General features: G+C 48.8%; 1 protein-coding gene across 2 annotated transcripts; it reads right to left on the bottom strand.

Moving 5' to 3' along the window:
• Positions 1–16,027: 16,027 nt before the first annotated feature.
• Positions 16,028–50,072, bottom strand: LOC149338296 (uncharacterized). 2 transcript variants are annotated; one of them, XM_089547595.1, is made up of 8 exons: positions 49,832–50,072; positions 35,082–35,138; positions 34,488–34,541; positions 34,256–34,309; positions 33,536–33,589; positions 32,913–32,963; positions 32,523–32,600; positions 16,028–16,300 (listed from the first exon to the last, which is right to left on the bottom strand). In XM_089547595.1, the coding sequence occupies exons 2-8, from the start codon at positions 35,086–35,088 to the stop codon at positions 16,242–16,244; spliced, it is 357 nt and encodes a 118-aa protein (XP_089403721.1). In that variant the 5' UTR covers positions 35,089–35,138; positions 49,832–50,072; the 3' UTR covers positions 16,028–16,241. The 2 variants fall into 2 exon arrangements, with proteins under 2 accessions (XP_089403721.1, XP_089403720.1); XM_089547594.1 differs by lacking the exon at positions 49,832–50,072 and adding an exon at positions 44,255–44,451.
• Positions 50,073–72,089: the final 22,017 nt, after the last annotated feature.

Here is a 72,089-nt window from a genome sequence, read left to right as displayed (position 1 = left end):
TCCGCTGCTGCGCGCTGTTCGCTGCGTTGAGGTACTTGCTCGCACATCGTCGACGGCAGTTGCTCGACAAGTTTTTTTCTTTTAGCTTAGCGAAATAAAATGTGTTTTCCGTGTTTTATTTTCGGAATTCAGCCTAGCACGAGAGCTTAGTGATCCTTGGGATTATAATAACAAAATTTTTATTTCCACTTTCCAGAACAAATGCGGGCCTGCTAAAGCGGACTTGCTCGTGGCGCCTCTTTTCTCATTATTGAGGAGACAGAAATCGATGCACCCCTGCTTTATTATTTACACTTAGAAGCAGTGAAGTGCTCCGGTATGTGAAAAACGGCACGTGCCATGCATGCCTTCGCCGATGTGCGCCGTGAACGGCGTGGCGACCTGTCGCTGGCTGTCTTTGCCCGCTATTCGTCGGCTCGATAAATAAACTCAAATTATCACAAGGTGGCACTACAGTAAGCTTGCGGCACGAAAGGAGAAAAGTACTAAATGCGACTGCCTCCCCGGTGCATGTGTGTGTGTGTGTGTGTGTGTGTGTGTAAGTAGAACACACATTTCTTTCAGCTCGTAGGATCCTTTTGCAGAAACAAGGCGCTAGCAGAAGCCAACACGACTCGAATGTTTCACTGCACGCACCGACGAATAGTCGCCGCCACCTAAATGAGTGCTTCAAGATAATAGCGCATCATTTAGCATTTGCTCTGCGTGCGCTAAGTCCGCAAGGATTGAGACTATTACGATTACTAAGCCACGCGCTGAGGTTGCTTACATAGCTGTGCTCAGCCAGTACTGATCGCTTGCTTGGCATGACGCAAGGTGGGCTCTCCATGCCTTAAATATTATCTACTCTTGCTCATAAAATGTAGTTTGACTCTTTACTCTACGATAACATTGCAATAACAGCCGATGCTGCTATCGCCTGCTTGGGAAACGCTTCGCTTACGTACGGCGCTTTTTGGTAATTGTTTCGGCTTCCTCCGATGTCACCAATAGTTAATTTTAAGTCGCTTTACCTGAAAATACTTTTGGGCACCACTTGTATTAATGAAAACAGTCAAATTCGTTGTCCACAGTCGACGCCGACGACCGCTGCTGGCGGCATGCCGACCTTCAACACGCATGCTCTGCAGACCGGGTAACATCGGCCCTTCTCCCTTACTGTACGGGCGTCCTGTGATCTAGGCAGTCTTCGCTTTGAAGTCACTGCAGACAAAACAACGCTCGAAGGCTATTTGCATGCGCTAAGAGCTGGGAATTCCCTCTCCGGAATCGCCGAAATCGCAAACGCGAATCCTGTGGACTCGCTAGGCCTCGTCACAAAAGGGGCAAGGGGCCGGCGGTCTGCCGTCCACCGAAATTTAAGAATTTAGCGAAAGTTCACCAAAGCTCACTGTTTACACTGCTACGATACGCGTTCGTTGGTCGTGCTGGCGTCGTCGTCGGTTCCAGCGTGGCGGTGCGTCAGCGACGCCATCTGCATACCGACCAGCCCACTGACCATCGCTCGACGTCGCATCGGCCAAGTATATGACCGGACCGTAGCGGAAAACTACGCCAATGTTATTGCTTTTGCGGCACTAGTCACTCATATAGTATGAGGGACGCCTGCTACTGCGGTCGCCCGCAAAAGTACAGGGGACAAAAGAGTTCGCTGCGCGCATTGCTGCAACGATAGCGGACGACGTTGCTCCGTGTATGCCCTAGAGACGCCACGAGAGCCTTCAATATCGCGGTCGCTGCCGGTGGGAGGAGTTTCCTGGTCTCAATTTTGATCGCATTTTTTCGAATATACAGTGCGCCCTGGGCACCCAAATTTTGGAAATTGAATCAGAGGCTCTTGTATTAATGGCTAAAGTACAAAACTGCAATATGAAGAAGGACCCTGAAGAATGAAGAATGAACAAACGAAGAATGAACAAACATTACCAACTTTTTCTGGCATTAACCCCCCCTCCCCCCCCCCCCCCCCCTAAAAAAAACATTGGCCCGCTGCGTTGGAACTAAAATAAAGGTGGCTAAGAATAATAAACCTATAGAATGGAAATACAAAATGTACATCAGTGCGCGTAATAGAGTGTTAGGCGTACGACTTGTACAACTTTCGGGGGTGCGCGGCACTGTTGCACTGCAGTAGCTCCATCCTGGACCACCGCAATTCGAATTTATTTATTTTGCATTTTTCAAGAGACTACAAAAATTCCAGGGCAAGCAACAAAAGATGCTTAGTTAGCAGACTGACGAAGATTACTGCCCCTTTGTTTGGCATGTCGAATGGGGATTAGCTTCCAGCTTGAAATAAATCATAGATGTCTGTGGGAAAGTACAAAAAAGATCTCATGTTCACAGGGTGTAAAGACTCTCATTGTACACAATCAAGCATACTTTCTTAACGTAAAAAAACAGATATACTACAAGCAACAGGAATACAAAAGCGTTCGCGCACACTGAATTACAACTTAAGCACTTGACATGTTACATTACCATAATGGATATCCACAAAACTTCACTGTGGTGCAAACTAAATGCAAAGAAAAAAACAAAACATAAAACTGGCAGCCGCTTAGCTCTGCTATGCCAGGATATACGTCGCGTGAGGTACTGATATATCTTGATTAAGCTTGTTGTTATTAGCTTGGTTTTCCGCCTGTTAAACCTTGAATTCCGGTACGTGTAACTATGACTAAATTAAAGACGAGACAATGTGAAGTATCAATTGTGAAGTGTTGATTTATATCATCTTGTTGTCCTCGTTGGTGAAGCCATAGGCCGTCGGCTTCCCTGAAGCCATAGGCCGTTGCCGTTCGTTGTGTTCATTGGCGTTGGCGTTGGCAAGGTTTTACAATCCGGTCACTTTAAGGAAACGAAGTGCGCATAATGGCTGCCTGAGTCAGTGGACGCCTGAATCCTGCTTATAGGTACATAGGGTGATGAGAGAGATGTGGGCTGCAGGCATTGACAAGGTCGTGCTAGAAACGCGGCGCTGAAGACATAGGCCTTCGGCGTTCATTGTGTTCATTGGCGTTGGCGTTGTCAACGTTTCACACTCCGATCGTTTTAAGGAAAGGAAGCGCGCATATCTGGCTCCCTGGGTGAGTAGGCTCCTCGCGCATGCGCCGTAGCCCGCATCGGCGAGCGCGGGCAGCGAGTCACGCCAGCTGTGCGTAGTGACGTCGCTTGCTCCTCGTTCATGCGCAGAATGATCGAGCGAGGGAGCACGCGAAATGGCGAGACTGGCCAATGTAGCTCACGCTACAAAATTAAAATTGTATTTGAGGAAATTAAATTACGCAGTAACTGTCTCACATATCTCGGTAGACACCCGTCATCCGTTTGATGACGTCAGCTGCGCTCATTGATGAGTCACCCCAGGGGCTAGCTGTGCGTCGTGTGAGGTCACTGCTCCTCGCGCATGCGCAGCACGGCTCTCCAGGAGCCTCGCGAAACTGCTCAACCTCGGCCAGTGTAGATGTATTATTCACGTGGTTACTCTGCCGTCACCGGTCTTCTGTTTTCTACGACACCCGGAACGCTAGTGCCGGGTTACAAGACACCCTTGTGTCTTTCGCTGTGGATATCAAGCTCTCTAACTACACAAAACACTGTGTGAGTGCGTTGTGATGGGGCTGGAAAATGCTCGAATCAACCACCTCATTTACTCTTCTCCTTTTGACTGCCCGCATTGGCTCAAATGCTTCCCTATTGATTTAGTTAGTAGGAGGTATTCAACAAACCGAGGTCAGCCAAATGCGCGTTCTTATTTGTGGAATGAATTCCTCGTGTAACGCTTCTTCTGGACAGTATAATTTGTTGTCAAACTGTATGGATTTAAAGCGGCTCACTGCCTGAAAGGTTGCTTTCCAGGGCTCGGAATTTTTGCCGAAAGAAGGAATTTGTGGTATCCCCGTATCACAAATGCATTCTTTCGGCAAAAATACGGACCCCTGGACAGCAAGCTTTCAGGCAGTTCGCCGGATTTAATCCATACAGTTTACAACGAATTACCTCCATCGATGCAATAAGGCATGTCCGATGGAAGAAGATAAGGCAGAGCTACCCCCTCCATGCCCACAGCGGTTAGACACTAGCATCCCCGAGAGGCAAGCAGCTCCCCCAGGAACACCACACCAGGCACCAACTTCGCAGGCATCACCACTGCAGGCACCAAAGCCGCAATGTACAGAGCACCCTCAAACCCAGGAACGCACCACCCTCTTGGAAAGCACAATTCAAGACCTTATTGAGTATAAATTAGAAATTATGACCGAGAGGACAATCAAAAGCATGTTCGAATCAGTTATTAAACGTATGATCGAAAACCTCGGACCAGTTCTAATCAGGATTTTCATGATGTAAACAGCGCGAACTACAAGGGACAAGAAAAGAAGGGACACAGGACGAGCGCTGACTCGCAACTAAAAGGTTTATTCACTGAAATCTTCTTATATGAAGAAACAATCAAAGGGAAGTCTTCCCTGTGTCTTCCTTGGGTCTGGGGCCTCCGACCGCTGCCACCACTGTTGGGACTGGGTGTCCGAGCCAGGAAACGGTCGAGGCGACGGTGAGTAAAATGACTTTTATGTACAGTATGTACAAGGGCTTTTACATGATACAAGGGTCAAGAGCACCACGGGCTAGCACAAAGAAGAAGGGCGGCCCGGCGGTGAGCATAGCTACGGCGTGATGGCTCTTCTGCTGCCCGTCTGCTGCTCGGGTACAGCGCGGCTCCGCTTTTAAAGCCGCTGGTAACGGTTACGGCAGCCAGCCGTTCAAATCCTCCAATCAGGTCACGGCACTGGCCGCCGTTCAAATTAGGCCAATGGTCGAGAGCCGGCGAGCGTCGGAGGAGTTCGCACCGACAGAGAGGAGGGGAGGAGGAAGGGTCCGCGTCGGCGCCGGCGAGACGGCATGAGTCACGCTGCACGCCGCGACGTGCCCGCGATAGTCTGGGCCTGCTTTGAGCGACGGCGGGCGCGCAGCGCTTGTTTCCAGAGAGGCCAGCCAGCGAAATGTGGGCTCCGGCACTACAGTATGCACATAAATAACAACGGCAACAACCTCCTCACCCCCAAGAAAGTACTGCTCGTGAGTGAGCAAGTCGCCAGGATGATCGCCAGGATAACAACGCGGAAATCAGGGATGCGAGAAGAAGATACTCTGTGACTGGTGCAGGCTTTCGTCGTAAGCCGCGTCGTCTACGCAGCGCCCTAACTCCGCCTCAAGAAGTGTTACACCAAAAACCTCGACGTCATAATCAGAACAGCCTACAAGAAGGCCCTGGGCCTCCCTCTTGCGACATCGACGGACCGGCTCTTACGACTGGGTGTGCACAAAACGATTGACGAGCTGAGAGAGGCGCACCTGACGGCGCAGGAGGTACGGCTCTCCCCTACTCGGACTGGCTTGGTTGTTTTGGTTTATTGGGTTTTAACGGCCCAAAGCAACTCAGACTATGAGGGACGCCGTAGTGAAGGGTTCCGGGAATTTAGACCACCTGAGGTTCTTTAACGTGCACTGACATCGCACAGTACACGGGCCTTTAGAATTTCGCCTCCGTCGAAATTCAGCCGCTGCGACTGGAGTCGAAACCGCGTCTTTCGGGCCAGCAGCCGAGCGCCGTAACCACTAAGCCACCGCGGCGGGGTGGACTGGCCGACAAGTCCTCAGTGATTTAAACATTAATTGGTCCCGAGAGCTCGACACCAAAACCGACCTCCCAGCCTCATGGAGAGGACAATTCACGGCAGCTCCACTACCCAGGAATATGCAACCCGATTTTCACCAGTCAAGATGACAAGCACGAGCCAAAGCCATGAAAAGGTACTACGGCGGGCACGAGGGCGAGTTCTATGTCGATGCTGCGGGTCCCGAGCAGGGAATGACGGCCGTCGCGGCAGTGCACCAAAATACAACAGTCGACGGACTAGTACTGGCTAGCCAGGACATAATGGCTGCGGAAGAAGTGGCGATTCCTCTAGCTGCAACACACACTAGCTCGGCATACATTCTTAAGATTCACAGACAGCGTATCGTAATTACCTCAGGGGCAGGGTCGCCCCGCTAGCAGCTAAAATCCTGCAAGAAAGGTACACCCGTGGCTACCAACCCGCACACAAAAAAAACACTTAATAAGGGTACCGGCTCACCAGGGCATCCCAGGAAACGGGAGCGCACATACCTCAGCCCGAGTATTTCTCTCCCGGGCACCCATTGCGGATGCCGTGGAACCTCCTACCCCACTACTAACTTACACCGACATACTTCAGCACTTAAGATTGTCCCGTCGGGTCTACCCTCCGCCGGCTGAGACACTAGACTAGGAACAACACCTCCGAAACCTACAGACCAACACTTACAACAACTGACGAAGACTACACGCAATAGACCCGGAGTCATTTGACTCACAATGCAAATTCTGCGGGAAGAAGGCGAACCTGTACCATATTTTATGGGTCTGACAACGAAATCAGGCGGTCACTGTCTGACCAGTTCGGACGAAACGAATCAAAAGCAACTCACCGAAAGAGCGCAGACAGCAGCCTACGCCAATGGGGTTCCGGACTGAGAGCTTCAGCAGCCGCTATAAGTTGCAAAACTATTTCATTAAAATATTTTCACCACCAACGCATTTGTGTTCCCAGCTATTAAAAATGTTCACCGTTCAGCAGTGTGCAAGAGCTTTACAACCGAACATGAACGTGCACGCGCGTCTGGTAGCCCGAGGATTGCCCAGATATAACTTTTCTCAGTTAACGTTCTGGTATCCAAGGGAAGACTGCGGACGTTACTGTGGTCGTTGGCGTTCTCCACCTATCACAGGACAGAGTTGACGTCACTGATGATTATGACAATGCTTGTAGTTTTAACCGCTATTTTCGATCTGATTCAGCGCTACCTGTTGCGAAGAACTTCCTGATGCCATTGAACTCCTTACTTCGCCTATTCCAACAATCAATGTTACACAAAACGGAATTTTGAACCAACTGCAAATGTATAACCCTCAAGCTGCTAATGGTCCTGTTTGTAGCTCGTGTTATGTTTTGAAGCATCGGTCCAGGCAACAGCTCATTATTTGATTATGCTGTGTAGAAAATCGTTAGACGAGTTTTCTTCCTATGCATTGGAAAATAGTTAACATAGTCCCAATGCGCAATTGTAACTCCAAAGCTGAGGTCTCAGATTGCCGCCTAATTTTCCTTACAAGCGCAAAGTGCAAAACAGTCAAAAATATTACTCGCAGTGCCGTTATAAAACTTTTGGAAAATAGTGTCGCGAATTGGTAACGAGGCCGGACAGCCAAAGGGGAACGCTATCGCGTGTAGGCTGGAACAAGACAACAAACATATCAAACAAAACACAACGAAGCTGCATTCATAGCTTAAAAGGATACTGAACCAAAGTTTTGGAGCTGCTCTTTTACATGTAAACAAGAGCTTGACTGCTAAAATTGATAAACGCGACAGGCATTTTAGCGAAGAAGGGGGATACCACGTTTTTTTTCGCGATTTATTACCGTATCGTTGCACTTGGTGGCCGCCTGTAGAAGTTGCGACTAGACGTCATTATACCCGCTCGCCCACCGTTCCTGCAGAAGCGCGATTGCCATCGTGTCATCTGTCTGTCGTCTGCTCACGGCGTACACAGATATGTCAACATGTTAATCGATGCTGTCTACATACCATAACCGCATGCACGCTTACGTACGCTAAATGCAGCTATTTTTTCCGGACCTTACGCCATTTCTAACATTCTCACTTTAAAAACAGAAGCTGGACGATGTTCAGACTAGTGGCGCCTTCTGGTGGTTAAGAAGGGAACCATTGTTATAAACAAACCGATGCCGTCTTAGCCTAAAAGGTGCAGAATCGTCACTCTAAATAAAAATTTAAAGCAAATTTATTACTCGTAAGTTTTCTTACGGGCGACAGGAGTCAAAGCGAAAGACCGGTGGCCCATTTATGGCCATTGAACACGTTGAAGAAGGCAGTAACAACGACGAAACCAGTCCGAAGCGAGGCTTCATGCATCGAAGGGCGCCGCCATATCTGTCGCCGCGGGAGGGTGCCATGACGTCACGCTCTTCGCCTCGCGCCGGCCGGGAGAGCTTGGGGCGCGCTCATGAAACATCGAAAATAAAATCATCCGCTGAAAAATATGCGCAGTGACGACTAGATTTCGGTGTAGTCACATTTTGAGAATCTATTTTCAGCATTTTTGTTGAATTTTAAGGTTTTACTTCAGTATCCCTTTAAATGAAAAGAGCCAATAAGAAATGAAAGCACCAATGAAAACAAACTCAAGACGCGTACAACACTACAGATGAAAAGAAAGTGTTCACCAGATATGGAGCGTCCCAGGTGAAGCGGGAATGCCTTGGTGGCAGCAAGGACGCGCGTTGATGAACTGCGACGTGTCGCTGGCGTTGCGTCGCGGGAAGCGGCGGAATAGAGCCTGGTGGTAAGGAGTGGAGAGGAACACAGGAAGACGTTGATGGGCTCCAGTCAGCCGCCCCGAGAACTTGACGGCAACAGCAGGAAAAGCCTTGTCAAGACCCGTCCACGGTGTCCCGAAATGCCGTAGGCTTATGCAGGCTCTCCAAGAAAGCACCTCAGCAGCACAGATCCTCAATCCTTCGGCTGCCACCTCAAAACATGAAAGGGACGCAGGAGTCTTACATCGGTGATCCAAGGGAGGTCCCCGGCAGCACGGACCCAACGTCCGACGGCTGCCACCTCCACGCTTGAATGACCCGACCGCCGCTGCGCTGTCTTCCTTCACACCTCGCTTTTCTGACACATCAGCTCTCCTAGATATAGATTTGTGCTGTATAGATTTGTGTGAAACACTTTGGCTACTTTATCTATCTTATCCATATTGCTAATGACATTGCCCTCTTTGTCTCTTATCGCATACAACTGGGTTTTGCCTATGCTTGGTTTTCTCTTCACTGCTTTTAGGCTACGTCCGCTCTTTAGAGCATGCTCGATTTTCTGCATGATACACTTCCTGATGTCGGCTACCTTGCTCTGATTTATTAACTTCGACAGCTCTACGAGTCCTATTCTCTCTATGGGGTCGGACGTCCTCATGCTTTGCCGTTTCTTAATCAAATCTTTAGTCTCCTGAGATAGCTTCCCGGTATCCTGTCGAACCATCCTACCGCCTACTTCCACGGCGCACTCCGTAATGATATCTGTGAGACGATCGTCATGAGACGACATTGACTATGCTAAGACAAAATTCACCAAAGCTCTCCGATTTCTTCCAATTAGTATCTGGACTTGACTCACGGGCCTCTGGAATATTTCCAGTTATGACATCGTACAATGGTGTCCCCATGTACTTCACTAGGGCCGTGCCAGTGAAAGAAGGGGAAGCGATATAGACCTCTGTCTCAGGAACTTCCAGACTACTGTCATCAACAAGGAACGCCGCAGATGTTGAGCTAGTGAGAACTGAGTCAGAAGCTAGGGCCCTCCGCACGACCACTGTATTGCTCCCCGTGTGCCATAAAACACGTACGGGTAGGCCTCAGAGGTCTCTCTCTAGAACAGGCATGTGTGGTGCGTCTGCAGGCTTTTTCCGGACAAGTCCGACCACCACCTTATCCTCAGCTGGATCAAGCCTACCTGCAGTTGTGGACACCGTTTCGTTTGGTTTGGTTTGTGGGGTTTAACGTCCCAAAGCGACTAAGGCTATGAGAGACGCCGTAGTGGAGGGCTCCGGAAATTTCGACCACCCGGGGTTCTTTAATGTGCAGTGACATCGCACAGTACACGGGCCTCTAGAATTTCTCCTCCAAAGAAATTCAACCGCCGCGGCCGGGATCGGACACCGTTTCAGGCGCAACACACTTTGGCTGAACACAACAGGACGACTCCTTCTGGGTTTAGTGCTTTCTTGAGCACGAACTTACTTCATGCTCTGTTTTTCGACAATAAACGTAACAGAGCTGTTTTCGCTTAGAGCGACAGGCAGCCTTATGTCCTGGTCGATCACAAATGAGGCACCTTCCTGACTGTCTACTTGAAGGGAAATGCTTCTCTCTCGAAATGCCCACCTCGAACGATTCTTTGAATGACGACGTTTCTTTGCCACTGGGCCCCTAGAAAGTTGTCTGCTGCCTCAGCCATTTTAAGGCGACAGCCTTTAATGCCTCATCGTTATGGACAGAAGGTTGTCAGCAGAAGCTTCTGACGGGTGCCACCGAGATAAGTGAGACAGTTACTGCATAATTTCCTTTCCTCAAATACGATTTTAATTTACCTCATTACGGCCCCTCTTTCTTCTTTCACTCCCGCTTCCTCCCTTCCTCTACGGTGCGGCTCAGGTGTCCACCGATATGACAGAGAATTACTGCGCCATTTCCTTTCCTCAAAAAGCATTGCATTCAAAGGGCAAGGCATCGCGCCGAACGGGTGGTGGCGTTCCGTGGTGGCGCTACAACACGCTGTCGCGTTCAAATCTTAAAGGCGAAGCTTAAGCGTCATTAATTAGCAGTTCATTAGTATTTTGCCATTAATCAATAATTGACATTAATTACTATTTTGTAATTACTTAGTCATTAGTCATTAATTTTTGTGTGACGTCATTCAGAGGCGACATCACGAGTGCCACAGATGTAGTCAAAGTGGTGCGGAAAACGCTCTCACTCTACACACTTTAGAGAGTAAAAGTGCACCCGGAAATTTTTTTTCGTCCTGAATCTTGCACTCTCTTTCTCAAAAGAAAATCGCCAGACGACTATGGCAATTCCTAATGAACTGTTCGGCCACCACCAAGTCACGTAAATCATGTACGTTGTGGCCGTTCCCGACATCTCGACCTATCGATTGAAAAGACTGAGCAAGCGCGCTGCGTATTGCTTGCCTGTTTCTTTATCAAGCGGCTTACTTTTATGAAACCTTTTGTGATAACCTCCTGCTGTGAACCGAGAATGTTGGAGCAGGGCTAGTTTTGCCTTATCGTAATCCATTGAATCCGCTGGAGACAGTCGACCGAACACAGGAAGAGCCTCCCCAGTCAAAGACATACTGAGTGCTGTAGCCCATTTTTCCTAAGGCCTGCTGTGCCCTTCTGCGATACGCTCAAAACGTTTGAATTAGGCATACAACGGGGCAATAGCCCAAACAAGACAAGGGACCAAGAACAAGGTAGACACACATAGCGCTGTGTGTGTCTACCTTGTTCTTGGTCCCTTGTCCTGTTTGGGCTATTGCCCCGAAGTATGAACCAACAACCCCGAATTTCAACGTTGTTGGGCATACAAGTCAGCCCTGCGATCATCGAGAGGCGGGATGAACTTGTGTGGGCTAACCGCTGCTGAGAGCCCCAGTGCGGGTTCTCGATTACCACCAGCAGCTTCTGCGAGCCTTTATTGGAGCTGCAGTCTACGCTTTCAGCTTCTACTAGCGCATTTGCATGCTCGTGTTGGGCATCAGCTTGGGCCTTGGCGTGATGACGTTCAGCTTCTGCATGTGCCTTGGCGTGCTCCCGTTCGCCTTCTGCATCGGTCTTCGCGTGCTCACATTCAGCTCCGCGTGCGGCGCGCTCCTTCTCCTGCTCAGCGGCAACCCACGAACGCAGCTTGGCATCTCTCAACCCCAACTCTTTGCCTAATTCAATCAAATCCTTTAGTGTTGTCATCGTTTCTTTTTACGAACCCACGAAAGGAGAAAAAAAACACGGCTTCTTCCTGTCGTGGACGACAAACTGTCCAGAACTGGGTGACGCGTCCCCGACTGCCGAAGGGGTACGCTTTCGCGTGCAGGTTCGTAAAAGGAAACAAACAAATCAAACAAAGCAAAACGAAGCCGTGTTTATACTTTAAAGGAAAGGAGCCAATAACAAAACGAAAACACTACACCACTAGGTGGCTGGATGCCGCATTCCCACTTTCCGAGACGAGCGCGAGTGAAGCCACCGGAAGTTGGACTGCTTGTCCCGGAAGTCGGGTGTCTGCTGTGTATTTCAATGCAAAAAGTCGCATTTTTCGCCCGTTAGTTCTCAGTTTTTTGCGCTGTTGTCGTGTAATGTCTGCTGTTATATGAAAGGAACAAGCAAGCTGAACGCGAGAAATGTGAGCATTGTGTGCAGAACCCTGTAATTTCAGAGAAACCGAAGAAAACAGTCATGCATGTCTCGCCCTGCCAGGCAAAGGAGTACGTGTATTAAACACTATGTTCTTATCTTGTTCTTGTCTTCCGAGCGTGAAGGAGAAGTAGTGGAATGACGGTGAGGCTAGGTCATCTTAAATCCGAATTTTCTTGCAGGAAAGAAAACGCACAGCGCGAGAGGAACGACTGACAAGAAAGACGAATGCTGCAGTGCGCGTGAGAAGCGCTGTTAGAAGTCAACTGCACCAAGCACCACGAATAAAAGCCCATTCAAGCTTAACTTGCTACAATACGAAAATGTACATGACACGCTCCGTGGAAAGAGAGTACCATAGCTTTTGGAGGCGCTAAGGTGAACCAACCGAACAACGTCGACACCTGACAGGATAGTAGCCTAGCCCTCGCTCTGGTTCAGTATAAACATGATTCGGTAAAATGGTCGCTGCAAAGAAGCTGCCTGGTGAATGTTTCAACCTATTCTTTTTTATATTTATCCACCATTGATAGCATAACTTCGGCTTGAGCGTGGGAACAAGCATCACAGTAAAGAGCAGAGTTGGCGAAGCTAGGCAAACGAGACGACACCGAGTCGCGGGTAGACCAGGCTCCATACTTGCTGCGTGTAGCGACGTCCTGTCGTCTGCTAGTGCCGTCCCATTGAGATGCAATGAACCCTTATTTGTGAAACATCTTTCCCGAAGACTTCGCTGGTCTTCTCGCTCAGTTGACGGCGCAACAGGTAGGCATTGTCATGTATAAAGACGAGAACAACGAAAAGACGAAATGCTAAGTAGGAAAACAAAACTGGAACTGAAAAACCGTGCAGAGGTCCGATTTCATGCACTGCCAAAGGTTGACTTCCGGGACAAGGCCACTTACTTCCGGTGGCTTCACTTTCGGGTGCTCGATGCGGCATCCAGCTCCCCTAGTGGAGATCAGTGATGGAAACACCTAAGGTTTTCTTTTTCTCAGCAACTTTGCCACGCGGCAGTTTTCTGTGCGGCTGCGAGTACCAGGTTCTTGGAGGAAATCTTTGCGCACGTGTAGCCACAAACTCCGCGTCTGCTAATACAAATCTAGAGGCTGTTTTTATGAGCTAGTAGAGTACAAAAATGTTTCCTGCATAAGAGAACACTCACACTGGGACTAAAAACCACAAAAACAAAAAAAATTATTTTGTTTCTCTCGCTTGTATTTCAGTTTGATTTTACACGTTTGTCACTACGTCTGCGAGCAGCTTCAGTGCCCCCAACAGAAAGTGAATAAAATAACTGAAACAGCAGTTATCTCTATAAGCTTCTGTAAAGAAAAAAAAAATATCTGAAGAATGGGCCACAACTAGAGGAGGCCTGTACTAAACATAGTCAGATTTTTAGCGGGCTGCAAGCAATGGTGAGCTTTTTTATGCGTCTCAGGGATTGAAAGGCACTCATGAGTACAGGTAAAAAAAGCGTGGATATGCTTCAAGGGTTCTTGGATATTATCTCCTTATCACCCTGTCCTTGCAGTCTTTTCATTAATCATCTTTGTGATGTGATGGTCCCTGATTATCAGGTAGATGTTTGCAGGCTTTTTGGACAGGGCGTTAATGTGATTATCAAGGGGGTCACGTCCCAAAGTTGAGGTTCAAGCTCGCGAATGAGTGCCTGCTCAAACACAGTTGTCATCACTTCTGCCATGGTACTTTGACATCTTATATGAAGGGTTTTAACACCTTTGCACTGATGCTGAAGTCGTATGCCCACAATGTTACATATCTTTGCGACATCTTTGGATGGTGCAACGAGAGGCTTTTTGCGGCTACCAAAGCCGGACACTCGATCGACTGTAATTAAATGCAGCACTCCTCACATGAAGTGGCATCGCGCACTCTACGGGCCACAATCCCTTCTATGTAGGGAACTCCGTCAGGCTCTTTATGAGATCCACGTGATCTGTATAGTCGTGATCGTCATCCCAGGCTTCAATCACAGACGATCGCCTTTGCGTTGTAATCTCTTTCGCTGTAATTCTGCACAAGTTACGGCGCTTGACACGTTAAGCGCAGTCACTAGATCATTAGAGTAGTTACAGGCTTCAGATGAGGTGACCTCCGTCTGTATTACAAGCCTTTTGTATGAAACTCTGAACTACAGGCAGTGGGGTTGTTATTGTTACCACCCCTTCCTCTTAAGCAATCAAAAAATGTTTCCAAAAGGTAAAAATTGGTAAATTGGTTTTTGAGGAAAGGAAATGGCGCAGTATCTGTCTCACATATATCGGCGGACACCTGAACCGCTCCGTAAGGGAAGGGAGGAAGGCGAAAGAAGGAAGAGAGAAAGCGGTGCCGTAGCGGAGGTCTCCGGAATAATTTCGACAACCTGCGGATCTTTAACGTGCACTGAAATCGCACAGCGCACGGGCGGCTATTGCGTTTCATCTTATGCGTCAGCAAGTACCTGAGTTTGCAGTAGCCACCAGAGAGTCAAAAATAGCTGTAACGCTTTGAATGAAAATGAGCATGCCTGAAAATCCAGTTTCTTCAGTCCTTGGATCGTCGGTCATCCCGCAGCATCTTTGAGCCCTCTTGAGCCTCTGTTGTGTGAAGTGGCTGCGTTCTCTTTTTGAAGGGGGGCTTTATATTACCGTGCTAGAGAATTCCTACAGTTGAGAATATCAAAAAGGTAATCAAAAATATGAATGAATTCTGTTGTAGCATGCGCCCCTTAAAACAGCGGTAATTTTAGGATGAACTCCCAGAAGTCAAGTGCATCTGCTACAGATAAACTGAGTTAGAACTGACAATTTTACTTTAATTTTCTTCTCAGCCCACTAAACTTGAACCTCTATCAGTTTGTTGCCAAGATAAAGTCCTTCTTGCCGCTGCAGTGATTCCAATTCTTCAATATATAGCCATTTCACATGTGAACCGTTTGGATCCACAAGGAAGGAACCGATCCTAAGCAGTTCCGTATCAATTTAATCATGCGACAGGCATCTACTATGGTTTGGTTTGGTTTATGGGGTTTAACGTCCCAAAGCGACTGAGGCTATGAGAGACGCCGAAGTGAAGGGCTCCGGAAATTTCGACCACCTGGGGTTCTTTAACGTGCACTGACATGGCACAGTACACGGGCCTCTAGAATTTCTCCTCCAAAGAAATTCCAGCCGCCGCGGCCGGGATCGAACCCGCGTCTTTCGGGTCAGCAGCCGAGCACCATAACCGCTGAGCCACCGCGGCGGCGCATCTACTATGATATGTACTCTGCCCGCACCTTCTGAGAACTGGAAACTGGTTTCGAATGCCGTCGAATTGCAGTTCAACTCCGCTCCAAGACACTTGGCTATAGAAAAATTTGACGCTGCCCCATCAAAGGTAAGCGAAACTATTTCGATGCCTAGTAATGAAAGTCTGGAGAGGCATTCTCTTGCGAGCTCAGCTCTCTCAGATTCCGGAAGGGCATGTATGAAAAAGTATGCAAGAGGCAATTTAAGCCTCATATCCATGGCCACAAGCAGAAAAACCCAACTATTTCTGGCCTTCGGCAAGCTGTCTTACGAGGTTCCAATTCCAAGGTTCACAGAGCCAAATACTTTGTCGCCCACAAGTTGTACATGCATTTTAATAGCCATCATTAGTGCAGCGAGCAGTGGCTTCTCTCGGCTCTGCACTACATTCTTCAGGAAGGCAAAAGCTTCATAGGTAAAACCTGGTTCGCCATTACCATACCTGTACCATTTGCGCAGCGTACGTTGAGATGGAAATAGGTATTGAATTTCAGTCACACAGAGTCATACGCAGCTGGGCAGTAGTAGTGCAGCGTTAGGGCGAACGCACCAAGTTCCGGAGGATACTAAGCGTGCGTTTTCTCCTGGGCTCGTGCAAGAAGCTGCTGAAAATCATGCGAAAAGGTAGCTTCAAAAACCTCGAGGCCTTTGTCTGATAACAGTTTTTGTTTCTTCAGTGCATCGATAAAGTTCTTGGAATCGCCACATCACTTTGATAGCCTGCGTTTGGACTGCTGCGGTATTTTCACTTTTTTCTTCAACTGTTGAACCTTATCAGCTGACTGGTGTGCCTTCTTCTCGTACCATTCTTTCGTCGGAGAAGATGGCTTTGAGATGACCTCTGTTGTTTCTTCGTAAACTTCAGGTAGAGGTGATGGAGTCGGTGCCCGGGACTTTGGAGGAGCTCGCTTTCATTTTTGCTGTCAGAAAAAAAAAAGTACGTTCGACAACGTTAGATCTCTCTCTCCATATTTACAGCCGTGTAAAGTAATTAAAAAAGAAGTAATGAGACAGCTGTGAGGCTGATGTAACAGCACTTTTCGGGCTAAGAAGTGGATCTAATTCAAAATAATATTTGTACTTACTGGCTGCCGAAGATAGGCTGGGAACTCCGGAAATATTGTGGGAATGCTGCCTGCTCGCAGCCTCGTTGTTAGTCCTGTTCTATCGAAACAGTTAGCTTCGAAATGAACAGAGCACAGATCATCAGTTTTCTTCGGTGTCCAGCCAAATCGCCGCACTGCGCGCTCCCAGGCTGCACGCTGGGCGACATCTTTGGGAAACCCGTGATTCACGAACAAAGTCCGTGTAGAGTATACATCCTCAGGTATATCTTTAAGGATGCCATCTAGGGCTCCTACGGATTCGTGCGAAAGATTAAGGCTATGATGCGATAGCGTTAATGGCTCTCATCTGAGGCTCCCCTTGCTCGCGAGCAGGTCGTGAAATGTGTTCGGTGTACTCACACATGAAAAGTTATTCCCGGCGCCTGCTTCCCGCGATTGGCGGAGCCGAACGCGACGCGCGAGCCCACCATCACCTTTAGGCAGGCTACAACAATAGCGCATGCAACCTGCACTAGTACGCAATGCTGTGCGTGCGCTATGACGTGCGCGTGCTTTCTGCCCTGGGCAAGATGGTGGCGCCTCGGCTTCAGCGCTTGAGCGCCACTTCCACTCCAGCAGTATTATATAACGTCCTTGGTGGGGGCACACTTTGTACCACCACACACTGCCGTTTTCCCCTCGAAGTGGCATGCTGAATCCCACGCGCCGGTCGCGTACGGCGCGCTATGCGTGGTTTGTATGTTGTTGCGTGGCGACTCCAAATAGTGGTACTGAACTGGAAAAAGGCAGTACATAGTTGTTTCACTCATATCAACACTATTCTGGCACTTTTGATTGTGCATTATGCATGGTGCATTCGCTCTAACAACACGAAAATCGAAAAAGTTATTACTGACTGCTGTGTTCCCCATGTCACTGGCGGCGCTCAAAAAGGACATCGATTATTTAGCGTTCCTTCGTAGTATCAGGGTTGCCGAATTCAGTGGAATCATGCGGCATTTGTTGTTCGAAAGCAAGAAGTCTTCACAAGACCCCAATTTTTTTATTCAGGTATTGCAGCAGCACAGAGGCCCACCGGCCAAATATAACTACTTCTGCGTAGTTAACACCCACTCTTCCAACATTCTCTGGGATCCTTTTTTATGCAGAGCATTCTATGCAGTAATGGGAAATTTCTCTTCCAAACAGTTCGTTGCCGCACTGGTCAGGGGTGTACAGCTGTGACACGTCTGAAGCCGGTTTGTTCCGTAAAAGAATCATGCAGATGGTTGAGTTGACCTCTGAACTGTGTTGACTACATGCAGATTGATGATTCAATGCGACGACGTTTTGCAGGTTCTTAGCTAGTAAGTAGCCTTATTCGAAGGCAAATTTAACTGATACATCTATTTTGCTCTTCAAAACTTGAAGAAAAAAATCATAAAAGGTGACATATTCAGAAGAAACCTCGCAAAATCAGCCTCTGATGACCACTTCGTTTGAATCCCATTATCCCTGCAAGCCAAACTAACAAAGGGGAGTCGGAGCAACGCGGGCCGCCTCCCTCACTTGCGCGGAACCGTCTGCTCCAGTTTCCAAAAGACGCTGGCTTACATCATTACGCATTTTATCACGTATTTCTGCCTCGTCGTACGTGTTAGTAAGAACGTTCCCACTTATTGCTATCGTAGCGATGACCGGTTTTTGTTGCTGCTGCCCTGCTCACTGTGCGTTAGATGCAATTTGACGCATGTAGTCTCTTTGCCTACTAACATACTGGTTTCCGTTGACATCGGGGCCCACTGAAAAAAGTTGCTGTCAGAACGGCTCGATGGGAAAAACAAAATATCTCAATAAACTCTACAAGGAATAGCCACCTCACAAAACGAAATCAAAAATCAAATAGCAGCCCGCATCATCAAAATAGAAGTTATTGAACTGCAGACTTGGTGCACTAAAAACACAAGTAAGCAAATTCGAAAAAAACAATCGTAGATTTCTATAGTAGGATATATTTTCTGTCGGATAAAGTAGAGAATTCAGAAAACCGACGCCAGAGCAAAACTGTAATCGTCTATGGATAGAAGACTAAAAAAAAACAACCATTTGAGGATCGTGACAGAAAAGCGAAAGAAAGATGTAATAACACAGAAATTCTACGAATGTAGAACGACATCGCAGACTTGGGAGCAAATCAGAGAAGAAATCACGGCCTGTTATAGCCAGATTTCTCAACGAAAGAGGAAAAACGTCCATATTAGCCGTAGCCCACATGTTAGAAGGCTCTCCGCAGTCTTTGCCAGAAGACATCTCAAAGCGAATTCGTGAAGTGGACAGACTTTTGAGGGACGGCGCAGCTGAAGGAAAAGGCGCTGAAGTTATTAAGATTATTAAGGTTATTAAGATTACTTAAGATTATTAACGACTGGTGAAACTCATGGTTAATGACTCTTAATGTATCAAAGTGCAAAGCTATCTCTTTCACCCGTAAAAATAGCAAGTCCAGCTACTATACATACAGTATTCAGAATGATCTACACTCTCACGTGTCACATTAAAGATACCCTGGCGTTAACCTTTCTTCAGATCTTTCATGGTCATTCCATATGACATCCATATGCGCCGTCCCTTCAAAGTCATTAGGCTACCAACGTCGTAATCTGCGAAATTCACCATCTAGTATTCGAAAACTAGCATACGGCACTTTTCTTCGCCCGAAACTTGAATTTACTTCTTCCATTTGGTCTCCCTATCATATGGACATGCTCACCGCATTTGAATCTATCAAAAAAGGGCAGCGCGATTCATTTCACGAAGCTATAACTACTGCTCAAGCGTCACTCAGATTAAAACCGATCTTTCTCTACAATCATTAAGCAAACGGCGCGACATTGTTGCAACACTATTTCACAAATATGTACACTCTAATAGAACTAGTTCATTTCATCTCGATGTCTCATTCTGCACGTCGAAAAGATTATATATTAATAAGTTTCGCAAGGATATATGGTGATTCATATGCTTTTAGTTCATCTGCACTACAGCGAGCCATTAGATTAGACAACATCGCTTCCGCGTCTCACACGCTTCACTGAAACCGTCATTTAGCACGCCTCCGTTCAAGTCTTTTTTATTTCTTAATTTTTGTACATTACTTTGCCGCTACTGGCGTTCCCTTTTGATGTGTTCTTACTTATATGTTCCTGTTATGTTTCCGTGGTTGCCTTAATCGCGTTATGTTACTCATCGCTACAACGTTCCGGGAGCACATTATCCTTTATTGTTGTGCATTAAATTGTGCCGCGTATTCTTTTGTTTCCTGCTGTTATCTCTGGGTCGTTTTTACTTCTCTAATTTCTTGATATAATGGTTATTATGACTGTATGTTTCCCTTTTGTTTCCTTTGGTTATTTTGCAGTCTCTGTACTGGCCAAACAAAACCAATAAATGAAATGAAATGAATGCACCGTATTGTTGATTTATTTGTTTATCATGATCGTATGTTTCCCTTTTGTTTCCTTCGGCTATTAATGCACTTTACAGTATTTTTACGCCCCCCTTACACAATGCCCAATGGGCCTGTAAGATATTTCAAATAAAGTGGGTATCTGAGAAACTCATCCTAGACAGAGTCGTGTTTTCCTGCGATAGGGAGAAAGGAGAACAGATGGTACTGACACCAAAGACAATTAAATGGCATACGCCGCGGTGGCCCAGCAGTTATGGTGCTCGGCTGCTGACCCGAAAGACGCGGGTTCGATCCCGGCCGCGGCGGCTGGAATTTCTTTGGAGGAGAAATTCTAGAGGCCAGTGTACTGTGCGATGTCAGTGCACGTTAAAGAACCCCAGGCGGTCGAAATTTCCGGAGCCCTTCACTACGGCGTCTCTCATAGCCTCAGTCGCTTTGGGACGTTGAACCCCATAAACCATAAACCAATTAAATGGCATATAGAACCTGAGTCTATATGATTGAAAATTCTAAATACAAACTGCCGAAGAGTTGTCAACAATGTTACAGAGCTCGAGTGTCTCCATTGTTTTAACTGAAACGTGGCTACACGATGGAAGTTTTGCAGCGAATTTGTGCTCCCTATTTATCATGCACTTCTAAAAGATCGCACTGCAGGTAGAGGTGGTGGTGTTTGTATTATATATAAAAAATTGCTACGGATACTTAGCATGCCAGGCGTGCCAGATGTCGAATGCTGTTTCGACCGTTTCTGCGTTTCTACGTTTCGCGGCGTCGTCGTTGTCCGTTGTAACCAAGAGAGGGTAAAAGCGCAATCTCCTCCCCTCCAAGAAATAAAAAAAAACAGCGCCACGCTGATGGCTCTCGCCGGCGCGCGTCGTAAAACGGGGGAGAAGGAAACCCTGGAGGGCGACTAGCCTAGTGTGTGTGGCTGCCCCCTCTCCCAGCGCTCGCTGACCCGGCGCGCGGGGGGATTGGCGTCGATAGTTCTAAACTTTCCGTTTCTACGCGGTGTTGACGGAGAGGCCGTAGCCTTGCGTGCGATAAGAGATGCCCTTCATCTCTTCTCTCGCGCGACGGCGGTGGCGCCACGACAGAAAGTTCCAGATGCTCCTCGAAGCCACTCCTGGCCTTTGACCAATAAGGACGCGCACCCAGCGCGAGATGGACCAGACTGGAGAGCCGACACTGTGTGTATGTGCACTCCTGCCTTGGCGCGAAAAGCAGACAGACGCGGAGCGAGTCTATATAAGAAGGGCGTTGACCACCCGAGCCGCCGTTTAAGCTTCAATGAGAAATTGTGTTTTGTTTGTTTGCCTCTGTCTCTTGTCGTAGTGCACTTTAAGTGCAAAAAAGATTCAGGGCGGCACATTGATTACCTAAAGTGCGGTGAGGCGAAAGCCTTAAGCGCGGTGTTGCTGCTTGTGTCATTGGATGGATGGATGGAAACAACTTTATTACACACAAAAAAAAAATCTTCCAGGGTGGTCCCCTACTGGTGCAGGAGTCCACGGGCTTGTGCTTCACGTAAAGCCCGGTCCACTAGCCATTTCTGGCCGGCGGGCTGAGCGGTCCGTAAAGCAGCCTCCCAGGAAGAATGAGTGGGATTGGGGATGGGGGGTACTGCTTTTGGGGAAGGACATTCCCAAAGGTAGTGGAAAAGTGTGGATTTGGGCACGCCACAGGTGTTACAATCAGGAGGAAAGGTGGGGTGAAAGTATGAGAGACGGTGGGGTGAAATAAAGCAGCCTGTCTGTAATTGCCGCCATGTGGCGCTGGATAAGGGCGGCAAGTTACTGTGGGGTGGTGGTAGTGTCATGCGGCTGAATTTGTAAAATGTGGTGATTTGGTGATATGTAGAGAGGACCGATGGGGCTTCTTGCGCAGGGTTGGGTGCCTGATCCTCCGGGGTTCGGGAGGAGAGTTCTCGCGCCAGCGCATGAACGCGCTCATTACCGGGGATCGAGGCATGCCCAGGTACCCACGACAGAGTAACCGTTCGGTCGAGAGAGGTGGCCGTGGTAAGAATACGCTGTGTTGCCGGAGTCGCCACGCCCTTTAGGTAATGGCGGTACGCGGCCTGTGAATCTGTGCAAATTTCGGTTATGTTTTTGCAAATGATGGAGTGGGCCAGAGCAAGTGCGATGGCGGCTCCTTCCGCCTCTGCAGGCGAATTAGTTCGGATAGTGGCGGCGGCCCCCACTGTGCCGTCTTCATAGGCTGTGTCACTGATGTGTGGTTAATATGTTAAGCATCGCCTCTAAGAAAGGAACGCGACGGCGTCTTGCAACGCTGCCAGGGAGTCCACAGAACGACATCGCCCGTTCGGCTCCACGCCTTGCTCGTCGGTAAATTGGTTTTTGAGGAAAGGAAATGTGTCTGTCTCGCATATCTCAGTGGACACTCGCCTGGCCCACCTTTGGGAGGCCCACCATAGCATCCTAGAGCGCTGGAAGGGGCAAAAGCTCAATCGGACCCTTAAAAAGCGGCTGGCCGCGCTGCAAACACAAATTACTGAGCACGCTGAGGAGCTCTGCCGATCAAACTGGGGCCAGATTTGCGACAGTTTGGCTGGCAATCTGTCCTCCAAACGTAGCTGGCAACTCCTCCGTCACCTAATTGACCCCACGCAATCCAAAACAGCCACACAACACCACGTCACACGCCTTATACACAAGACCGGCCTTTCTCCTGACGCACTCATTAATATACTTAGAAACACATATACAACTCCCGGTACCTCAAACCCCCTGCCCCCCTATACAGGCGCCCCGAATGCCAACCTCGACGCAGAGATCACGGAGACAGAAGTCAGAGCGGCCCTCCTGACTCTCCGTTCTAACTCCACCCCAGGAGTTACCGGATCTCTAATGCCATGCTCCGCAATTTGGACGATCAATCGATCGCCCAGCTCACGGAGTACTTCAACAAATGCTGGCAGGAGGGCACTCTTCCCCAATCCTGGCGTCACGCCAAAATCATATCCATACCAAAGCCCCACAAACCACTTACACCCTCAAATCTCCGTCCCATTTCACTAACCTCATGCCTAGGCAAGCTTTTCCAACACGTCGCACTCGCTCGACTCCCCCAACACATGGCGGAGCAAGACCTCTACCCGCACAGCATGGTGGGCTTCCGTCCCCATCTGTCAGCACAGGACGCCATGCTCCAACTCACGCAGGACATTTTCGACCCCCTCATTCCGGGTCACACAAAAGCTGTCTTAGCCTTGGATCTCTCCAAGGCCTTTGATCGCCTGGACCATCAAACGATCATGGCGGCTCTCTCCCCCTTGAACATAGGTGAACGTATGTACACCTATATTCAAACATTCCTTACTAACCGCACGGCCGAAATTCACTTCGGTCCCCACATCTCCCCCCCATACACCCTTAGTGGGGTCGGAACCCCCCAGGGGTCCGGCCTCTCCCCTTTCCTCTTCAATGTCACTCTCATTCCCCTTGCCCACAAGCTACAAACCATACCTCACCTTCGGCATACACTCTATGCCGATGATATCACGCTATGGACCACCCATGGCAGTGATGGGGACATAGAGAACACCCTACAGTCCGCGGCTATCCTCACCCAAACGCATGCGCGGAGTATCGGACTCTCCTGCTCACAGGAGAAGTCGGAGCTCCTCATAATCCGCCCCACAACACGAAACTGCCCCACAGCCCCCATCACCGTGACACTGGAAAACCGGCCCATCCCGGAGGTAAACACTCTCCGGGTACTTGGCCTCCACATCCAGAACAACGGGGAAAACACACTCACCATACGGAAACTCAAGCAGACAACTGTGTCGATATCACACCTAATCCGCCGCGTTTCTGCACACCACCGGGGCATGAAGGAGCATGACCTATGTCGTCTCATTCATGCCTTCGTCCTCAGCCGCTTTATCTTCACGCTCCCCTACCTGAAACTCCAGGCCGGGGAAATCTCCACCCTGGATGCCATGATTCGAACAGCACTTAAGACAGCATTACACCTACCCCTAAATACCTCAACCGAAAAACTCCTTCAACTAGGCCTGCACAATACGATAGGGGAGCTTATTGAGGCCCACCGACAGACACAATACATACGTCTCGCGAGAACCACCCCCGGGAGACACATCCTACACACCCTCGGTATACGCCTACCAGTTACCGATCCCACACAGCTCCAGGTCCCCCGCCTCATTCACCGCGATTTATTTATTAAACCTCTCCCCAAAAACATGCATCCCACCTACCACGAACCCCGCCGCAGAGCTCGCGCACGGGCACTCCACAAATACTATGGCACGGAACCGTATGCCGTTTGGGTGGATGCCGCATGCACGGGCGAGGACGCGGTTGTAACCATCACGAACCCCTCCCTCCAACCCATTTCCACCCTTCACATAACCCCTACTGCCACTTCGGAGGAGGCCGAAGAGGCCGCCATTGCCCTGGCCATCACCCGCACGGAGGCCCGATATATACTGTCAGATTCCAAAACTACCATACTAAATTTTGCTCGCGGGAGAGTTCACGTCCCTGCATTTCGCATGCTGGACTCCCTCGCCGCGCACCCGCCCCGCCATGTGGAGCTGATATGGGTGCCTGCCCACTCCGGGAATCCCGGAAACGAGGCCGCCAACGCTTTAGCCCGAGCTTCTCTCAACCGGGCACCGGCGGCCTCCGACCTGGGGTTCTCGCGGGAGCGCATGCACTCATTCAGTGAAATGACGCAGGCCTACAAAGCCGAGCGTCGGCTCTACCCCCCACCTCATCCTTCCCTCGACAATTACCATCAGACACTTTGGAGGCGGCTCCAAACACGCACTTTGCCCTCCCCTTATATACGCTCGCGATATCACCCAGTCCACACGAACCCTTCCTGTACCCTCTGCCACCACCCCAAAGCCACTCTCGACCATATTCTTTTCCTCTGCCCGGCGGATCCTCCCCCGCGGGGCCTGGAGCACCTTACCACTTGGGAGGCTTGGGAGACCCTACTGCGCTCCGAGGACCCGGCCAAGCAAGCCATCGCCACCGGCCGGGCTAGCAGCGTCATGAGCCTCCGGGACATGAACGTTTGAGTGCAATGGGGCCGTGCGGGGGCCCAAGGACCGACGTGTCCAAAACTCCCTTGATACAAATAAAGTTTTCATCATCATCATCATTAGTGGACACCTGAACCTCGCCGTAAGGGAAGGGAGGAAGATGGGAGTGAAAAAGACACAGTATCCACTAAACGCGCCTTTGTTAATTCCAAACCATAGAGCTGGCATGGCAGAGTTGTTAGCGTGCTCGTCTCGCACTCAGGAGACCCTGGTTCGATTCCTCAACTCGACCAATTTTCTACTCGGTTTTATTTATTTATCTGGACGGGCTAGGGAGGTTAATTAGGCTAATTGGTGAACTAACTAATTAACTAAACTCTGTCCCACTTACTTGGAGCATCACTATACTATCCCTTTAATTGGTTGCATTGGTAGGCAAAGTACAATTGGCCCCATTTGAAATTCGCGCACTGTGACGTCACGACCATTTCGACCAATAGACCTCTCCCTCGAGTAAACAACGTGACGTCACGGAACGCACGTGCAGCGACTGCAGAGCTCTCCTTAGTGGCGATGGGCAAAACGCTCTCTCTTCGGCTGGCATCCAACGCTATCGTACGTGCCTCGGAAGCGATGGAGCTGTCAGAGTGCGCGAAGTCACTGCCTGAAATGGCCCGGCAGCGATATGTTGAAAAGTTGAAAGTCGACGGGAAACAGTACCCTGACCCCTTCGTTTTGAAGGACTAGAGAAACGACCCGAAATTGTCGCCAAAGGTGCGCTTTAGCGACATATACGTTTATCTCGTTCAGACGCCCGGCCCTTACACTACTGAGAGCATGAAGTGCTACCGTTCGCTGAAAGCGTACGTTCTTGCAGCGGAAGGGCACGTGCGCCAAGTTTTGGCAGCCGACTTTGGTTTAGAGTGCTGCTTTTCAAAAGCAAATGTGACCCCGTCGCAGAGGACCACCGGCGAGCCGTACGAAGCGTGGACGCTTTTGCGAGAAGAAGGAAGCGTACAGGCAGCTCACTGCACATGCATGGCCGGGTAAGTTCAAGTGTTCGGCGGGATGTCGAACAACAGCGTTTTAACGCGCTACCTTGATCAGCACAAAGATAATTGCATGCGGTAGGTTCGAAATGCATTACACGCTAACCGTCACGTCAGAATACTGTTCACGGGTGAAATCAGCGTACAATAATGCAGTGCGTAGGATGTCATATATTTTGATTGTGTTAGTGCATGCGAGGTCTTATATTTTGATTGTGTTATCCGGTTTTGTATCGCAACCGCCGCTGCCATGGCATCGCTGATTCGATCTCGGCCGCTTGTCGATGGGGCTGAAGCTGAGAACGCTGACTGTCGCTTCGTTGGGGGAGAATCTGCTCTAACTGTTGTGCCCTCTGCGCGGTCACTGCTCAGAGCCACTGCGAAAAAAAAAACGCTCATGACCGTGCGGTGTCGGGTCTGTTAAAAGGGTCCTTAGGCGGCTGAAATTGCTCCGGTTCCGAGCACCGCGACGCCCCTCACATCCCATGTATCGCCTGAGTTCAAACCCTGCACAGCTAACCTACTTTAAGCTTTCTTGTCCCATACTACCAGTTTTGCAACAACTAAGATGTTGATACCCCGCTACCGTGCGTGTGCACATCGGACTTCAAAATTTTTTATCGAGGTTCTGATATTTTAGTGGCTGAATATGTGCCACTTGTGGGTAGCTGGATTGGTATTTTATTTTAGTTTCAAAGTGTGTGCGCTCTGGTAACGCTTAAATTTAGCCGTTACAAACGTATCTTTTAGTTTAGGAGAAGTTAGCACCCATGTGGCTGCACTGCTCTTCAAGGTGGAACTGCTCGTTTCCTCTGGCTTCGCTCGGTCCACTACATCACAGCTGTGTGAATGGAACAACAAGTTTCGGGAAAGTGTATGTAATAGTTTTTTTTTCTTCCCTTTATCTGTTTGGTTTCCACTACCCTAGTTCTAGTGTAAATCATCTCACAACATAGCTTGCTGGTTGTCATTTATCATTAACATAAGCCATATATACATGAGCTTGACAGAGGTTGAGTTCAGTCCCATTTTTGAGGGAAAGTGGAAAAACATCGAGGAAAAGGTTATAGGTCGAGTCACAGCTTGCCTTTTCAAAGTCGCTCTTGAATACCAAACTTGACCAACCTCTGTTGGGCTCATGTAAACCCGCAGATAACTCAATAGGTCCAGTTAATGATAAGCTAATTGGATTCTAGAAGAATTCAGCATGAGCAGAGCATGTGTTTCAAAAGAAGATAAACTAGAGCGCACGCCAATAAAAGGGAAACATTGCAATGGGCACATGAAATTTGGAAGTTTGCGAGGTAAAGTGGCTGCAGCTGTAGCGGGACGGGGTTATTCTGAGGTATATGGAAGAGTATTTTCTGCTGCAATAGATGTTTTGCTCAAGGTGATGCGAGAGCAATATAGAGGAATATACATGCTATAGTTTGTTTGTTCATATATACAATACTACAGGCTATAAAGGATCAAGCAGGAGTGCGATAGCATTCAGTAGACCTGCAATAGCTACCAAGTGTGCTTTGCAGCAAGCTCAGATTTGTAATGGTTTATTCTTTAACTGTCCATTCAAGGTGGAACCCTGCGGATCTGTGATCTTTTGGTTGTTAAGCATAAACATGGGAAGCCATCACAAGGCATGAAGCGCAAGCGGACACAACCACTAGCCCCGCGCAAGCCAAGTACCCCGACGTGCTTGACTCACTGCAAGCTGTTTTGCCGCATGCAGCCATATTTACTGCATACTCCAAGTATGCTGACAAGGAAGCAAGCTGTGGAAGCCAGGAGTGTGAGAGCGTATCAAACTTGCCACAGAGCTTCTTTGAGCTTTTCGACAGCTCATGGGAGAGCAGAAGCAGCCAGGAGAAGGAGCAAAAGATCAGCAGTATAGTGGGAGGCTCCATGACCAATGAGCAAATTGTTGCGGTGGAAGCTGCTACACGGCTGCAGCGCGACTGCCTCCTATGGTATGAGCAGAGGCGTGGGCGGATCAATGTGGCAATGTCGCCACTCGTGGCGTACGAATCACGTGGGAGGAAAGCTGCGGCTATGAAATACGGAATTGATCATGAAGAGCAGGCGCGGGAGCAACACATAGGATATCAGGAACAGCACCACACTGAGTTTAAGCGCTCTGCCGCTGACTTTTACATAGCAAGCAAATGTTATTATCTTGCAGCCAGCCCTGATGGCTTAGTTAGCTGCAGTTGCTGTGGCGTAGGAGTACTTGAAGTGAAATACCCATACAAATACAGGTACTGCCTCATTAATGAAGTGGTTGACAAGACCTTTTATCTTAATGAAAATATGCAGCTAAAAGAAAGCCATGAATACATGTATCAGGTTCAAGCGGAGATGGCATGCGCCAATGTTTCTTTTTGTGACTTTGTCTGTTGGACTAAAAAGGGTTTTGTGATAGTGCGCATCCAGAGAGAAGAGGATTTTCTTGAGCGACACATGCCAGCCTTAGAGGGCTTTTTCAGGGGCACGCTACTTCCACAGCTGCTGACAAGGAAACAAGCAGATGTCTAAATTGTTTGGTTTATTGGGGTTTAACGTCCCAAAGCGACCCAGGCTATAGGGAACGCCGTAGTGAATGACTGCGGAAATTTCGACCACCTGGGGTTCTTTAACGTGCACTGACATTGCACAGCCCACGGGCCTCTAGAACTTCGCCTCCACCGAAATTCAGCCGCCGCAGCCAGGAATGAACCCGCGTCTTATGGGACAGCAGCCGAGCGCCGTAACCACTGAGCCACCGCGGCGGGGCGATGTCTAAATTGTTATTATTATGAGTAGACATGTACTTCACAAGTTTTTCAGGGCTATACGCATCTAATTTTACTTGCGTGTTTTCTGCTTTCAGTAGATGCAAAATACAATGCATGGATCACCGCAAGGTATTTACCTACGACTTCTAAAAAGATAATAAGCCCGCCGCCTGCTTTAGTAGCTAATGACAACAAACAATATATTATCTGTTATATACTCTTTGTGTCACGTTACCTAAACACGTACTGCATGTTACAGCTGTCATTCAACTGATGAAGCCCAAACAGCATTATGAAGAAATTCAACTAAATTTTCTATGGGTCGCAGGTGGGTATCATGTGATGAACCATGCATTGTAACATATCATTTGAAAGAAGAAAACACACAAGCAAGAATTTCGTTTCTGTACTCCTTTAACTTCACAGTTTTTTGGTTTATGAGATTTAATGTTTCAAAACGATTCAGGGGGATAATTTCGACCACCTGGGGCTCTTTAACATGCACCGCACAGTGCACTGCCCTGTAGCAGTTTGGTGGTTGGTTTATTGTTTGTAGGGGCTTAATGTCCCAAAGCGACTAAGGCTATGAGGGGTGCTGTAGTGAAGGGCTCTGGACAATTTTGACCACCTAGAGTTTTTAATGTGCACCGACATCGCACAATATATGGGCCTCTGCCATTTTGCCTCCACTGAAATGAGACTGCTGCAGCCGGAAACAAACCCGCATGTTTCGGGTCAGTAGCTGTGCATTGTAGCCAGTGAGCAGTGGCGGGTGTGCTTCCGACGCACCTACTGTTATACATTATTGCTGAATGGAATGGTTCTGGTGAAGCAGCATACCATGATATTCACCTGAAACTAAGCTCTCCAGGCTTCTGATACAGCGCAGTATTTTTAGCATAGTTTGAGTGTTGCCTTCAACGACTTTTTTGTGTGTGCGTGCTTGTGGAACTTGAATTGGCAATCAGTGGGGAATGGAACGTTTTTGGCCTAGCAGCTTACAATTTTTCTGGTGAAATGAAGCGATGCAAGCTTCTGCTACAGTGCAGTATTTTTATGTCCATTATGTGAGTGTTGCTGTGCAATTTGTTGTCATGACTTGGTGTGTCTGCTGTTCGAATTGAGATTGGCGATTTGTCCTATGGTTTTATGTTTGTTTATAAAGAGTAAATGTTTCCTTTGCTCACATGTCATCCTGACACTTACAGAAGAGAGTAAACAGTTGGATTGAAATCACTTTATTCTTTTCACTTCATGCACACTCAAAACCTAGTACTAATTGTATCTTGGCATTAAATTTGTTAGCGGAGGAATGAGGACAATAATATTGTCGAGGTAGTCCTTCATAAAGAAAGGTACAACGTTTCTCAGTATGTGATACCTCTTCATTCTTCCTATCACCTGTTCAACTCTTATGCGCCGGCGAGATATCTCCCGAGAAGTTCTGACCTCTCTTTCTGAAAGCTGCCGCTTTCCTTTAGTGTAGGCTGGCACAACTAGTCCTACACCAAGAGCTGCCAGCTCCTGGCCAACGTTGAAGCCGCGGTCCACCATGACCTCATCCCCATATTCTAATTTCGTGGTGAAATCAGACTCGATAACAAGCTGCTTATCACTGACTTTCCAACCCCAGCAGTCAGATATATAGGAGATTAATCCATTTGGAGTTATGCCTACAAAGAACTTCAACGTGTTCGAGTTCTTGTAGGTGGACCATGTAGCACTTTGCGCCGTTGTTGCACTTGCCTTTTTAAGGCGAATCTCCGTGCTGTCTATTATCACCCTGACACGCCTGAAGGCCTTCTGTTGGAACAGCACTGGCTTCCACGTGTGGAATGACTTCATCTGGCCACACAATGAGGCCCTTCAGCTCGGCCACCAATATTGTGACTCCAATCTCGAACAGTTTGGAAACGGGGTTTTTGCGATTCCAAACAAATCCGCAAGGAAGCAGAGGTGAACATCCTGACGCAGTCTCATCAGCACTAGGAGTACATGGTCCTCTGGAGATATTGGCTCTTTGACAAGACCCTGGGCTGCATTCCTGAAAAGGGCTACTACCCAATGAAATGCTCCCTCATTGGGAAGCCCTGTATAATAGTTAACTTTCTCTGAAGAGCCAGCTATGACATGGTAGCCCCATGTGGCGGGCAGTAGCCCTTTCTTTAGCGTGGCGTTTTGCTCCTGTAGTGACGCCATTGCTTGGGGCATTATGTCTAGTTGCCTCTTTATTTTATATACTTCGTGACATTTTTCAAGGTACTTGTATTGCATGTGTGCATGCAGGTTCGTGTTCCAACTGTGCTCTGGTTAATGCATGTTTGAGCTTGAGGGCCCAGCTTTCGCTTCTGGATAGGAAAAGCTAGTAGTTAAAGACTATCCACCGACTTGCTTTTGTTTTAGAAAACATGGCAAATTTAGACAAAATTGTGTGAAAAAAAGCAGTAAAGAAACTGAAAGCACCAACAGTGCTTGCAGCGATACCTCACTGCAGTCGGACGCAATTCAAATAGAAAGTGGCAAATGCAGCTTAACTGCTACCTCCCACAAATAGCATGGTGCGATTTTCACGACAGAGGTTCATCCGATTAAATCATGGTTATTGCCCTTTCATCTGCCACTCCCTGTAATGTCATGCAACAGGGCCAAGGAGATTAACCGAGAAGTCATAAAAATTGGTCGCCTGAAAGGGAGTCCTTTCAGGGAAATGCATTTTTTTAGACTTGCATCAGACTACAGCTTACCTTATTAGAGCCACATTAGCGTGTAGTTTATGGCATGTCAACTGAATACCTTAGACACCACGTAAAATTCCCAAATGTGGATGACAGCTGTTGTATGCAGTTTTGCATCAAAAGATAATAATGCAACAAAATGAGTTCATGCTGTTAAATTCTGGATCTTGTATAATGTATAACAAGGTGCACACTGATAAGTTTCATTATCTTGCCCCTGCACTATGCGGAAGCGCTTGCATTAATTATGGTGAAATGATCAAATACAGCATTTGAACCGATGTTTCATATGCTGTTTCTAATATCAATCTTCAGACTGCAATAAAATAATGCACAATGCCATTAAGGCTTTAACTGCATATCTAAAAAGCAAAAGGTATCTCTGCTTTGTTTGCTGCTGTTCTTGCTTACAACACTTCTGACTCAATCTCTTCACTAGCTCAGTCCCCCAAAGAGTCTGGTGCAAAAAATGGCTGAGGCTTAGCTTAGGTTAAGCCTAGTCAGATGCGAAGCATATTGTCGCCGAGTTGCATATCGAGCACGCCGCTTGGCTAGACGTTCTTCACGCTCTTCATCAGTCTCTGTAGCACGCCGCAACTTTTGCTTCTCATTCCAACGAGCAGCCCTGTCTCCAGGAGGCATCTCTATCCCGTGTACGCCTAGCAGAGGCAGGCACACCCCCTTGTATACCGCCGCTCCAGCATAACGTGTTCACTACAGCGCACCTAGCGGCAGAAGCAGGAAACACATTGGTCGCGACGCCTCGCGCGACGGCGGGAGCTGGGGCCCCGTTTCTGCTATGTCGTTACGTCACGCATGACGTGGTCCTCCTTGGTCGCGACGCCTCGCGCGACGGCGCGAGCTGGGCCCCCGTTTTTCATCTGCTGTGACGTCACGCATCACGTGGTATGACATGGAGGTCACGAAAGGTCAATGGTAACGACACCGCCGCGCTCGAGGAGCTGGGTTGGGCTATTTTAGTATGCTTCGCATAATATACTGCTTTGGTAATGAAATATCTGATGCCATACCATCGATGTCAGGCTGTCTTGTAGACAAATCCAGGAGTGCAGCAGCAGCAGCAGCAGCAGCAGCATCTATCCTTGAAACTGCAAATAAATACTGTATGAGTAAGAAGAATGTATTGCTTATAAACAACTACAAAAGGCACTTCTCACGTTATGGCACTGCTCACGTAACAAAAGTTATTAGCAAAAACACTACAGAGATAATCCTAAAGGCATGCCACTCCATTTGCCTTCATCCCACCAAAACGCTCAACCAAAATCTGAAACACTGTCCATGAAAAACACAGGATGCAAGGGAAAATCTGAAAAATATCCTGGTCCCAAAAATAAGCAAAAAATAGGATGTACAGGCTCAAGGCACAAGATACACCTAGTTCAAGTCCTGGAAAATACCTTCTGAGCCATTCTCGTGACCTGGAGTTGTGGTTGGAACCGATGGCTCGTCTGCAATGAAAGGAGTGGTCAAACCGTTATCTGGAGGCATGCATCAGTAACTCTAATTGCATCTTTTTTTTTACACATGAGCCTGACTCAACAGCCAAATTCAATGAGCGCAACACTGCACTTGGCACTTTTTGTCCTGATCCTGTAGAGGTTAAAAACGCCCTGTAATGCACTTTTTGTTGTAGCATTGTTTTAAATGTTGTACAGTTTCACTTGCTCTTAATATTGTTTTCTGATGTACCACCGTTTTTGGTTATGCTAGACTACCACTTTTTTGCATACTTGTGTTTCGCTATTTGTACTTTGTATTACTTTGTTCAAATGTCATCTTTACTCCATTTTCGATCAACTTTGTGTACCAGGATTTGCCTTGTACCATGTCCGTTGTACTGGTATCATGGTTTATTATTTCTGCATATATTTGTTTTCCTTGGAGCCCCCTCACCCAATGCGGCATCAATAAATAAACAACTAAATAAAAGTGTTGGCTGTACCTTGCACCCAACGATATCACAGCACACTCCACTTCAACCAGCATACTGGGCAGCTTAGTTCAAGTGCTGACGGCTTACCTTCAATCATGTGGTCATGGTGCGCAGTGAAGGTGTCCTCCATGTGCTCACCGCCTGTAACAAGACTTAGGTTTAGGTTTATGGGGTTTAACGTCCTAGACCGACTTGTGCTAAGAGGGACGATGTAGTGGAGGACAACAGATAATTTCGACCACCTGGGGTTCAGTAACTTGCACTGACAATGCAGAGTACACTGGTTTTCAGCATTTGCCCTTCACCAAAGTGTGACTGCAGCAGCTGAGCACCTTTTCATTGAACCAGCACGGTGGTCGTAACAAGAATGAAATTTTTCAATGGTGGCACACACACGCACACACATGTATGGTTCACAGTAGCTCTAATATACTCTTTTGGCATGTCAGCCTCACACAAAAGGTAAAGTTAACAAGTGCGACATCACGTATAGCTTAAAGCATTCGCCCTAACTTTTTGAGAAAAAGGTAGAACAAGTGAAGAAGATGAGTACACAGTATCAAAGAGAACTGAACGAGGGTTGAGGGGAAGCCTCAGTCCGCAAGCCGAGCCAGCGTTTTGACAACGGGACTTGTCTTCACCTGGGCCCAGGCAAAGACAAGTCCCGTTGTCAAAACGCTGGCTCGGCTTGTGAACTGAGGCTTCCCCTCAACCCTCGTTCAGTTCTCATTCTTAAGAAAAAGGCAGCACACAGCATTTAAGCCAACATATTTCCAGCTAAGCTAAGTTTAAGTGCTCAAAGCTTACCTTCTGTAGCATGGTCATAGCAATCAGCTGATGTGAAGTCCAAGTGCACACTGTCTGCAATAAGAGTTAAAATATAAAGTGCTCATGCAGGCATGCTGCGGTATCTTCACCTGCATATATAATGCAATACTGCGTACATCCCCAAGAGTTTGTTCTTTCTTGAAATGAAAATGGCACCACACCTTGCTATAACCTGCAACTCATGTAGCTAAGCTCAGGTGTGGCAGCTTACCTATAGTACTGGGCTCACAGTCCTCTGTTGAGGGTGGCGCCAAGTGACTACTGTCTGTAACAAGTCAAATTTTTTCCTGATCAGAGAGGTATGTGTAGACATCGTTCAGCAGCTCTAAATATATCTTTGAACACTTAAGCCGAACACTTCAAAGAGGCAATTTTATCAAATGCAAAGTAGCATTTAGCTTACAATGTTGACTGTACCACGTAACCAACAAAACAGCTCCACGCCACACTTCAACCAGTATTATGCAGCTTAATTCAAGTGCTGAAGGCTTAGTTTTATTACTGTTGTCGTGGCACTGCTGAGATGTGTGCCATGTGCCTACTGTCTGTAAAAACAGGTTATTATTTCAAGCGTCAGACATACACATGAATACACATGGTGGAGCAGCTCAGTCATTAGACACATGTAAATGTATAGTTCAGCAGCTCTAATATCTTTTGACATGTCGGCCTGATAACAGACATGAAGTTAACAAGCGCAACACCACATTTAGTGTCAGGTGTTTGCTGTACATTCTTAAGAAAGGGGCAGCACATAGCACTTCTGCCAGCATATCTGCAACTAAGCTTAGTATTCAAAGCTTACCTTCCATAGTGTGGTCATGGTGATTGGTTGATGATGTGAAGCCCAAGTCCCTAGTCTCTGTAACAGTTACAATATAGTGAGCGGTCACACAGGTATACACAGGCACACTTCAACAGCTGCACCTGCATATCTTTACCTGTAAGCACTCTTAAAGGGGGCAAATTCATCAAGAAAAGCAGGCCTAACTTTATTCACTGCATGCAAAAATAATGTCCTTCGATTATCCGATGCCATATGTAATACGCGTGGTAGCTAACATGGAATGGCACTAATGGTCGCTTAAAAGCAGGTTGTACCATTCGTAACTGGATCTCCTTAAATATTTGTGCGATATATGAAGGCAATAAAGCAAATGATGTCGTCAACACAAACTGCTGTAGTCCTGTAAAAAAGCATATGGGTTGCTTCTTAAGCAATGGAAAATTTAAAGGGGTGGAGGCGGATAGAGGAGCCCAGTTAAGAAATTTATAGGGAAAACCATACTGGCCCTTAATTTTTTGGCAGAAAGCTTATTGCATCCGTGGTGCGAGCATGACCGCCAGCCACACCACAACGCATCCTCCGTGAGTGACAAATAAATCCACTTCTGTTATTAAGGACGCAGCGCATACTGGTACATCAAATGTCATTTGCTTACTTTATGTGGACAAAATTACCATAAATACAACACGGCGCTCTGCACGGGCCACAAGCGCACGCGCAAACGCATCCAACGGAGAGCCTTCGTAATGAAGGACTTTTGTACCTGAACGGCGTTTTCGCTTCATTGTCCGCTGAAAACGACCGCACTTCATATCTGCGCTGGGATTGCTCTTCTTGAATAAGAAAACGCTGGCCACCCGGTCCGGGTGGTCCGGTAACGAGGACGGGGCGCCTGCTTTGGTGGATAAGACGAGAAAAAAAGTTCACAGTGCCATTCACCTCGCTAGCTCTTCAAAATCAGCAAGCGAAAGAAAGGAATGCTTCTCACCAGAGATGAAGTGCGCTCCGCGTATCCTATCTGCCGGCTTCCATTTATCTCGACGCATTGCGTGCACCTTCAGGAGATTCTCGTCCCGCGGAAAACGAAAAAAGCGGATGCCTTTCCTGGCACGGTTAGTGCATCCCACGGCGGCACATCAGCTCGTAGGCATCACGAGACAGAGTCGTGGCACGGCTTCCGGCGCCCGCACTGCGATAGCTTACTTGCTCGCCCAGCAAAACTATACGGGATCGCTCGCAAACGGAGGACTGTTTTGCCCATCGGGTTCCCGGCGTGAGCCGGAAACGTCATCACCGTGACGTCACTCGCCTCGCGTGACGTACCCGAGGAGAGGTCTATTGAAAAGCGTGAAATTTCTGTCGACACTCCTGCTTACAACGATGAGGCAATAAAGCCTTCCGCCTTAATAATTCTTTTCTATGGAATATCTGTCAAGTGTAACTTTACTGTTAGTGTAGTGTTTCTTGAAGAAGGCATATGTCTGAAAAATAAAAAGCTGTCTGTATTTGTACCGAGGGCAAAACGCATGTCTAGAACACGCTCTGAGCGTGTTTCGGGCGTGACACGCGATAACTAGCGATTAGATTTGGTTAAAAACGGGCTAGATGTAAACATGGGCTGTTAAACTCATCGAATTTCATCGTCATTTTTTGCCTTTTGATTGCAGTGGCTTTGGGAGCTCCGGAACACAGAGTTTGGTTGTTCTAGGCATGTGTTTTGCCCTCTGTACATACATGTCTTGCTCGCATTGCTTGCCTCAATCTATCTAAAAGCTGAAACAGCTGATGAGCTGGGCTGAAGTTCTGCATGAGGAAATAACGTAATCGTGGCATTTTTTTTTTGTAAAACTAATATTGGTGTGATTAGGAATATATTGCCACGTATCATTGTAGTGTCCGTTCGTTCGCACTCAAGAAAGGGGTGTTATCATTTTTGTTTGTGACGTGGGAAGCGACCGGACTAATCTTGAATGATCACAGCCATGCAGAGCTGCATCTACGTTTTTCTAGATTACTGTAGATGATCTTCACCTGTTATCTCTAAGTTTCCTTGCTGGCTTTAAATTGAACGATGCAGTGAGCGGCGGGCATTCGCAGTTCGACGATTGACGAGCACGCTTGTTGCTTACGCCGCCACCGAGTGATTCAGTTCTTTTGCGGGCGCAAGTCAGCCCAAATAAACAGCTTCGTTTGCAAGTCTTTCTGGTGTCTTCCTGACCGCTGGACTCCCGTCTCTACAACGTGACATTTGGTGGAGGTGCTGGGTAGCCTTCTATGTACCGGACACCCCCCAGCAAGTCGTGACGCCAGCCCTCTGAGTCATTCACCGGAGGACCTGACTCCAGTCCACCGCGCAAGCCGACGTCTGCTAGGTGACGCACCTGAGTTTGCGACTCTGCCGGACCCTACCCGGAAGCGAAAGCCAGCAGCAACGTCCACCATGAGCTTGCCCCAGACGACGACTCCAATCATTCTGCAGCAGCCCAGGGTGCCACCAACATTCGACGCTTTGCCTGGCGCCGACCCCGAAGAATGGTTGCAGCAGGTCGACCGTGTGGCTGTCTTTAACAATTGGGACGATGCCATGAAATTCATGTACGTATTCTTTGCCCTGGAGGGACCAGCCACAGTCTGGTTTGAGAATGAGGAAGCCAGCATCGTGAAATGGGAAACCTTGAAAAAGCAGCTTCTCAAGACCTTCACAAACGTCGTGAGAAACGAAAGAGCCCAGCAGTTGTTACAGTCTCGCATACAACACCCAAACGAGACCGTTGTAGTGGACACTGAGGAGATGAAGCGTCTCTTCCGGCGTGCCGACTGGAGCATGAAGAAAGATGAAAACGTCAAGCTGCTTATGCGAGAAGTTAAAGAGCAACTCTTTGCGGGCCTCGTACGGAACCCACCCAAAACCGTCGCGGAATTCGTCGAAGAGGCATCCACCATGGAAAAAACTCTTGATGCCAGAGCCCGCCAGTATGACCACCAGCAGCGCTTTTTGTCAGCAAGCTGCATGGACATCGCTAACAACGATAACCTGCGGGAGGTTATACGTGAAATTGCGCGAGAAGAGCTCCGACGATTGCTCCCAACAGGAACGCAGCCGCAGCTCAATTCGCTCACCGATGTCATCCGAGACCAGGTGCAACAGGCCTTGGGTGTGACACAGGCCACCACGCAGCCTCTGCAGCCCACAGCCATGAATTACGCCGCAGCTGTGCGCCGTCCTGCACCTCGACGACGGGACCCAAGCCCCTATCGCCCTCAGCCAGCTGCGGTGGACCGCCGCCCTCTAGCCCCAACCCGCCCGTCCTACGAGCGCCGCACACAGACGAGGAAATGCGACGAGTGGAGAACTCCCGTCCAGCGCCGTCTACTATGCTTCCACTGTGGCTAAGCCGGTCACGTCCTCCGGCACTGCCCATACAGAAGACTGGACATCCGAGGGTTCTCTTACGACGCTCCACGACCCCGACCCGGCCAGCATCCAGCCGAAATCGAGGAGTTTTTACGTCGGGAAGGATGCTCATCGTCGAGCCGCCTATCACGTTCCCTGTCGCCATCTTCACCGCGCTTTGTATCTCCTAGCCGAGGTTACGCGATGCGTGGACGCTCCCCCAGCCCCCGAAGGTTAAACTGAATAAAGCAGCCTCTGGAGGTGAGGTTGCTTCTGGGCGAAAGAGCAAAGACCTTCCATCGACGAAAACGCAAAAACCTTGCCTCAACTACTACGACAACTTCGACGACAACACCAACGGCGACGACGACGCGGCCAGACTTGACGCCTTTACCGCTGCCCATAGCAGTAACTTCGGAGTACGCCCAGCGCAGCCTCACTACCCGAAGAAGCCGAGATCGGACACCAAAGACAACGTGCAATACAAGAACGCGAACAAGTGACCTTGAAGTTACGGTCGACGGTCACGCGGTTACTGCCTTGGACGACACGGGAGCTGACTACTCCGTCATGAGCGGGCCACTCGCTGTCCGACTCAGGAAAGTGACAACAACTTGGGATGGCCCGCTGATCCGCACCGCAGGTGGCAACCTTATTACGCCGTCAGGTCGCTGCACCGCGAGAGTTACAGTAAATGGGCGAACCTATGCTACAACCTTCCTGGTCCTACAGAAATGCTCGCGAGATTTGATTTTCGGAATGAACTTCCTGAATGAACATCGGGCGATCATAGACCTTCGATCAAAGTCGATCAAGCTTTCCACGGACAAAGCCATATCTGCAGCGACGACAGCGACTCATCACGTTGCCTAAACGTCCTCGACGAAACATTGAGCGTGCCGCCCCGATGAAGTGTTGTCGCCTGCATAGGTACTGGAGACATCGAAACTGCCGAAGGTATCGTCGAGGGGAACACCCAGTTACTCCTGGATCGAGGGCTGGGCGTCGCAAGGGGAGTCTCCCAAATCCGGAATGGCCAAGCCCAAGTGCTGCAACGAACTTCGCCAAAGAATACCGGCATCTAAACAAAAGTACGACGATTGCTTTTCTAGACGAGCTGGCAGACATCAGAGACATATTTTCCCTACCCGACCAACCCGTAGAACCATCTGACCAAGGCCATCAACCCACGTTTTATATCAACCCAGTATTAACCCGGATCAGACAAGACGAAATACGCAGTCTTCTTCAAAGGTACAGCGACTGTTTCTCATCAGCATCGAATGTGCGACGAACCGGTCTTGCCAAGCACCGCATTGTCACAGACGAACACGCCCGACCACTGCGACAGAGCCCCTACCGCGTATCGCCGCTAGAACGCCAAGCTATCAGCAAGCAAGTTGAGAAAATGATTCGTGACGACGTCATCCAGCCATCGAGGAGCCCTTCGGTAGCACCAGTCATCCTAGTGAAAAAGAAAGATGGCACCCGTCGCTTTTGCGTCGATTACCGCCGGCTGAACAGCATTACGAAGAACGATGTCTACCCCCTCCCCCACATCGACGACACATTGGATCGGCTATGCAACGCTAAGTATTTCTCATCGATGGACCTTAAGAGCGGACACTGGGAAATTGAAGTCGACGAAAGAGATCGCGAGAAGACTGCGTTCATCATGCCCTTCGGCCTCTGCTCTGCCCCAGCGACGTTCCCGCGAGTAATGGATACGGTGCTCGCAGGCTTGAAGTGGCAGATTTGCCTAGTCTACTTAGATGACGTTGTTGTCTTCTCCTCAAGCTTTGAAGACCACCCCAGAAGGCTTCGGATGGTGCTGGAAACGATTAAGTCTTCAGGCCTGACACTGAAACCAGAGAAGTGCCACTTCGCCTACGAGGAGCTGCTCTTCATTGGTCACGTCGTAAGCAAGGATGGAGTTGGCCCCGACCCCCAGAAGACGGCTGCGATCGCAGAGTTTGCACAGCCTAATGACAAGAAAGCTATACGCAGATTCATTGGTTTGTGCGCTTATTACCGGCGATTCGTCAAGAACTTTTCGCTCATCGCTGAACCTTTGACCCAACTTACCAAGGCTGAAAAGCCTTTTAAATGGAAAAGGCCGCAAGAGGAAGCTTTCAACGACCTGAAGCACCGCTTACAGTCCCCTCCTGTGCTCGGGCACTTTGATGAAAACGCCTAAACCGAAGTTCATACCGATGCAAGCAGTGTGGGCTTAGGAGCGGTCCTCGTTCAGAAAAACGGCAGACAGGAGAAAGTTATCGCGTACGCTAGCTGTTCACTGTCGAGACCCGAAGCCAACTATTCGACGACAGAGAAAGAATGTCTCGCCATTATTTGGGCCACGTCCAAATTTCGCCCCCACCTATACGGACGACCCTTCAAGGTTGTGAACGATCACCATGTTCTGTGCTGGCTGGCGAATTTCAAAGATACCTCCGGCCGCCTTGCTCGTTGGAGCCTGCTTCTTCAAGAATTCCACATAACTGTAGTCTACAAATCTGGCCGCAAGCATTCCGATGCAGACTGCCTATCTTGAGCCCCCGTAGACGCAGCACCGGAAGAGGAAGACGACGACGCTTTCTTAGGGACCGGTAAGCACCAGCAGTTTCGCGTAGCAGCAGCGCTCGGATCCTGAGTTGGGAAGCCTAGTTGATTATTTGAAAGTCAAGACCGCATCGCCTCCCCGAGGGTTCAAGCGCGAACTGTCGTACTTCGTCCTTCACAATAATGTCCTCCTGAAGAAGAACTTCGCGCCCAATAGGACAGTGCATCTTCTTGTCGCGCCCAAAAATCTCAGGCAAGAAATTATGCAGGCATGTCATGATGAGCCGACTGCAGGGCATCTCGGGATTGCTCGCACGTTGCATCGCATCCAGGAGAAGTACTATTGGCCGCGGCTAGCTACCGACGTTTCCCATTACGTGATGAGTGTTAGCGATGCAAAACGCATCCGACTAGACCAGCCGGACTCCTGAACCCCATACCACCGCCAACTAAGCCCTTTCAGAAAATGGAGATGGGCCTCCTCGGCCCCTTTCAGACGTCATCATCAGGCAACAATTGGATCATCGTGGCCACCGACTACATGACCCGCTACGCCGAAGCAAAAGCGTTGCCTAGTGGTACCGCAACAGAAGTCGCAAAATTTTTTGTCGAACAAATTCTCCTGCGACACGGCACCCCCGAAGTGCTCAACACAGACAGAGGAACGACATTTACAGCGGAGCTGACGCAAGCCATTTTGAACTACAGCCAGACAAGACATCGGTGGACAACTGCCTATCATCCGCAAACCAACGGACTCTCAGAGCGTCTGAACGAAACCATCGCAGACATGCTCTCCATGTACATCGACGCCGAACACAAGACATGGGACTCCATTCTGCCCTACGCGATCTTCGCCTATAATACTGCCGTCTAGGAGACAACCAGGTTTCCCCCATTCCAGCTGGTATACTGCAGGAAGCCCACGACAACACTCGACGCAATGCTCCCGCACGTTTCCGACGAAGACAACCTCGACGTCGCCGCCTACCTTCATCGCGCCGAGGAAGCCCGAAGACTTGCGCGGCTTCGCATTCAAGACCAGCAGCACACCGACGCCCGACGCTATAATCTGCGCCGACGAGACACGCATTACAAGCCAGGTGATCGTGTTTGGATATGGACGCCAGTTCGCCGCCGTGGATTGAGTGAAAAGTTGCTGCGACGCTACTTTGGCCCCTACAAGGCTCTCCGTCGCATCGGTGACCTCGACTATGAAGTCATCCCCGACGGCAGGACAGCACCTCAGAGACGCCGCACACGCCCGGAAGTCGTACATGTCGTACGGCTGAAGCCATATCACGAACGCTAAAGGACTCGAAGTTCGTATTCTCCGTGTTTATTTTCATTTTAAAGCATCGAGACGATGCTGCTTTGGGAGGGGGGTAATGCCACGTATCATGGTAGTGTCCGTTCGTTAGCACTCAAGAAAGGCGTGTTATCATTTTTGTTTTTGACGCGAGAAGCGACCGAACTAATCTTGAATGATCACAGCCATGAAGAGCTGCATCTACGTTTTTCTAGATTAGTGTAGATGATCTTGACCTGTTATCTCGAAGCTTCCTTGCTGGATTTAAATTGAACGATGCTGCGAGCGGCGGGCATTCGTAGTTCGACGATTGACGAGCACGCGTGTTGCTTACGCCGCCACCGAGTGATTCAGTTCTTTTGCGGGCGCAAGTCAGCCCAAATAAAGAGCTTCGTTTGCAAGTCTTTCTGGTGCCTTCCTGACCGCTGGACTGCCGTCCCTACAAGGTGACAATATAGCGTAAGTTGTTCGGCAAGTCGGTCAATCATGGTAAGTAAAAGGGGGTACTGCGCGCAAAAAGACACGGACAAGAAGGTAACACAACAAGCACAGTCCCGAAATCAGGACCAGGGTCGGATTTACCCCTGCACTGTGGCGCGTGCGCGGATGCTACGCGCGTTAAACCATGCCTGCCTTTGCTGGCAGATACCAAAGTTTTGAGGAGGAGCCGTGACCAGGTGTCACGTGAATTGGCTGAGACGTGTTGTATCAGACAGAAGAGTAAAGATTGTGTAAGTGACCCTTCGATGAAACTTTATCAGAATGAAAACAGGTTTTTGTTTGCGCATGTGTGTGACATGACAGTTTGAAGTTATGAAAGGAGAGTCGTTTTTCAAATAAAGTTAGTCACGAGTAAACTGCACTTGTTGTGTTACCTTCTTGTCTGTGTCTTTTTGTGCGCGGTACCCCCTTTTATTTACCACTAAGCATGTAGTTGGTCTAATGTATAGGACTCCTGGTTCGCCACTCACTGTTTAGGCAATTTGATAACTTCCATGAATACATGCACAAAATTTGGTGATCAGGTGATCGCAGGAGGCGTCTTTAATCTGCCCAATATTGATCGCTCAACAATAATTCTTTATAATCATACCCACATAATCGCCGTTACTATGTTCGATATAGTATTTCCTTTTGACCTATCTCAACTTGTTATAAAGTGCACCAGAATAAACGACAGCTGCAGCTCACAGTTAGATGTTTTCCATGTTAATGAATTTATGGGAAACTAGTCAAAGTGCGAAATGGTAACAGGAATTTCCGATCACCAAGCCATACTCCTGACATCAACTGGTGCAAATGTTAATAGAAATTCAACGAGTTTACCTTTTAAAAAGTTTTAATGAGTAGACGACACTTCGATAGTTGACATGTTATCTTTACACTTCAATAATTTTTCGAATTCCTGTACAAATGTGCATGACTTGTGGGCATATTTCGAAGGTCTTTTTACGATATGCATTAACCGTTGTGTGTCAGTTATTGTCAGGCAGAGAAAACGAGAAACTCCTGCATTTCTCGTACTGCAATACAAATCGGTAGGAAATTAAAAAGGTTGGAAAAGAAGCAAGCAGTTAGAAACACAAGGTACCTGCAAGAAAAGATTTTAACTTTGCCATTAAAGCTGAAATGTCGAGTAGCACAAGATAAAGCACATTATTTTGCCCACTGCTTATCTGAATACAACATATCCTCAAATGAAATTTTTTGGCGCAAACTTTCTCCTCTTAAAGGGAATTGGTCTATTTTGAAATCAATGAGGGTCTAATCCACGACGAAAACGAGATCTCAACCGTATTTAATGATTTCTTCATTACGTTTTCACGAGATATTATGACACTTTACCTGGTTTTGAAAATGTTTACTTCCAATGCCGGACCTTGTCATCTGTGAGCAAGGCTGAATCAAAGTGCTCTTGGAGCTCACCGTAAAAAATTCCTCCGGGCCTGGCGACGTACCAAACACACTCCTGCACAGATATGCGGAATGGGTAGCTAAGTACCCATACATAATATTTTACAGTTATTTAAATGACGGGCAGGATCCGAATGACTGGAGGAAGGCCAGAGCTAAACCCATTCATAAAAACGAGAAAAAAGTAATTGCATTGATATGCACCACTTGCAAAATATCTACCACTTGCAAGATAATACATACGCACATTTGCCGCCGCGGTGGCTCAGTGGTTATGGTGCTCGGCTGCTGACCCGAAAGACGCGGGTTCGATCCTGGCCGCGGTGGTTGAATTTCTTTGAAGGAGAAATTCAAGAGGCCCGTGTACTGCGCGATGTCAGCGCACGTTAACCCCAGGTGGTCGAAATTTCCGGAGCCCTCCACTACGGCGTCTCTCATGGCTTTACTCGCTTTGGGATGTTAAACCCCATAAACCAACCAACCAACCAACCAACCAACCAACCAACCAACATACGCACATTTTTGCCTTACTCGAGAAGCATCAGTTTTTTACCAACTTTCAGCACAGATTCAGAAAATGTTATTCCACATGCACCCATTTGTCTAGACCGTACATGAATTTGCAAACTCCATCAATAACGGAAACCAACCAGATGCCACTTTCATGGATTTCGGAAAAGCCTTTGAAAAGGTCTCTCATAGAAGGTTGCTTCGCAAAAACCATAACCCAGTAAAATATAACAAAATCGTTACCTAAATTTCATCACTCCTGAATAACGGTCAATATTATGTATCGCTTGCAAGCCGTTCCTCTAAAACCTTTTCGGTTGACTCTGGTGTTCCTCAGGGTTGAGGCCCACTCTTATTCATGAATATTAAAGACGCAGTAAAAGACATTCAAGCTCACCTTAAACTATATGCTGACGACAGTGGGCTATATTGAGAAATTAAAAATAAGACGGACCAGCTGATTCTAAAGGAGGCTTTTCAAAACCTTGCCTCATGGTGCAGCGCCTCCCAAATGCCAATGATCTTCCAAAAAACCGTCTTCATGAGGATAACAAGCAAAAAAAAAATCCACTCATATTTTATTATTGTTTCTCCAAAAATATTGTTTCGAAGGTTGCACACTACCAATATCTGGGTCTATGGATCACTAACACTCTTGACTAGACCAAGCAGATTAATCAGGTTTCAAGCAATGTCAACCGCAACTCGTCAAAAGTTTGGCTTCTAGTCTACAAATCAGTTGTCATCCCAATAATACATTATGCAGTTGCAATTTGGGATCCGTTCGCGAACACAAATAACAATAAATTTGAAAAAAAATACAAAAAAGAGCAACACGTTTTGTTTAAAACAGTTATGCAGCTCAACGTTTCTAAATGTAAGTTCATGCACATCTCACGTAAACGTTCGATTCTTCATTTTTCGTACTCCCTGAACTCCATAGCGCTGTCTCAAACTAATTCATACCGGTACCTCGGCATCGAGATAACAACCAACCTAACCTGGGCTAATCACATCACGAAACTATGTGCCAGTGCCTCCAGATCACTCGGATTCATCAGGCGATCACTTTCCATGTCCACCGCAGCCACCAGACAACTAGCATAGGAAACGTACATCCGAACTAAACTAGAATACGCCTCAACAATATGGAATCCTCACCACGCCTACTTAATAGATTCACTCGAAGCCATCCAGAATCGGGCAGCACGCTTCATCACCTCACAGTATAAATCTCAGCTCAGCATCACAGCGTTGAAATCATCTCTCGGCATCAAGTCATTAGCCTTTCGCAGGAAAACTTCAATTCTTTGTCTTTTTCATAAACTGTACTTTAACTTTCCAGCACTTCGAGAAAACCTTCTACGAGCTCCGCTACGATCATCTCGTCGTTTATTTAACTCCTTAAGCATACAGCGTTTGCACGGCTCCACCAATTATTTCAATAAATCTTTCCTTCCCAGTGCGATAGAAAGCTGGAATAACCTCCCCGAACACATTGTCATTGAGACTAACCCTTCCAGATTCAGACAGCTCCTAATCGACCATCTCAACGACAAATAATCTTTTCCTGCACCCTATGCCAGCTTCCAAGCCCTGCAAACTGACCAGCCTGTTCTACTTCCAAAGTTGTAATTTGTTCCTGTTTATATTTCTGCTACACTTTGTCACGACGTGATTATTTGAATTTACTTCTGTCTTTTTTTTTCGTCTTGTTCTACTTTTTTTTCTCTATTCTATATTTTATATTTTCTATATTTTTCTGTATTTCCATATTCCTTCTATATTTATATATTCATGTATGACTGTTGAACACCCCTGTACCACCTCCCCCCCTTATGTAATGTCCCTAACGGGACCCTTAAGGGTTAATAAATGATGATGATGATGATGATCATCAGCCCGACTACACCCACTGCAGGGCAAAGGCCTCTCCCATGTCCTTTGTCAGTCAATATTATGTATCGCTTGCTAGCCGTTCCTCTAAAACCTTTTCGGTTGACTCTGGTGTTCCTCAGGATTGAGGCCCACTCTTGTTCATGAATATTAACGACGCAGTAAAAGACATTCCAGCTCATCTTAAACTATATGCGGACGACAGTGGGCTATATTGAGAACTTAAAAATAAGACGGACCAGCTGATTCTAAAGGAGGCTTTTCAAAACTTTGCCTCATGGTGCAGCGCCTCCAAAACGCCAATGATCTTCCAAAAAACCGTCTTATATATATCATACATATATATAAACATATATCAGTGACTAACCTCACACGTCTGGCCTTTAGGCTACAAATGCTCTTTGATCAAATGGGACAGTTTCCGCTCCTATATCGGCAATCTCTCAAGATTCTTCACCACTCCTTGTTGTGCGCATAAAAACAGCGCTCAGCAGTGCTACAGCTACCACCTGGACTAACGTTGGTCTACCGGCACCAGATCTCGGCCTCCTTAACTTGTCGGCTGCACGCCCTTCAAGACGAGACGGCTGCTACGCGAGAGCCTACTTTGGCGCAGGCACCTACGCAAATGCATTAACTTACTGCTAAGGCACGCAAATATGAGCGCGATCTCTCATGACGGCAGTGGCATGCTTGGTGTGGACAACTTTATGCAAAATCCTCGAACGTCTCTCTCTGGCGCATATTCCGTATAGTGGAGCACAGTCGCCCTTCTACTGACGCAGCAGCAACCGCATTCTTCGCAGCAGCTAACTTGTCGCCAGATGATTTCGCCAAAGAATCAGCGCGACCGTTTTTTTTCCCAAATACGATGCAGTGTCTCTTCAGCTGCTAGTTTTAACGTGGCAGGTATACCAGTGCATGTATGTCAACTGCCATCTTATGTCGACGCAGATGGAATCGCGTGTTCGTTCTCTATGCCTGAGTTGCTGGCTGCAATAGAAGGTGCGAAACGGAAGACTGCGCCCGGCCCGTGCAATATTCAGTGTTAGGTTTACAAGAACCTGATGAGCTCTGCATTCCCTCAACTACTAGACACCATATACAAAGATGGCTGGATGGCGTCGTGCTCGAGAGCTGAAAATCCGCTGTTGTGATCGCTATCCCGAAACCAGGAAAGCCTACAACGGATCTTGCCAAATTACAACCTATCACTTTGGTTTGGTTTATTGGGATTTAACGTCCCGAAGCAACTTAGGCTATGAGGGACGCCGTAGTGAAGGGCTCCGGAAATTTCGACCACCTGGGGTTCTTTAACGTGCACTGACATCGCACAGCACACGGGCCTCTAGAATTTCGCCTTCATAGAAATTCAGCCGCCGCGGCCGGGATCGAACCCGCGTCTTTCGGGTCAGGAGCCGAATGCCGTAGCCACTGAGCCACCGCGGCGGGGCACCTATCACTTTAACTCCCATGCTCTGCAAGATGGCCGGGAAAATGCTAGCCACATGATTGTCGTGATGACTTGAGGAGCACAGTTTTTATCACCCCGCTTTAATTGGCTTTCGTCCATATATTGGCTGTCTTGGCATCGGCCTGCAGCCGCAATGTGCGTACACATTTAGTAATGGTTGTTGAAAAGACATATGACAACATCAGTCATGCTGCCATCCTAAACTCCATTGACACGCTTCATCTGCCTCTGAAAGTGCATAGTTTGGTTTAATCATTTTTGGAAGGCAGAAAATTTGCAATACGCCTCAGCGGTCCAGCGGTTAGATTATTTGTTCGGCTCTACAGCGTGCGCCACTGATAAGTAGTGTCACCGATGTTATTTAATATAGCTTTCATCGCGCTGGCATGGCGCTTACATGACATCCGTGTGATATGTAAAATTTCTCCAATACGCTGATGACATCACGGTGTGGAGTACCCACCGCGATCTGCTTACTCAGGAGGCTGCCCTTCAATAAGCCTTGGATGTCACCCCTGATTACGCATCATCCATCGGCCTTCAACTTTCGTGCAGAAAACTACGTACACGTCGATCGACAACCGCTGGAGACGCGTTAAACTTCCTGCAAGTCCAATCTGTCTTTGTCTATCAGGTAACCCAGCACAAAAAAGTCCGAGTGCAAAAACCCTCGGCTTTACGGTTCCCCAATAAGAATCACTGACTACTTGGCTTTCTCAGGAAAAAAAGGCAAGATATTCAGACTTTTGGTTTGATTAAAAGAATTGCTCCCAAAACGGGTGGCGCTGGGTCCTTTCTTGTACTGCATTCGGGGAGGGTAGTTCTACAGCCAAGTATTGTTTATCAGGTCGAGTTTCAACATCTTACATGAGCCCAATGGGATCGCCTTGAAGCCGTGAACCGATAGGCTATGAGGACCATTGCATGCCTTCCAAGCATCTCACCTGTCATAGCTTTACAAGAGAAGGTGCAGCGCAACGCCATTGATAAGCTGGTGCAGCAGCGCCGTGATATACGCAGCCTTAAGACCAGTCTGTCGCACTCCACGCACGCACTGCGGGCTTATGCAACGTCACACTCCATTCCATGGAAGTTTCTACAGCTCAGCGACAAAAAGCCAACAGATAATCGCCTACCATTCGGCATCGTTGCTTCGCAAAAAATTAGAACAACATGCTCGCCTGCTCGAAGGGTCCAAGGTTGTCTATGTAGACGCCATTTTCCAAGCCTGTGAAGCAACAACAGCAATCTAATGCCCGTGCAGACTTGTCCTAAATCAAACCTCTAGGTTTCAACTTACGTAACCCCCTACGTACTTTTGTGCTGAGCTCCTAGCAGTTCAGGAGGCACTCTGCTCTTTGGCTGCCACAACTATGCTCCCTGCGACAGCACAGTCCTTACGATGTGTTAGTCACAGTCCATTAATATGGCAGGACATCTACCGGCTCGCGGCACACATCCCGCACCCAGTACGTATGGAGTGGGTCCCACGGCATCTGCTGACCTCTCAAAGCAGGGAGATTTACCGACTCGCCTCTTGACTCCAGGCCCATCATAGCCTCGGCCACTTTATTTGGACAGTTTTAGAATCTTTTTATCAAGAAAGCAAGACCTCCAGCGCCGCACTCGTGCTCTCATCTCTCCGTGTGCGCTAACCCTTCGCAGTGGTCTTACCCGTGCAGAGGAGAAAGAGAGAGAATAAACTTAACTGAGTCTTTGAAGAGGAAGGCTCCCTTCTGGCGCAGGTGGGCTACTGTCGCTTGGTGGCGCTGATCTCTTGGATCTCGGCGACCTGGTCAGCTCTCTCCGCGCGCGGCCGCCGCGGTGGCTCAACGGTTATGGCGCTCGGCTCCTGACCCGAAAGACGCGGGTTCCATCCCGGCCGCGGCGGTCGAATTTCGATAGAGGCGGAATTCTAAAGGCCCGTGTGCTGTACGATGTCAGTGCATATTAAAGAATCCCAGGTGGTGGAAATTTCCGAAGCCCTTCACTACGGCGTCCCTCATAGCCTGAGTCGCTTTGGGACGTTAAACCCAATAAGCCATAAGCCAACTTGAGCAACTTTTGCTACCACAGGCCCGAGCTGCGCTGCGCGGTCTCCCACTGCTCCTCTGTTGTTAATCGGCTGAAAGACTTCTTGCTATCTGTTCTGTTCTAAGCAGCAGACAGACGCTTCTGTGGCAGCAACGCAAAAAGCTCTTTATTCGAGGCAGCAGCGTCTTTTTATAGGTGACGCTGCATGCCGGTCAGGCACACGTCATTTCCGGTACAATGTTATCAGACCGACTGACTGATACAGAACATTCCTTCCTCCTTAATGAAAGCTGCACGCGTTTCTTTCCGCGTTCCTAACTGGAGGCTTGATAGCGGTCAGGAGGACGTCTTGTTCGATTACTTCTTCGCAAATGAGCCTCTTCGGGTGTAGCCATGGTTGATGCGGTGGAACTTGAAGGCTGCGCTGCAATGTGTCTTGCCTCAGGCTGCGATGCCGGTTCCTCATTTGAAGTGGCGTCATCTAAGCGAATATCCTCAAGCTTGTCCGCAGTGGTACCACTAATCACGGAGCCAGCAGGGGAATCTTTTTCCGAGGGAGCTGATGGCAAGTCTCGCTGAACAGCGGCACTTGGAGTGGACTCAGGATGCGCTTCTTTTGCGACGTCCGGATGGAGTGATGACTTTGCACCCGATATCCAGCTGGGTCTCAAGTGGTCGATATGCACAAAACGAAACTGTTCACCGACTTTGACTACAAACGTAGAGTCGCTTACACGTTGCATTACGACCGCTTCCTCTCATGACAGGGTTTCCCCTCTCGTAGTCTTGACGAGAACTGCATCACCGGCTTCCATCTGCGGGTCCCTTCCTCGGCCCTCGTTCCGATGAGTGGCGTCTCTGGCGTGGCGGCTGCGCATGTCCTGCACAAAACGTGGCTTCAGGAGCGAAAGCTTCACTCGGGGTTGTCGTTTCAGGAACAGCTCAGCCGGCGTTCTTCCTGTTACGGAGTTCGGGGTGTTCCTGCAAGAAAGCAAGAAGTCGTTAAGTCGTTGGTGCAGAGTTCTGTTCTGCCCTGTTAGGTTATCGTGAAGCACTTGCTTGAGTAGAGTGGCCTTTGTCGTCTGAACTAGCCTTTCTGCTGCCCCATTCGATGAAGCGTGGTAGGGTGGCGTACGCGTGTGGCGAATCCCGTGAGAAGAGGTGCAATTGGAGAACTCCTGCGCTGTAAACTGAGGTCCATTATCACTGATCAGTTCCTCCGGGTAGCCATACGCTGCAAATATCTCCATGAGACAGTCGATTGTTTTCGGCGTCGTCGTAGTGCGGAGGAATTTTACTTCTATCCACTTTGAGTAAGAGTCTACTAGAAGGAACAAGTTCGAGCCATCCTTCATGGCTAAATCGACATGGACTCTGCCAAACACGAGTTGGATAAGTCCATGGATGCAATGGCCCTGGTGCCTTTGCAGGCAAGGTCGTTTGGCACACTGTACATTGACGGACAGTGTCTTCAATGTTCTTGTCAATCAAAGGCCACCAAACAAACGACCTAGCAAGCATTTTCATTTTTTGCATTCCAGGGTGTTCTTCATGTAGCAATGTTAATACTGCTTCTCTAAGTTCGTCCGGAATGATCACTCGCTGGCCCCAGGTGATGCAGCCTTGCTCATACGATAGTTCGTTTCGACGAACGTAAAAGGGCTGAAATTTATCATCGTGGTGCGTGGGCCAGCCAGATAAGGTGAACTGCACGACTTTGGAAAGAAGGCGATCCCTTTTAGTCGCAGCAGCAACCTGGCTCGCAGTGCGAGGCGTTGACTCAAACACTGCAAGACATTCTTCAGTGTCGTCTTTATGCTTGACCAGAAGTGGAAGCCTTGAAAAAGCGTCGGCAACTTCCATGTTTTTGCCGTTCCTGTAGCGCAGTGTGTACTGATAAGCTGCTAAGGTGATAGCCCAACGCTGAATCCTAGCTGCAGCCAAAGAAGGAATTGGTTTATCTGATGCCAAGATCCCCAACAGTGGTTGGTGGTCTGTATACAGCATGAATTTGCGCCCGTACAGGTATCTATGAAACCTGCTCAGACCAAAAATTAATGCTAGGGCTTCCTTCTCGCCTTGCGCATAGTTGCGCTCCGCAACACTCAATGTTCTGGAGGCAAATGAAATGGGTCTTTCCGAACCATCAGGCATGACGTGAAAAATTACTGCCCCAAGACCGTAGGCCGACGCGTCGCAGGTTAAACCGATTGGCTTTTTCACGTCGTAACAAGTCAGAACTTGACTGTCTACGAGACGCTGCTGGGCTTCCACGAATGATCTTGAACATTCGTCCGTCCACGCCCAACTCCTGTCTTTTTTAGCAGATCGTACATTGGTGCAGCTACTGTGGCTAAATCTTTGATGAATTTGGCGTAGAAATTCAGCAGACCCAAGAAAGCTCGTAGCTCAGTTACGTTGCTTGGCTGAGGTGCTTCCGTGATGGCTTTTATCTTTGTTGATGTTGGAAAAATGCCATCAGCTGTCACTGTGTGTCCAAGATAAACGACGGACTGCTTGAAAAATTCACATTTCTGTTCTTTTACAGTGATATTGCGCTTTGCCAGTCGTTGAAGTACCTTTTCCACAGTTTCTTGACAGTCGTCTGTATTGTCACCTACGACGATGACGTCGTCGATATAGTAACCCACTTTTGGAATCCCTTTTAAGACTTCGTTCATTAACGACTGAAAGATAGCGGCTGCGCTAGAGATGCCGAATGGTAGGCGCTGAAACTGAAATAATCCGAGATGAGTGTTTACGGATATCAGCGCTTTGCTTTCCTCAGCAAGCGGCACTTGCTGATAGGCTTGTGATAGATCCAGAACGCAAAAGATCTTACCTCCTGCGAGCATGGAATACAAATCTTCCGGCAATGGCAAAGGGTAATGGCCAGTTTTTAGAACAGGATTAACCGTGACTTTGTAGTCGCCGCATAACCTTAATCATATGCCGCCTTTCTTCGCGACCACCACCAGAGGCGTTGCCCAGTCACTTTTCGTGACCCTCTTTAGTATTCCGGCTTGCTCGAGCTTTTCAAGCTCCTTTGCTACTTCCTCTTTGATGGCAAATGGTATTGGCCGTGCTTTTGAGAACACTGGTTGAGCCCCTTCCTTTACAAAGATGCGAGCTTCGAAGTTTTTGACGACTCCCGGGGTGCTCTTGAAAACCTCGGGATACTTTTTCCGTAAGGCTTCTACCCTCTGCTCCAATGACTTATCCGTGGACATGCTGTATACTGCTTTCCAGTTTATCTGCAGTTTTTCCAGCCAGTCTCCTCCCATGAGAGCGGGCATCGGCGTTCCGTTTCCCTTCACTACCACTACAGGCAAAGAGATTTCGCTTGCGTCCTGCTTGACTAAGACGTTTTATTTTCCAATTACCTTCAGCTTTTCTCCGGTGTAAGTGCGCAACGACACATTGGATTCCAGACATTTAACATGCGGGAATCACTGCTTATAGAACTGCTCTGGTACGATCGTGACCGCTGCACCTGTGTCAATTATCATCGAAACAGCCTTCCCTTCAATGTTCAGGTCGACGCTGTAGCCCCTTGAACTTTTGCCCGAGAAGAACACAGTCTGACAACTCACGTCTTCGGATTCGTCGTCCGTGGTGTCGATGTATCTGACAGCTTTTGCTTTGGCTCCGCTTTTGCAGACGGCTTGCAAATGCCCTTTTTTGTTACAATTTCTGCAGGTGTGGTTGCGATACCAACATTTTTTTTTCTCCCGCATGACATTTTCCGCAATGCTTGCAAGCACTTCGCCGCTCTTCCTCGCGTTTATCTTTTGGCCATGCAACCGTCCTCGATTTCTTTTCCTTATCACGGCGACGTTCGCCCTGAATGACGTTGACGCTGCACGGTTTTGTGTCAAACTCATGCATTTGCTTCGCCTGTTGTGCCGCTAGCTCTTTATCTAGCGCCGTTTGGCACGCCAGCTCGAACGTCAAGTCAGGCTGTGCAAAAACAGCCCGTTGCGTTTCCTCGTCACGCAAACCAGCTACAAGTCTGTCCCTTAAGGCATCATTTAAAAACGTGCCGAAATTGCAATCTCTTGCAAGATGCTTCAGTTCAGTGATGAACTCTTGGACGCTTTCATTTTCTTGCTGCATTCGGCGATTAAATTTACAACGCTCTGCGATAATTGAATGAGCTGGGCGAAAATGAGCTTCCAGAAGCTGTTTAATTTCTTCGAAAGTCTTCTGAGAAGGCAAATTAGGCACAATTATCTTCTTTAGCTCTTCGTATGCTTGCGCACCAAGTACGTTCAGAAACAACTTCAGTTTCTTGTCTGCAGAGACATCATTTATGTCTACGAAGTTCTCGAAGCGTTCAAAATACGAGCGTATGTTGTCGATTTTCGGGTTGAATTCGGGCATTCTGCCGAGCTTAGGACCATGTCCAGGTTCTGCCATAAGGAGCAAATTTCATTTATCTGCGTTCTTGCGCTCCTCCGGCGTTCCTGCGCTCCTCCGGCGTTCCTACGCTCGTCCGGCGTTCCTGCGCTCCTCCGGCGTTCTTGCGTTACTCCTGGCCTCCGATGAAATCGTGGCTGCAAGAGCTCTGTGTCGCCTTGCACCGTAGGCGGTTCAGCCTTCCTGGCCGCCGATGAAATCGTGGCTGCAAGGGCTCCGTGTCGCCTTGCACCGTAGGCGGTTCAGCCTCGTGAGTGCTGCTGGCCGGCGGCGGTTTACTGCGCGCCGGATCCCATCCTCGTCGCCAGATGTTCGGTTCTAAGCAGCAGACAGACGCTTCTGTGGCAGCAACGCAAAAAGCTCTTTATTCGTTGTTGTTGTTGTTGTGACTGAGAGAAGGATGAAAAGGAAATTGCACGGGCCTGCTACTGGCTCGATCCGAGCCACCACCGCTGCCACGTGCAGACAGAGGAGAGATAAAAGATCAGAGGAAAGAGAAAAAGGAAAGAAAAGACGCGCGTCGCAGCAACAACTGCCTCCGCCGGAGCGGACACTGCTCAAAAAACAGATAACCGGCCGAAGCCGCGCTCGCCGAAGCGAGAACAGTTGTTGTTGTTGTTGTTGTGACTGAGAGAAGAATGAAAAGGAAATTGCATGGGCCTGCTACTGGCTCTAGCCAAGCCACCACCGCTGCCACGTGCAGAGAGAGGAGAGGTAAGAGTTCAGCAGAAAGAGAAAAAGGCAAGAAAAGACGCGCGTCGCAGCAACAACTGCGTCCGCCAGAGCAGACGCTGCTGAAAAAATCAGATATGCGGCCGAAGCCGCGCTCGCCGAAGCGAGGACAGATACTCTAGTAACAGAACAGATGTTGTTGTTGTTGTTCTGACTGAGAGAAGGATGAATAGGAAATTGCACGGGCCTGCTACTACTGGCTCCAGACAAGCCACCACCGCTGCCACGTGCAGATAGAGAAGAGGTGAGAGATCAGAGGAAAAAGAAAAAGGCAAGAAAAGACGCGCGTCGCAGCAACAACTGCGTCCGCCGGAGCGGACGCTGCTGAAAAAATCAGATAAGCGGCCGAAGCCGCGCTTGCCGGAGCGAGGACGAGGCAGCAGCGTCCTTTTATAGGTAACACTGCATGCCGGTCAGGCACACGTCATTTCCGGTACAATGTTATCAGACCGACTGGCTGATACAGAACACTATCCATGCCCTGCAATACTAGCCAGAATTCATCCTGGTGTATACTCTGCAGAATGCAAAAGCTGCGGAGAGTATCCAAACCTCAACCGGGAAGAGGAGGTTGCGCTTCGGGTGGATGAGGGTCGGGGTGGCCCTCACACCTGCCGTCACCCGGCAGTGGACTCACTATCGAGATTGCTTTCCTCGGCCTGGGTGTCCGATGTGCAAGCGCGAGGATATTGAAACCGACATTCACCACTTAGCGTAGGGCTACCCTACTCTCAACGATCCGGCACCTGAAGGTAGCGTCTTTCACCGCACAACCCTGCTTCATATATTGTCTGGAGACAGGGACCACCATCATTCACTACTGGACTTCATAAATTCAGCCAACCAAATCCAATTACTTGAATCATTACCGCATCCTACATCACACTTTCGCCCATTGATGCCCTCAGGCAATAAACCTCGATTAAAAAATCTCGTCTCTTGTCTGAAAATTTTTTAGCAAATTGTAGGCGGTCATTTCAAGACTAACCTTGGCAAAAAAATGCCTTTCTTTTCATGGTGCAACAGTAGCCAGAGGCACGGTGTCACAATTACCCATTTTAGCCCTCGTAATAATTGCTCCAAATGTTCTTTGTTCCCAGGAACAGTAACGGAGTGCAATCGTCTAACCTATGACGAAATTTTGTAGCCATCTTTGGCGTCATTTACTAGAGGCCTATGTTTTCCCTAATATCTGCTTTTTTTTGTTGTATTGCGTTCTATTTTTTATGTTGTTTTAATATTTATGTTACTGACTGATTGTAATAACTGCACTACGTATAGTATTTTATGTTTAGTGCCGTAGAGCATTTCTTTAATAATGTTACTTTTATGTCGGAGCTTTTTGCCTGAGCTTTTGATACCTGTACAACGTGTTATTTTCTCTGTTTATTGCTAATAAGTGGTTGTTTAGTACTGTTACTTTCCTGTCTGAGGTTTTAGCCCGAAGGTCGGACATCTGTACTTGTAATTGTCCTTTTTCAATCCTTTCACCTGTCCTGCGAAAACCCCTTATGAATTAGCAGTATCAATAAATAAATAAATAAATAAATAAATAAATAAATAAATAAATAAATAAATATTGTGGCAACGCAATATCTCGTTAAGGTATGTGTGTCGGCTTGCAAAAAACGCGCTTGACGTAAAGAGCGCAGAAAGACACGTATGAGTCAACATGACAGAGAGGCTCTCATCCCCGCAGCTGTCATCAAGAGATGAAAAAAAAGCAAACTCTAAGAAATGTCTGCCCGGAAACATACGTTACGAATTTATTGATGTAGCTGCGTGATGCCTACGATAGGAGCTTTTTTTCTCTTTTAGTGGATAAAAAAGGCCCCTTTCATTGGCGTCACGAAGCCACGACTTCCTTGCTTACTGACGCACAGTAGGTAGGTACGGCGCTGCAATATTCCAACTGCGCTGGCGGAAAGAATACAAGGGGCAGGTGGGAGGGGCTTAGATTGCGTTAGTGACATACAGATAAATAAATTGCCCAGAATGCAGGACGAGAGCTCACATACTCGCTTACCTAGTTCGCACACAGAGTAGCAGCAGCTTGCCTGGACTGATGACAGAGTAAATAGTAAATTCAAGCTGCTGCTACTCTGTGTGCGAATTCGTCGCAACCTGCCGTTCTGGCTGTTTGTTTTACGGCATGAAGCCAAGAATTGTGCCCTGAGAAATTCGACTACTCTTCGGTGGTCTTGAGCCCTCACGGGGCCACTCCCGAGGGATCTGCAAGGTTCTGAAATCCGAATCCTGCCGACAGGTTCGGTGCTACTATGACTGGATTCGAATTCTTCTGTATGAAGGGACTGATCTTTTCCTGGCCAACTCCCTCTTCAGTGGGTACAAGAAGCTGGCAGCTGGAGGAATCCAGGCTTTCACTGCCACAAAAAGCCCGACCAAGTGAATGTGCCAACACCGTTATCACCCTCGGTGACGTCCATCTTCGAAGCGGCTTCAATAACATCTTGGAGAAAGTCCCAAGTACTGCTTTCAGCCTCAGATGCACCGGCCGGCTCTGGTAGCTATGGTACGAACAATCGGCTGCAAAGCCAATGACAAACATTGGGACCGGATCATTGGGGAAGGAACCGCATGCCTCAATAAATCGCTCCCGAGCAAGAACCCTCCGCTCAATAGCCTTGCCAAATTCATGAAGTCCTCTGACCTCGCAGTTCTGAAGACTGAAAAAGAAGGTGGTTTTGTTTGTCAAGCCGAATGATATTGCCAGGTGCCTAACGCGCCGCGCGGCCTCCGCTCTGAGTCAAAAACGACGACGAAACGGCGGTTGGTTCTCGAGGCGCGCTTCCCTAGGCGGCCCTGTGTTGCCCATCATCCCGGCTACAGCGTATATCACAGCATCTAGGTTCCGGCGACGAGCGTTATTAAGCGTGCAAGACACAACACTTTTAACATCGGTGGAATATCAGCATCTAAAATATTCATGGAGCAGAAAAATTTGTCCATCTCGGCAGCTAGAAGTATCTCTGACGAGGTCGCGCTGCCGCATCCCCCCTCTAAATTTCTGTCTGCACAGATCTGGTTTGGCGCTATCTCCCCTCTGCATTTTGCCGTGAGCCTGAATCTATCGATCATTTTTGACTCCATTGTCGTCGTTTCACCTCTGAGAAGAAGACTGCTGGAGTTGCCCTTACAGCAACTTGGCCTCAGTTTGAGCAGCCCACACTTGCTATCATTTGGTGCCACCACACTTGGGTTCAGCCACAGCTCTGTTTGTGACGCTGTTCAAAATTTCTTGCTGGAATCTCATCGACTACCTTGCTAAAGCTTTCAGTATTTTCTTTTTATGCTTCATTTTTTTTCGAATTATTCTCTTTTCTCTCTTTCTCTCTGTCTCCAATCCAATCTCCTTTATATATATATATATATATATATATATATATATATATATATATATATATATATATTATGATTATTATTATTATTTGCCGCCGCGGTGGCTCAGTGGCTATGGTGCTCGGCTGCTGACCCAAAAGACGCGGGTTCGATCCCGGCCTCGGCGGCTGGAATTTCTTTGGAGGAGAAATTCTAGAGGCCCGTGTACTGTGCGATGTCAGTGCACGTTAAAGATCCCCAGGTGGTCGAAATTTCCGGAGCCCTCCACTACGGCGTCTCTCATAGCCTTAGTCGCTTTGGGACGTGAAACCCCATTAACCAAACCAAACTATTATTATTATTTGTTTTTAGTTTTGTTGATTTTTTTTTCATCCTCTCCGTGCCCTTCTTGTGGTAGACTCCCCCGGTGTTCCTCTCCCGTGTGCTTTCCTTTTGCCTTTACTACGTACAGGTGAATACCAACCTTTACCACCCGATTCTTGGCCGATCCCCCACAGTGGGTATGTGCCATTCTGTCGTAGGCTACAACAACAACAACAGCTTGTTCTGTTCTGTGTCCTGGAACCTGACTCTACAATTAAGAAGTAGGCTCCCAGTCTTGGGTTCTTCCCGACGCCTACCTTCACGGCTCCTCTGATCGTGACACTGGTGGAGATGCGATCGATGCTGCCTACTCCTGCGGACGACTCGACGCGCCCGCCTCTTGTGACCACCCCTGTTCATCGTGCCAGCCGGAGCATCCGAGGCCTGTCCCCAGAGGCCCTCCCTCCTGTCAGCGCGCCCTCGACTACCACTCCACTCATGGCTACGCCAATTCCCGCCCTGCCTACGACTATCCCTGCAGCCAGCCCCACCTATCTCACCCTTCAGACCCCACGAACAACTAAGCCCTTTCACGGTGACCTGTTCGATGATGCCGAGGTCTGGTTGGCTCACAACGAGCGGGTTGCGACCTTTAACTGCTAGGTCGACGCTACCAAGCTGCGTAACGTGTACTTCAGCCTTGAAGACTCTGCACGCACGTGATTCGAAAACCGTGAGGCTACTTTCTCTACGTGGCCGGACTTTCGACGTCAGCTACTGACTACGTACGCCGGGAGAGCGCGAAGCGCACCCTGTCCTCTAGAATTCAGATTCCCAATGAGGGTGTTGCCATGTACGTCGAGGATGTGACGCGTCTTTGTCTTCGCGCCGATCGGGTCATTCCTGAAGAAAAAAGCTGCGGCACCTGATACGGCGTAAAAGACCAGCTCTTTTCAGGCCTCGTGTGGAACCCGCCCAACACCGTCGCGGAGTTTCTGGCCGACGCCGTGCACATGGAGAAATTGCTGCAGCAGAGATCCAATCAGTACGCCCGGCAACTGCGTCCAGCGTCGACTCTGTCAACGTTGGAGCGGTTCGACCATGATCCCAGGATGAATCCGGACTCCCTTCGCGAACTCATCCGTTCCGTGGTCCGCGAGGAGCTGCAGCACCTTTAAGCAACCTTTGCCCCTCGCGTCGATTCCGTCACCAGCGTCATCCGCGACCAATTCTGGCAGGCACTCAGGGCGCAAGACGCTGCAGTTGTGCCGGCGCCGCAACCGACCCCATACGATCCTGCGCCGTACCCGACTCCTGTCCAGCCAGTCACGTACGCGGACGTCGTGCGCCGCGCGGCCCTACTCTTGGGTTTTTGCCTTAGACCCCTCCAGTGGTCGTGGTGCACTCTGCTCAACCGACTGCTTACTGGGCGTATTGGCGCCAGGCCCAGCGGAAGACTGACCTCTGGCGCACTCCGGACCATCGACTGCTCTGCTACCACTGTGGTGAGGCCGGCCATCTCTACCGGCAGTGCCCCTATCGCGAAATGGGACTATGCGGATTTTCTATTGACAGCCCCCGTCCACGACCTGGAGAGCGCCCTCAAGACATCGCCGAGTACGTCACCTGCTAGCGTAGTTCACCGTCTCCTCCGCGACGCGAGTCGCGATCCCCTTCTCCACGCCGGTCTTCGCCCTCTGGGTCCCGTTTCGCCTCAAGACAACGTGGTTCCTCGAGCCCTCGTCGGGAAAACAAGCTCCGGCGGCCTTGGAGGCGAGGTCGCCGAACGGCGATCCGCCGCAAGTTCCACCGCCGCACCAACCGAATCGCCCCGACGTCGCACGCCGCATCGCTGCACAGTTTTCCCCGACGCGCCTTTTAAATCGGCGTGATGCCGCAACCCCAATCGCCGACCAGCTTCAGCCGCCGCTCCGAACCAATCGCCCCGACGCCGAACGCCGCATCGCCGAAGAGTTTTCCCCAACGCGCCGTTTGAATTGCCCCCACGAAGGAACCCCAGTCTTGAAAAATTTAGCGCGACACACAAGGACAGAAAGAGTAGACGACACGAGCGTCTACTCTTTCTGTCCTTGTGTGTCGCGCTAAATTTTTCAAGATGTATGTTAACCAACTCGCCCAATCTGCAGTATTGTTGAACCCCAGTCGCCGACCAGCTTCCGCCGCCGCACCGACTGAGTCATCCACAACAGCCATCGACGGGCCGCGCTGAAGGTCTCCTTGTATATCCCTGTTCTCGTGGACACAAAGGAGGTGAGTGCGTTGGTCGATACGGGCGCAGATTACTCTATCCTTAGCGGACGGCTTGCGACGGCCCTAAGAAAAGTTACGACACCCTGGGACGGTCCCGACATACGTACGACCGGTGGACATGTTGTCGCACCACTCGGCATGTGTGCGGCCCGGGTTACGGTTCGAGGCTGCACATTCGTTGCCACTTTTCTCGTTCTGCCCAAATGTTCGCGCGATGTCATCCTTGGCATCGACTCTCTTCGCGAGCACGGTGCTATCACAGACCTTCCGAATCGCTTGGTGACGTTTTCTACCGCAATGGCTGCAGAAGAACTTGCGTACCAGGGTTCTCGGTCCGTCCTGCGAGTCGCCGACGATAACGTTACGGTGCCACCGCGTGCCAGCATTCTCGCTAGAGTTACCTGTGACGAGCCACATAGGGGACTCCGGGTTGTCGAGCCTAATGTCTCCCTCGTACTCACTAAGGGGGTTGCGGTGGCCCGGGGACTTGGATCCCTTCATGACGGTTTGACAGACGTCCTTGTCACATACTTCTGCAATGAGCATCGACATCTGTTTCATGGCACAGCCATCGCTTACGGCGACCATCTTCAGGAAGTGGCCGAATGCTTTGCTTGCGAGGAGGGCACACCTGGAGCTGACGCCACAGCGGTCACCAACGTAGACATAAATTCAGGCCTTCCACCCGCTGAAAAGAGGCAACTCCAGGGCCTCTTAGAGAAGTTTGGTGCGTGCTTCACGTTTTCACGTCGTCGTCTAAAGTGCGACAAACGTCGATTGTTAAACACCGCATCATCACGCATGAAGGCGCCCGACCCATCCATCAGCAGCCCTATCGTGTGTCCCCTGGTGAGCGAGATGCTATCCAAACACAGGTCGAAGAGATGCTCACAGACGGCGTCATCCAACCGTCAAGCATTCCGTGGTCGTCTCCTGTTTTCCTCGTGAAAACGAAAGAGGGGACACTACGATTCTGTGTCGACTACAGGAAGCTTAGCAGTGTGACCAAGAAAGATGTGTATCCGCTGCCGCGTATCGACGACTCCCTCGACCGACTTCGTCAAGCCAAGTACTTCTCTTCGGTCGAACTCAGGAGTGGTTATTGGCAGATAGAAGTTCATGAGAGGGTCCGTGAGAAAACCGCCTTCATCACACCGGATGGGCTGTACGAATTTCGCGTCCATCCATTCGGGCTCTGCTGTGCTTTTGCCACATTCCAAAGAATGATGGACACCGTCCTTACAGGTCTGAAGTGGGAGACCTGTCTTGTTTATCTTGATGATGTCATCATTTTTTCCGCAACGTTCACGGAACGTCTGCACCGCCTCAGAACTGTCCTCGAAGCCGTTCGATCCGCCAACCTCTCCCTCAAACCAGAAAAATAACCACTTTGGGTTCACCGAATTGAACTTCCTCGGGCACGTCTTTAGTGCTTACGGAATCCGAGCTGACCCAGACAAGCTTGCTGGCGTTGCTGCCTTTCCGGTCCCCGCCCACAAAAAGCAGTCCGAAGTTTTCTGGGCCAGTGCTCCTACTATCGTCGCTTCGTTAGACACTTCGCCTAGCTCGCCAGTCCTCTGACGCTCGTAACCCGTGATGACACGTCATTTTCCTGGGGCAACGAACAGCACACTGCCTTCGACGAGCTACGACGCCGACTCCAATCGCCGCCCATCCTGGCACATTTCGACGAAGACGCCGACACGGAGGTACACACGGATGCGAGCAACGTCGGTCTTGGCGCCGTTCTAGTTCAGCGGCAAAACGGTCTCCACAAAGTAATTGCCTACAATAGCCGCGCACTGTCGCTCGCTGAGTTGAACTACTCTACCACCGAAAAGGAATGTTTGGCAGTAGTCTGGGCCGCCGCTAAGTTCCGCCCATACCTGTATGGCAGACCGTTTTGTATGTTCACCGACCACCACTCGCTGTGCTGGCAGAAAAATTTAAAGGACCCTTGCGGCCGCCTAGCACGTTGGGCATTACGCCAGCAGGAATTCGATTTCACCGTCACCTACAAGTCAGGCCGCATACACACCGACGCTGATAGCTTGTCACGCGCTCCCGTCGAACCTCCTCCACAAGACACCATCGACGATGATACCTTCCTTAGAGCGGTCAGCACGCTCGTTTCCAGACAGCGTGCCGACGCCGAGCTGCGTCTGCTCATAGAACATCTCGAAGGTGGGCGGCTTGAAATACCACGATACCTAGCTCGTGGACTATCATCGTTCTGCCTGCGGAGAGGGATGCTTTATCAAAAGAACTCTACTTCAAGTCCGACAACTTACCTGCTCGTCATACCGTCTGATCTGCGGGATGAAGTCCTTGCCTGCCATGATGAACCGACTTCCGGACACCTTGGTGTTACACGCACCTTATCTCGAATCCGGCAGAACTATTACTGACCCAACCTAACTTCAAGGGTCAAGCATTATTTACGGACATGCCGGCAATGCCAGCGGCGGAAAAAACCCGCGCTCAAGCCTCCTGGACTGCCTCAGTGCATCGAGCCGCCCCAAATACCATTCGACAAAATCGGCATGGACCTTCTTGGGCCATTACCTCTCTCGTCGACCGGCCACAAGTGGACCATAGTCGCCACAGACTACTTGACCCGCTACGCTGAAACGAAGGTCCTTGCGCGAGGTACTGCCGCCGAGGTTGCCCACTTCCTTATGCACGACATCGTTCTTAGACACGGCGCCCCATCGGCCATCATTACTGACCCGGCAAGGCGTTTACATCCCGACTCCTATGCGAGATGTTAACGCTTAGCCATACTGCTCATCGACCAACAACAGCGTATCATCCTCAAACCAATGGTCTAACGGAACGGCTCAACAAAACTGGCGGACATGATCTCAATGTACGTCGACATTGAACACAAAACCTGGGATGAGGTCTTGACGTACGTCACCTACGCATATAATACCGCGACGCAGGAAACCACCCAGTTCACCCCTTTCCGTCTCATGTATGGCAGAGAGGTCCGCATGATGTTAGACTCCATGCTGCCGTACGGCGACGCAGAGCTCCCCCCTGAAGCAAGCCACTTCGTGGAGCAAGCAGAGCAGGCCCGTCAGCTGGCCCGCTTGCACGTCAAGGACCAGCAATCCGCCGATGCCTGACACTATAGCCTGCGGCACAGGGACGTGCACTACGAGCCGGGCGACCACGTGTGGGGGTGGACACCCGTGCGCCGCAAGGGATTGTGCGAAAAGCTTATAAATAGGTATTTTGGCCCTTACAGAGTACTTCGCCGCCTGAACAGCGTCAGCTACGAAGTTGTCCTCCAAAGAACTATGATCGTCGGCTCTCAGCGTCAACGGCCTGAAATCGTGCATGTAGTGTGCTTAAAGCCGTACTTTTCACGTGACTGAGCGCTGTGTTCACGCTGTGTTTCGTACCTTTTTCCCCTTACCCCACCTGTGAACTTGAATCTCCCCACATCTCATCTAGCGCGCATTGTATGGTTCACCTACCCCTTATTGTTCTGTTTTTGCTCCTCCCCCTCTCCCTGTACATATCCCATTCCACATCGAGACGATGTTTGCTTTCACGGGCGAGAACGGGCGCTCGAGGTTTTGTCGGCCGAGCGGTGGGCTCTCGTCCAGGGGGATCCGAGATGGAGGCAGTGATTTCGTACCACGACATTACCCAATTCTACAAACTCTCTATAAGAATCTATCCTCCCCCGCACAAGTCACTCTCCAAACACCAAGAGGTGGTTTGAGAAGACTTCAAACCCATTCTTACCCGAACCAGTACATTTACGCCCACATCTACCCCGATCTCATAGACCCCACCTGCAAACACTGCGGTAGCACTACCACTTTCGATCATATGGGACTGCCCGGAGGATCCACCTCCGGAAGCTCTTATAGAAGCTCCCTCACCAGACTCCTGGGAAGAAGTGCTGCGCAGCTCGGACCCCGCCGTCCAGGCAGAAGCCATCGACCGCGCCGAAGAGGTCGCCGCCAGCTATCAGCTAACGGCCACCTGGCCCTTCTGCTAAGCATCCACGAACCCTTCTTTTCCGACAATAAAGTTTTCTCTCTCTCTCTTGCTTTCACGGGGGGGGGGGGGGGGGGGATAATGCCACGCGCCTAACGCGCCGCGCGGCCTCCGCGCTGAGTCAAGCGGTGGACTGTCGAGGCGCGCTTGTTCTGTTCTGTGTCCTGGAACCTGGCTCTAGTATTAAGAAGTAGGCTCCCAGTCTTGGGTTCTTCCCGATGCCTACTTTCACGGCTCCTCTGGTCGTGACAATATCTTCAACGAAAAAGCCAATGAAGCCATCAAAAGAATTTTAGAAAAGCCGACTTCAATCTTCCAAACTAACCTGGAATCTACAGGAAAGACAGTCAAAGCTGCTGAGACCGGATGCCTCGAAATATTGCTTTCAGGAGAAACGCATAAGCCTGCGCCTGCCCACTACGTGCCACTGTGTCCGAAAGAGATAAGTGGCAAAAAGTTGTGGGTGACTTCCTTCGGCGCCAACTGGACAGACTGGCTGGCGGTGACCCTTACCGCGTTCGAAGCTAAACGGAAGTGGGTCGGGTCCTGGAAAGAGGCAAGTTATCGGCCACTACTGGTTTATCTGTTGACGTTCAGGACTTGTTCTACTCTGTGCCCCACGACGGTTCGTTTGATGCTGTCCATGAACATTTGGAAGAATACGGCGAAGTCAAGTGTCAGAATTCCGCTGGTGTCACAACTGAAAAATTTCTTGACCTCCTAATGTTTTATTTGGATTGCACTGTTATTTGCTTTTGGGATTAGTTTTACTTATAATAGGCGGGAATTTGTATAGGGTCGTCAGTCGCACCGGAACTACGTAAAATTTTTCCGGCGTCATTTGACCGGCGCCAAGAAGCTAGCTTCAAGGACACAGGGATAGAACGTATTTTCAGATACTTCAATCACTATCTTATCCTTCTTAACGTGCCTACACACGGTGCCGCAGATACACTTGTAAACCAAACTCTCACTACTTTTGGTTCTTTATCAAGGGGGCTGAAATTTGCGCATGAATGTGCAGATCATGACCGACTCCAGTTTCTTAACCTACAGCTTATTTTTACAAATGCGCATGTGTGTTGGGCTTTTGCTCTATGATAGCCCACTCGAAGCAGGTAAAACGTGGCGCAGTATCTGTTTGCCTGATGTCTGCATTAGAAAAATCATGCGCCCACAAATAGGTGAAAGCCTCCAGTGCCAGATTGACCGAATTTCATCTGCAGGTTACCCAGCCCATCTGCTTACCGGCATGTCTGAAACCTTTTGCAAAAATAAAAAAAATTGGAACACTTTAAACGCGAGACAGAACAAACACCTGTGCAGGTTATGCTTTACCTACATGGTCTTTCACACAATTTCTAGAAAGTTACATCTCATCAAGAGGTTAAGCTGGTTTTTGCGACTCTCTGCAGACTGGCGAAATTATGTCCGACGGGGACTAAGAAGCGTGTTAAGGCCTTTAATATCAAGCGTCAAACGACGTAGACACAATGCACTGCCAATGTTGTGTATGAGATTACCCTTGACGTGCGGCAAAGTGTATGTGGGGCAAACCGGGAAATGTTTCAGTGAGGCGTCCGCAAGCACAACATCACCATAAAGAACAAATCTAGAGGAAAGCTTCCGTTACAGTGCAGCAGCTGCCAAAGCTGCTACCTGAAGTTTAATGAAACTAATTTTCGAGCAAGGATTAGGACAAAACCGATAGAGAAGTAATTGGGGGCTTTTTCATTGACGCGAGAAAAGACTAGTGCGTTAGCACGTCTTCTATTCACCTTTAGGGAAATGAACTATTCTTTTTGGGTGGTTACATCTAGGCTACTAACCCGTTCGCTGGTCTGTATTTTAGTTTCTTTTTAGAATTTTGAAATGTGCTTTTATTTTCTTTGCAGCCCTTTACACGATTTTTTACCGCCTTCTCTCATCTTTCTTTTCATTGTTAAAAATTTTTCATGCTGTTATGCATATTTTCGTCGTGTTATGCACTTCTTTCTGTTTACTGTCATTTTTCATAGAGCTCTGTATTCTGACGTTGTTACAAATTGTTGTCAGCCCATACGAATGCTTTCCTACCTTACCTCGGCAGTGTTGATATGTTCGCATTCTTGGGTTTGTTGTAATCTCACTTAGATATGCCTTATTGCTCTTCCTTTTGTTTGGTTGTTTGGTTCACGCTCCTTCACGCAGCTCGTCTCTGGATATTAGCGGATATATAAGCGGGCCTGGCTTTTTTTGTCATTAAAGTTGAAATTTTCTCTTCTTTCCTGTCGTATCTATCCTTTTTTTTCCTGTCAACGTCTTTTTAGCGCACATCCTGTCAAATATGAACATGTACCAACTAGCCCGTCAGAAAGGCTTACTTCCGAAGTAAGTAACTCTGCTTGAAAATTACCACTGATGATGCTGCAGTAAAATGTGTGAAGCTCTGTAACCGAGTTGTACTCTACTGCGCAGCTTGTTTTGCACTGCAGGGAAAGTTACATGCACGATGCGATAGCTGCCGCAAACCTGTTTGCTCGGGTGAAGTTTGTTATTTGCCAATGTTATTTGCCAATTTTATTTATGTTAATTCATGCTTCTTGTGTGGGGAAAAACAAAATGTGTTTGCAATGCAGTAAGTTCACATCCCTTGAGGGATATTCAATTATACCCCTCGGACATCCGCCTTCGGATGCCCACAAGACATATGATAACGAATGTCTTTCGGATATACGCCTAATCTCCAATGCGCATATACGGACATGGACGTTCAAAGGGATACCCTACGGACATCGCCGCCTGGCTCTGGAGATTCGGATCTTAATCCGCCTAAACAAAATCACCAAAAATGATGTCTATCCTCTTCCCCGGATCGACGACGCTCTGGATCGCCTCTGTAGCGCGAAATACGTTTCTACGATGGACCTCAAGTCAGGCTACTGGCAAATTGAGGTCGATGAGCGGGACCGCGAAAAAACAGCCTTTATTACTTCAGATGGCCTTTATGAATTTACGGCCATGCCCTTTGGACTGTGCTCTGCACCGGCAACTTTCCAACGACTCATGGACACCGTCCTTGCCGATTTAAAATGGCAGACGTGTCTCGTCTATCTTGACGATGTTGTCGTCTTCGCCCCGACTTTCCAGGAGCATCTTCACCGCCTTGAATTGGTACTACAAGCCATAAGATCTTCTGGACTCACGCTCAAAAACGAGAAATGCCACTTTAAGTATACAGAGCTAAAGTTCTTGGGGCACGTTGCGAATCAAGCCGGAGTTCAGCCTGATCCTGAGAAAACAACAGCTATTGCCCATTTTCCGCCGCCGCAAGACCTGAAAGCTGTCCGCCGTTTTCTTGGATTGTGCGCGTATTACCGTCGTTTCGTGAAAGATTTTGCTCGTATTGCCGAGCCGCTGAGGCGCCTAACCAGGACGGACACACCTTTCAGATGGGAAGAAGCGCCAGAAAATGCATTCCGCAGCGTACAAAGCATCCTGCAGGCGCCTCCCGTTCTGGCTCACTTCGACGTAAACGCTGACACGGAGCTCCATACTGATGCCAGCAACGTCGGCTTAGGTGCTGTCCTGGTCCAGATCCAAGCAGGTCAAGAAGGGGTCATCGCTTACGCAAGTCGGTGTTTGTCGCCAGCCGAATCAAACTATTCTGCTACCGAGAAAGAATGCCTTGCCATCGTATGGGCCACTTCGAAATTCCAACCGTACCTTTACAGCAAAAAGTTTAAGGTGCTAACCGATCATCATGCCTTATGTTGGATCGCAAGCCTCAAAGACCCGTCCGCTCGCCTCGTCCGATGGAGTTTGCGGCTCCAGGAATACGACATGACTGTCGTGTACAAATCCGGGCGCAAGCACTCTGACGCCGATTGCCTGTCCCGTGCCCCAGTCGATCCTTCTACCGACGCCTCTAATGATGACGTCATCTTCCTGAGTGCTCTCTGCGCCGCTTGCCTCGCTGACCAACAATGCGCCGACCTCGAACTTCGAGATGTAATGGAATTTCTGAACGGCAGCAACACGACCGCCCCGTGCGCTTTCAGGCGTGTGTTGTCATCTCTACGCATCCGCAATGGTCTACTGGTCAAGAAAAATTTCGCTCCGAACAATACGCAATACCTAATCGTCGTACCGGCTAGCCTGCGCAACGAAATCCTCCAAGCCTCCCATGACGAACCCACTTCTGGACATTTGGGCATAGCCCGTACGCTAGCCCGAATCCAAGAGAATTACTACTGGCCTCGTCTCCGTGGTGATGTCACTCACTATACGTCAGAACGTGTCGAGCCTGTCAGCGTCGCAAGATGCCGTCAATCAAACAAGCTGGGTTCTTGATGCCCATTAAACCACCCACAAGGCCTTTCCAACAAATAGGAATGGACATGCTGGGTCCCTTCCGACGTTCGAACTCTGGCAACAAATGGATAATTGTCGCAACACACTACCTTACCCGCTGTGCAGAAACGTCAGCTCTACCTAGCGGCACCGCTTTAGAAGTTGCCAAGTTCTTCGTGCATGAGATCGTACTCCGCCATGGGGCACCTGAAGTGCTGATCACTCACAGAGGCCCTGCGTTCATGGCTCAGCTGCTGCAGCAGATCTTGGTTTACAGTCACACCGACCACCGCCGAACAACGTCGCACCACCCTCAGACGAACGGGTTGACTGAAAGACTGAACCGAACCCTTTTTGACATGATCTCCATGTGCGTCGATATTGAACACAAAACGTGGGACGAAGTGCTCCCTTACGTCACCTTCGCCTACAATACGGCCATGCAAGAAACAACGCAGATGTCCCGTATACGGCCGTGCAGTGACGAAGATGCTCGACGCAATGTTACCACATCTGGACGACCCTAGCCTTCACACTGACACCTACACCTTCCTGGAACGCGCCGAAGAGGCTTGCCAACTGGCCAAAGTGCGAATTCTGGACCGAGAACTTCGAGATGTAGACCGCTACAATCGGCGCCGTCATGACGTCCATTATGCTCCTGGCCACTGTGTGTGGGTGTGGTTCCCCATTCGGCGACGAGGACTCAGCGAAAAACTCCTCCATCGCTACTTCGGACCATACCGCGTGATCAGGTCATTGGGCGACCTCAACTACGAGGTCATCCCCAATGGATTTCAGAAGTCCCGACGGTCCCCGTACCCTGAAGTGGTTCACGTGGTCCGCCTGAAGGCTTATCACGAGCGGTAGACTCGCCCACTAATCCTGTTCCGCCCTTCCGACCAGTACACTCACTCCCAGCATCGGGACGATGCTTCTTTTTGCCGGGGAGTAATGACACCGTCCATTCGTCGTCGTTCTACTGGAACCACGACAGCCCGGAATGCGCGCGCGAGCTCGCCTTAGAAAGAAAGAAACCGAAGTGCTTGGCACTTCGTGGCTTCGTGGAAGTGGCTGCTACCGACGTCCGTTCCAGTCACCTACTTTGACGTATCCAACCGAGCCGGATGTACTGACCCACGCGTGACAATAGGACGTTCCACGGATATCCGTGGTTGAGCGGTTTTGGCTGCGATTCCCAAAAAGAATCCTGTCCAGCAATATAGTAAGGCTTCTTTGTTATTAATGCGAAAGCATTACTAGGCTATGTCGGCGGCGTTCTGTCATCAAAACCGTGTCCGCAGCGACTGTGGGAAACTATAAAGAGATATCGTTTAAAAAGTGCTGATAATCGAAGGAGGATGATGTGAACATGCGGAGCAAAAAAATTTGGTTCCGATCGGATCATCAGTTAATTAGAGTAAAAAAAATGACCAAAAGTGGGCGTGTTCGTGCGAGGAGTGGCGCGAGATTTGAGTCGCTAGAACTGTGGTGCCACGAGAAACTCCATCTGATGTACCACGTCATTGGCCCACGTGACTGAAAAGCTGGGCGGAGCCAACGCGCGGTGGGAAATTTGAATGTCCGAAATGAATACCGATGTAAAATGAAGAAGGCTCTAGAGTTAATCGATCGAAATCTAATCAATAATAATGAATTATAGAAACGCGTGTAGTAAATGAATATGAATTAAGGTGTATTAGAGCGAATAAGGTGAATCAATTAGTAAGGTGGATTAATTTGGGTGTAATGCGGCTTAATTATACATTAGAATGAATTAAAGGTGTAGTAGAGTAAATGAATTTTCAATTAATTGCGAATGAAGTGTGAACGTAAATAATTAATTGTGAATTAAGCAATTCAAGCGTGAAATAAATGGATTAATTGTGGATTAATTTTGTTACAATCGTGAATTAAGCGAATTGAGTGCGAATGGAATTATTTATTTGTTAATTAATTACGAATTAATTAAAGAGTTAAGTGCATTAATTGTGGTTTAAAGTGAATTATGTGATTCGATTGTCAGAGGCGACGTCACAGTCGAGAAAGAGACAAAGGGGAGGATTAGAGGCGGCGAGAAGGCGTGAATACATTCGCATTACTCCATGGATGGATGGATGGATGGATAGGAGCGCCCCCTTTGAAACGGGGTGGTGGCAATTGCCACCATGCTCAGCTTTTCTTCCTTTATTATTTTTTGTTTACTGTGTTGGCAATTCTCATTAAGAATCGCCATCATCTTTACCTACAGTAAAGGGGCGCTTTCCGCAGTGCCCTCTAACGTTTCTTAACGTTGCTTTGCTTTTACATGAAGTCTCTGAACCAAAGAAAGAACATCAGCTCGAGACAGAAAGAAGCTATGAAAATGCGCCGCACTACATAATCGGATAAAAATGCCGATGTTCATCGCTCATTTGATCTTAGCTTAAAGGGAAGCTGAAGAGTCTTTTGAATTCATTGCGATGCTCACGTGTAGATGTGGGAACCTTATAAATCATG

This window comes from Amblyomma mixtum, chromosome 6 (assembly GCF_055824585.1).
Source record: "Amblyomma mixtum isolate Tamu chromosome 6, ASM5582458v1, whole genome shotgun sequence".
Lineage (NCBI taxonomy): Eukaryota > Metazoa > Arthropoda > Arachnida > Ixodida > Ixodidae > Amblyomma > Amblyomma mixtum.
Note: the sequence above shows the minus strand (reverse complement) of the source record. Positions and strands in the feature narration are given on the sequence as shown.

What these genes read in the sequence shown, in the direction of transcription:
- LOC149338296 (XM_089547595.1), bottom strand. An exon ending in CTATGACCATGCTACAGAAG is followed by an intron (nt 33,590 to 34,255) that starts GTAAGCTTTGAG and finishes GTCTTGTTACAG; the next exon opens with GCGGTGAGCACATGGAGGAC. An exon ending in CCATGACCACATGATTGAAG is followed by an intron (nt 32,964 to 33,535) that starts GTAAGCCGTCAG and finishes CTTTCATTGCAG; the next exon opens with ACGAGCCATCGGTTCCAACC.